Source organism: Ceratotherium simum, chromosome 16 (assembly GCF_057802395.1).
Source record: "Ceratotherium simum simum isolate JZ-2026a chromosome 16, ASM5780239v1, whole genome shotgun sequence".
Classification (NCBI taxonomy): Eukaryota; Metazoa; Chordata; class Mammalia; order Perissodactyla; family Rhinocerotidae; genus Ceratotherium; species Ceratotherium simum.
The window spans coordinates 51568772-51640860 of NC_141915.1; the positions used below are offsets into that span (position 1 = coordinate 51568772).

The following is a 72089-nucleotide window of genomic DNA, read 5'->3' on the forward strand; positions in this document are numbered from 1 at the left end:
AGTCCATAGTTTACTTGAGAGTTCACTTTTGGTGTGGTACATTCAAAGGTTTTGGACAAATGTGTAACGATGTGTATCCATCATTATAATATCACACAGAGTATTTTCACTGCTCTAAAAATCCTTTGTACTCTGCCTATTCATCTCTCCCTCCCTCTGCCTCCCCCTCCACCAACCCTTGATCTTTTTACTGTCTCCATAGTTTGACCTTTTCCAGAAGGTCATATAGTTGGAATCACATACTGTGTAGTCAATTCAGATTGGCTTCTTTCACTTTAGTAATATGCATTGAAGGTTTCTCCATGTCTTTTCATGGCTTGATAGTTCATTTCTTTTTAGTGCTGAATAATATTCTATTGTCTGCATGTACCACAGTTTATTCACCTACTGAAGGACATCTAGGTTCCTTCTAAGTTTTGGCAATTATGAATAAAGCTGTATAAACATCCGTGTGCGGGTTTTTGTGTGGACATAAGTTTTTAACTCTTTTGGGTAAAGACCAAGGAGCATGATTGCTGGATCATATGTAGAAAGACAGAATTTTAAACTACAGAAATTCAGTTGACTTGGAGTTAACCTGTGTTAATCATTAGTCAGAAAAGAGGAACACTGTCTTTGGAGAAGAGTCAATTGCATGTTTTAGCTAGCTCAAGGATTGGCAAACATTTTTCTATAGAGGGCCAGATACTAAATATTTTAGGCTTTGAAGCCATATGGTCTCCATGAGACTCTGAGGGTCACTGAACTCTGCTGTTGCAGGGTCAAAGCAGCCATGGACAATATGTAAACGAGTGGCTGTGTTTCAATAAAACTATTTATGGACACTGAGATTTGAATTTCATATAATTTTCACATCACAAAATATTATTATTCTTTTAATTTTTTCCCCACCATTTAAAAACGTAAAAAAGAGGCTTAAAAAAACAAGAGTCAGGCAGAACAAATAAAAACAATTTGCCAAGGACAGAGCTAGAGTAGTGATTCCTCAATTTTATATAATAGGAAGCCCCTCTGTATAGTCTAACTTCTTTCTAGACCATTGTTAAAATCATTGAATAGCAATGAAGTACAGATTATTGAAAAACAGCATTATTTATGTCTTAAAGTTTTTACATTCACTTAATGAATTCTTTCACCATCTTGTAAGCTGACACTTCTTGAAACAAACATGCGCCTTCAATTTGCCTCAGTTTCTCTCTGTGTTGCAGAGAGGATTCCAGCTCACCAAAGCTGAACTTCAAGAAAGTTAATTTTCAGTTAAGGTAGATTTAGGAGGCATAGACACGCAGCAGAAAAGCCAATCCAGATAATCGTTTTTATTTGGCTTTAGAAAGTGTTTTTCTACTTACATGTGAGTATGGGTGTGTCTGATGTTCTGGGAATTTACTTCAAACAAAGGAATGAAGCCACGCTGTGATGATCTGACTCAGTTGGAGTTGGGAAGCCATCCAATTTCCCCATCTTGCCTCCTGTCCTGCTCTTCTCTATGGTATTTTTTATGCTGTGTTTAGATGTCTCCTCTTCTCAGATCAATCCAAATACTCAACAAAGCCACCTTTCCTGAAATTGTCCTTGCAGAGCAGAGGGAGTTATGTGTATCGTTGTGGTTGTGTTCTTTTGAAAGTCCTTTCAGATAAAACACTACTCACGGGAGCTCAGCTTTCAGACAAGCCAGTAATTGAGCACAGTAATTGATAATACTCATTAAACAACCAAGTCAGGCTTATTATGGATAAGCCACGATGAAAGTTGCCTCGATTAATATGGAAATGTAGACATTCCTTAAGTCTTCAAATTTCTTGGCAGAAAAGTTAACCTCTGGGTTCACTGCTTCCCTGATATTTATGGATGATTGAAAAAGATAGGTCCCTTGGGGGGTTCAAACTGTTTTACCTGTTACTGTGTAACAGATTGCAAATTATGTGCTCCTATCAGAATGTCAAAACCAGAGTGATAGCTAACAGGTTTGGAACATTAAGTATCTGCCTGAGGTCAGTGTTGTTGTTGTATTTATTATTATTATCATCCCCATTTTACAGATGAGCAAATTGGCGTGCAGAGAGGTTAAGCCCCTCCCAATGTCACAATGGCAATAAGTGAAGGCACCAACACTGAAATCCAAACTTGCTCGCTCAAGTGTTCATGCTTTTAAAATGGAAACAAAAACCAAACAACCCCCAAACAGCAACTATGGTCAGAACCTAGAAACGGCCCCCCTAAATTTGGAAAGTTAACCAAACCAGATGTGGCCTCCTAGACCCCCTGGTTACCAATGCTCTTTAGAGTAAGGAAAAATGCTAATTCCTTGTCAGCAGAATACTCCTTCTAAACTCTCCTGGATACAGCTCCCTCAGGTTCTGAAGAGTTTAGGATTGTTATTTCTTTAGTTCCTTGTGGCTGCCTTTCACATTTTCTGGACCTTTCTCTTGATTCTACCATTTTAAAGCCACCTCTTTGCTTATCATTCAATTTTCTGACTTCTTGTCAGCCAGCTTGATCACATGACCACTTTAACATTTCATTTAACCCCTTGGGACCAGTTACTGGGATAGAGGAACTATCAGACTCTACATTTTGGATCTGGACCACATCCTGTGTTTTATTTATCATCTCTGTCTTAAGATCTGATTCTTGGGATTAGAGGAGGGAGGACCCTCCAGCCTCAATCTCTCTCTTCCATTTATCAGGGCTTCAACTGTGGATGCCAGTTCTTCGGAACTGTGCTGCATAGGATTAGCCATCCTTAAAGGCATGTTGCATAAAGGGATGATGCGTGCTTAGCTATTTCCCGCTGTCTTATCTGTTTTCATCTGAATCTTCACCTGCTAAAACATAGGTAAAGAGTGCTGGTGAAAAGGGTTACTTTGCATTGCTCAGACAAAGTCTGAAAAGTGATATGGGCATTTCTGTAGACTACCTTCCAACATCCCTATTTGTAAATATTTGACTCACTTACTGGCATTGGTGAGCATATTTCTGGTCCAGGAAAATTCCTTCTTTGTACTCCTGAGGGAATGAAAACTTAGTCGGGGCATGCCTGAATGACCTTCACACTGTACCTCCTCCAGAGGTAGAGAGGCGGTGAGGTAACCTCAGTCTCAGCTGACCGGCTATCACCTGCTTTATAAGATGCCAAGGGCTACCTATGTAGATTCCCAGGGTGGAACCGGAGGAACAAACCAGTGTCAATGGTTAACCCAGATTCTTGGTGTCCGGAGCCTTTCTTCCTTTTATTATTAACTACAGAACATTTTTACCATTGCCCAGCTGTGAGCACCTAGCTCATAGATCCTCTATGGGGACAGTGAATAAAGGTAAGCATTGCTCTATTTTTGTTACTATACAAAGTCATTCAGCCTATATTTTGCTCATGTTGGCCTCTTTGTTTAGGGAGCAGCAATGCTCTGTGTCTAGCAATGTAAATATCAATGTTGAATTAAATGCAATTAAGATAATTTAATTTCCTATCCAAGTGCATTAAGTAGGAGTCAGTGTGTTATATTCTTTGAGTTCTTTTGAAGCTTTGGTCAAAAGTAGTTTCAAATCAGTTCTTACAGAGTTTATTAAACAGATCTTACATGCCACTATATATGTAGATATCTAAAAGTGACTTCATCATACTCCATGTTCAATATCAGATGGAGTATTCCACGATTTCTTTCAAAAGCAAATTTTTACATCTTGTATGTGTGTATTCATTTATGAATATACAGCTTCAATCATTGAAATATGCATTTATATATCCCCTAAAAAAACTTCAAGAAAAATAGGTTAATTTTTTCTGAGAATTGTATATAATGATATGAGAGAAAATTTAAAAATCAATTTTTCTAGACTGATCTTAACATAAATTAGAAGTAGAGAATTTCCTCCTGTTGTGTTCACCTTAATCTCTCTGAAGCATTTTTTCCTGTCCGAAAAATGTTAGAACTTCTGTCCTTGAGTATTTATTCAGGAAAGTGTGGACTTGTTGATCCTTGCTCTCTGGATACCATGAATTCTCTAACATATATAGTTGAATTATTTCCCTCGTTGGTGGATGTAGGTGGTAAACCAGCATTTTTCTATAAACCAGATGGATTTTGATCACATGCATTATACTCTTATATAGTCATATGAAGTGAAAGGTCTTTAGGAAAATAGGACTGGAGTATTTCTGCTGAGTGTTACCCTTATAGCTACAAGAGTCAGATCCTTAAGGAAAAAAAAAAAATTAATGTATCTTTGCCACTTTACTTTGGAAAATGTAGGCAAACCACTCTCTATGCCAGGTTTTAACCAATAAAGTGACATGAAGTGCCTAAACCACAGCTGTTTTGTAGAATACCATTTAAGGAGTTCCTGAAGTTAAGCCAAAAAGAGGTTTAAAAGCCCAGAGTTCAATCAATTCAAATCAGCAGAGAGAGAAAAAGAGGGAGGGAGAGAGAGACAGAGAGATAGAGACAGAAGAAGAGAAAGAGACAGACAGGAGAGAACTAGAGTAACTGATAGATGTAATTCCTGCTTAAGTCTATTTCTAGAACACGAGAATTGTGGTAAATCCAAGACGTTAGTCTCATACAAAACAAGACCATGACAACATTTATAACTGGGAGAAAAGACTGGAGTGGGAGGAGCACTCAATATGCTATTTTGATGCATTTTCCTAAATGAGTATATTTTGACTTTTAAGAGAACAAGAGTTTTCAAGGACATTAAAAAAATATATTTGTTCCATTATACATGTTAGTGGTGAGTCCAAGTTAAGACTTGGACATAAATTAGTTGAAAATTAGGAATTGGCTATTTGTGGAAAATGGTTGATGTATAGAGGATATTCGGAGTAAATGTTTGGTACCAAAACAACCATATTATTTAGTGGAACCTTTTATTTTTTGAATTTGTAAAACTCCCCATTTGAAGAAACTGTTCATCTTTTGTCCCCTATGAGTTCATCCTCAAGTATTCTATGTTACTTTTCTTGTTCTAGGATACTTCCTTGTTCTAGGAAAAGTGGCCTCAACTCTAACTTTAGGAATAGCGGATGGAAAATTTCATTATTTCAGGCATCACATAGACTATAAATATTTTGTGATAGGGTGGAGAAAAAAGCATTTTAGTGCTTACTATGTTCTGGATGCTTAAATACTATATTCGTCAGATCTTCATCTTAACTTTGAAAGAAGCTATTATATTCATTTTATAGATAAAGCTTAGATTTTCCACTTTCTGGCTGGGGAAGTCTTGGGAAAGCCATGTAACTTCTTCGAGTTTAAGAATCAAACTCGGTCTTGTCTGAATTCCAAAATGCATGTGCTTCCCATACCTGCACAACACCCTATCTTTTATTTTTTTTATTTTTTTATTTTTTGTGAGGAAGATCCGCCCTGAGCTAACATCTGCCAATCCTCCTCTTTTTGCTGAGGAAGACCAGCCCTGGGCTAACATCCATGCCCATCTTCCTCCACTTTATATGGGACGCCACCTCAGCATGGCTTGCCAAGCGGTGCGTCAGTGCGTGCCCAGGATCCGAACCGGCGAACCCCGGGCCGCCGCAGCAGAGCGCGCACACTTAACTGCTTGCGCCACCGGGCCAGCCCCAACACCATATCTTTTTAATACGATGATACTGAGAGTTATTAGACGTGACACAAAGGGCAAGGAGGAAATGCGCCCAAAAGATCTCTCACATGTGACCATTGTGTGTGGATGTGGCTGAGAATCCAGATGGGCCATCAATACCCTCTCCCTTGAACCTGTGATGCTTTCTCCATGAATGTTGGTTTCAACAAACCAATTGGGTGCCTATCATTGCTGGTAGCTCTATCACTCTACATGGCTGAAGTCTTAGCCCTCAAGAATGTACCCTGATTCTTTTTATAAATTGATGACTGACACTGTGCTTCTTTTCTAGGCATATACAATCATGTCACATTGATAAAAGCGGTTCTTTCACGGTGGAGGAAATTTTGTTATTTGTTTTTCCCACTAGTATCATTCTTTTTGAATAACGGGTAAGAAATAAGTTAATATTTTTAAGAGAGCAATGACTTACATTTTGTCTGCGAAAAAAGAAACTCGAGAATTCTGATTTTTTTTCCTTTTTTTGGCCACCATAGTCTCAAGTCTTTGACTGCTGTAAGACACTGACATCAAGATAATGGGTCATCTGGTCATTTCCCTGATTTGATTTGGTACTATTATTAGCAAGAAGATATTTTTCTTTAATTTATTCATTGATTGATCCTTTCAGCAAATATGTATTAAATGACAAAAAAGTCCTAAAGCCTGAGGATTGGGTGGGAGATTGTGTATTACAATGAAACCATTTTCTTTAGGAACTTAAGCCTGGAGGAGGAGGAAAAACAGATGATTTGTCATTGAGTACTATGATATTTCATGTATTCAACAAATATTTACTGATTGACTACTCTGTGCCAGGCATTGATTAGACATTAAGGATATACTGATGCAAAGAAAAAGACAAAATTCCTGCCTTCATGTATCTTACCTTTTAGTAGATGTTGGGGGAGACTATCAATAAGTAAAATAAATAGCTTGTCAATGGTGATAAGTAGTATGGAGGAAAACAAAAGGGAGAAGGAATTATGTGGCGGGTGGAGGAGGAGAGTACTGTGTTAGTTATCTATTGCCATGTAACAAGTTACCCCAAAACTGTGTCTTAGAACAACAAGCACTTGTTAGCTCACAGTTTTTGTGGGTCAGGAATCTAGGCTTATCTGGGTCCTCTGGATGAGGGTCTCTCATGTGCTGCAGTCAGAGCATCCACTGGGCCTGCAGTCATCTCAAGCCTCGCCTAGGGGAGGATTCTCCTCCAAGCTCAATCACATGGTAGTTGGCAGGATTTGGTTCCTTTGGGGCAGTTGGATGGAGGGACGTCAGTTCTCCACTAGTTATTGGCTAGAGTCCTCCTTCAGTTCCTTGACACATGGGCCTCTCCATAAAATAGGTCACAACGTGGCAGCTGGTTTCCATTAGAACAAGCAAGGAAGTAAGCAAGACAGAAGACAGAGTCTTTTTCTAACCCAATCTTGAACGAGACATTCCCCTCAGTATGGCCATGTTCTATTCGTTAGAAGTGAGTTATGTATTCCAGCCAACACACAGGGGGAGGGGATTCCACAAGAGCATGAACATCAGGATGCGGGATCATTGGGAGCCATCCTCAAAGCTGCCTACCACAGCCATAGAGGGCTTCACTAAGTAAGTGATATTGATCAAAGACCTGGAGGTGGTGAGGAAGTGAGCAATACGGATACCTTAGAGAAGAGCTGTTCAGGTAGATGGAACTCTGAGTGTACCTGGCATGTTCGAGAAACAGTAAGGAGACCAGTGTGGCTGAAGCAAAGTTGCGAGGGGAAGAATAGCAATAGATGAAGTCATGTAATGTGCCAGAATTTTTTCCAAGGTGGAGACGATTCTGCAAGCTAGACATGTCAGAGATGGTTTTTTGAGATGTTATAAAAGACCGGGGAAGGTGTAGATTTGAGCAGGCAGAGAGATAATGAGGAAGAGCATCATGGATGGCAGGCGGGTAATGTGGATGAACAAAATACAGAAGTGGGGATGAGGGCAAATGAAGACATGGCTTCTCTAGTTGACCAATGGAATAATGAAAAGATATCTTAATATCAAGACCGTGCTAAGGCTAATGACCTACTCACCAAATGAGAGTTCCTTGTAAGGAACACACAAATCTCATCAACACAGAAACCAGGCCCTATTTGGCTCATCCCAGATGTTGCCAGCAGACAGGCAACTACAAAGCAAAAGTAGAATTCTCAGGCAGTAAACAGTATTAGAAGTCTTTCTCCAAATGCCTCTCTCCTGATTAGAATGTGCTCTTCTCTCTGATTTTAGCGATTAATGACCAGCAAGTCATCCATCAGTCTTAGCATCTTCAAATGGTCCCTTTGTTGGTAACCATGGAATAGGGCTGTAAAAAAACAGTCCTTCTGAGATACATATTGTCTTATTCCATTCAGCCTGCTGTACCCAAAATACCGTAGACTGGGGGGCTTAAACAACAGACATTTATTTCTCATAGTTTTGGAAGCTGGACGTCCAAGATCAAGGTGTTAGTACATTTGGTGTCTGGTGAGACCCACTTCCTGGTTCACAGAGGCCTGTCTTCTCACTGTGTCCTCCCATGGCAGAAGCGGCAAGAGAGCTCCCTGGGGTCTCTTTTATAAGGGCCCTAATGCCATTCATGAGGGCTACAGTCTCATGACCTGATCACCTCCCAAAAGCCCCACCTCCTAATACCGTCACACTGGCGGTTAGGATTCTACATATGAATTTGGGGAGGACACAAACATTCAGTCCATAGCATCTGTTGAAAATAAACACAGAAGGTTGAAATAAACTCAGATAGGTGTACGGTTAAAGTTTCTAGGCCTGAGAGTTCAGCTTCGGGATAAAAATGGCTTCTCTACACTCAGAAATGCATTGCATTGAAAGATTCCTATGCGGGGATTCCTAAGCAGTTGCATCCTGCTTTCTTCACAGGCCAGCCTCAGCAGACTTGGAGGAGAATTCTTTTCATCATCATTCGTTAGGCCATATGTGCCCTAGCCTTGCAGTTATCTAAACATAAGGGGTAGATGACTTTATTTTTCTGATAGTTGCTCTTAAGAGAAAAAAATGGGATCAATTTTTTTTCCTCCTGTCACTCCAGGGTTTGTTTTCTACTCTAAAATCAAGGATTCAGATGCAAAACATATATAGCATTTTAAAGAGGCTTTCCACTTGTAAATACAACTTATTCTAGTTACCTTGTCTCCACATTCAGTCTCTCCCAAAAATAGACCTGAAACTGTCCACAGATGCAAAGGAAAATTGAAAAAAGTCAATCTTCTGAGTAAGAAACAGCCCCAAATTAGATTTATCCAACAATTCTACATAAAGAAGGTGATTTTTACCTTAAGTTCCAGAAATATCACCTCAATTACTAATTTTATTTTACTTATATGAGTATAGTATTAAGAATTCAAATGGTTACGTGGCCGGCCTTAGATTATATTCCATAAGATTTGTTCTTTTAACTTAAAAACAAACATTCAGTTATTCCTTCTTTTTTTAAAAAAAATAAAAACGTATGTTCTAGCGAACCTGACCAAAAACATATTTCATTATGGTGAATTTTAATTTTTCATTATATTCCATTTTAAATGCGAACCATGTTCCCATGCAGTCAATAACCATTTCTTAAGTTTGGATACAGAGATGACAAAGACCTGGTCCCTGCCCTCAGTGTGGCAGAAAAAAGCAGATCTACAAATAATTAAGGGAAATTCAACGCATAGTACCATGATAGCATAAGACATGATTAGCACACCAACCAACTGAACTCTTTGTCAGGAAAGCAGTAGGGCGATAGTCAAGTTTGAGGCGTGTTGGTGTTGTCTTGGGTGTGCTTTTGGAATTCAAAACTTTTAGACACTGAAATATTGTTTTTACTATGAACTCTTTTACAAGATTTTCTGTTGCCAGAAGCTCACTCTGACAGTTCTCTTATGATTATTGTCTTCTTTCCTCTATAGTTTGGTAACTATTAGTCAGGGTTCTCCAGAGAAACAGAACCAATGAGGTATATATAAAGAGACAGAGATTTATTCTAAGGAATAGTTCACATGACTGTGGGGCTGGCAAGTCTGAAATCTGTAGGGTAGACCAGCAGGCCAGAAATTAAGGTAAGAGTTGATATTACACTCTTGAGTCCAAAATTTGTAGGATAGGCCAGCAGGCAGGAAACTCAGGCAGAGTTTCTATGTTGCAGTCTTGAGGCAGAATTGCTTCTCCTTTGGGAGATCTCAGTCTTTGCTCTTAATACCTTCAACTGATTGGATGAAGCCACGCCACATTAGGGAGTGTCATCTGCTTTACTCAAAGTCTACAAATTGTAAATGTTAATCACATCTAACAAATATCTTCACAACAACATCCAAAATGGTGTCTGACCAAACAACTAGGCACCGTAGCTCGGCCAAGTTGATACATAACAATTAACCATCACAGTAACATAGGGCATTTTCACCCTGATTGTATTTTGCCATACAGTGATTAAACATTATAAGATTGAAGCTTCAGTTTCTGTAAAAGAAATTAAGAACTGTACTTTACTAGTTATATACATGTTAAATTCCATAAAATTTAGCATTTTTAGTGCTACAGCTTTTTATTAATGCAATTTGGTCAAAGAGAAAATGATTTCTTTTACTTGAGACAAAGAACAAATTATTTTAAAAGACTCCACAGTCCAGCCTTCTAATGGCATTGTCTCCTCTTCCATTAACTTCACTTTCTATGCCATATACTTCAGCTATTATATATTCTCTCCTATATTTTCGTGTAGTTTATTTTTCATGTGTATGAGTCCTGCCTCCAATAACTGTGTCCATAGTAGTAGCTTCCTGCCAGGAGCTATGAGAAGCCACAAGATAAATGTGGTGTACCTTTTAGAAGCATTCATTTAACTCAACAATTTGGATGGAGCATAGGAGGAATTAAATAATTTAACTGATAAGCAGTTTAAATCATTATTTTTGTAACACAGGTATTCTGATATATGCATATATAAGTATATAAGAATTTAAAACTAGCATATACTATACGTGCTATATATTGTAGTAATATATACTGTATATTGCATATATTGTAAAGAAAAATCATAAGACTGAAATATTTCGAGCTTGGGCCCACTGCTTTGTGTTATTGTCTCACATTCCCCAGGATTTGGGGTGGGAGTAAGGGTAATGTGCTCATTTCTCTTCTGTTTTTTTAGGTTTTTTCTAGTGGAAAATTTTGAGAAGCACTATTAAAGGATGATTTTTGTGAGACTAAATTCTTGGGTTAGGTTACTACTTGATTAGTTAGTTGGCTCTGCCTCAGAAAAATATCTACTCACTCACAAACATGGCCAATCTTTTCGCAACTATGTACTCTTCTCATCTCGTGTGAGACTGTTCCAAACAATGGGTAATTCAGGACATTCTGTCTCTACTTTGGGAAAATAATTCCAAGGTAACCTCACAAAACAAGGCACCTGGTGTAATGGCTGGACCACAAAAATTGTTCAATAGATCTCTGCTTCAAAGTTCTCCTATACAGAAGCCAGAACATTGAGTCTGCTGAACAAGAGCTTAATAGCTCTCACCAACTAGCACTTACCTGAAAGACATACTCAGCCACCCCTGATGAGCTATGAGGTTAACTGACCTTTCAGTATTCTCGTAATGTACTATTGAGTTCTATTTATAGATGGTCCAGTACAATCCTTCCCTAGACTTGCAACTAAAATTTGAGAAGGTGCCAGAACATTAGAGACTATGAGGTGTATGCCAGGACTGTCACATCAAGAAGCCTGCTCCTTTTGTATGTTTAGCTTGCCTTTTGTTTGGGTCAGAATTGAGTCAACTTGTGGGTGGTTAGATAACACTCAAGGAGAAAACGGTATGGCTAATTTGAGCAAATTATCTAAGACTTATGAGTTACACATATTTAAATTTAGGCTTTGTGGGAATAGAAGGTGGTTTCATTTCCTTGTGACTAAAATTTTATTTAACTGTATCAGATAACAATATTGAGCTGAAGATAAGATTACACCATTTGCATTAGGAGTTTAAAAGCTAAAGAAATGTTCAGAGAAATGAAACTGAACAAAGCAAAATCACAAACAAGCAGACTCCAAAAAAATCAAACAGAAGCAAAATATGCTGTGCGTTACTCACGGGAATCAAGAGCAGTGGGAATCAAATCAGGACAATGCTTCAATGCATCATATTGCAATAGGCAGAATATTTTTTGCATGCTTCTCCTGCACCATTATATCAACTCATGCCTGTTCTTTGCTGGTGTAAAGAGTAGACACCATTTCTCCAGGTGTGCGTGGAATTTGTGAACTGTTGGAGCAGCTTGTGCAACAGAAGCACAGGGGGTGAGACGGAGAAGTCCAAAATTGTGTCCTGTAAACGTTAGCTCTTCAGAGTCACCACGCTTCTTTTTGCGTGGCAAATACATGACTATTAATTATGCACAGAGTAATATCGTGATCATCACTATACCATTAGTACAGTTTTATGGACTTGGTTATTTTAGGCATCAAAATACTAGCATTCAGTAAACCCACTGCCAGTAAACAGAACGTTGTCATCTTTTACACTTTGGTTTCAGGAATTGGACAATGGCACCTCCTTTCTTCTAAGTAGGTGTACAATACTCATTCCATTGGGCACCAGGTATGTAAAGATAAATCCATCAGTTCCTCACTGTTGGAAAAGTCAAAGCCTAGCAAAGGAGAACGTGGGCAGAAAAACCAACTGTGCCTGGGGAATTGAGGGAAGCTTTACAGTGGAAATAATACTTGTGTTTTAGCTTGAAGAAAGAGAGATGTCTGCCTAATTTATAAAGAATTTAACATGTTTGGGAAAATGTGAGAAGTTCCATGTGACCGGCATGCTGGGTTCTTGGTGTGAGGATGGAGACAGAGTGGTAATAAATGAGGTAAAGGAGTAGGTATGACCTAGGTAGTGTCTTACATGGAAGGACGCTCATAGTGTTCACCCTTCTCCCCAGAATCACTCGGGACTATAGTTCTAAAACTGAGCTAGTTTCCCATTACCTGAGACTGATTCTGGAAAATGAGAAGGGTTTAATAGGAAACGTGGAGAGCAGAGAAGAGGTAAAAGAAGCAAATTGGTGATGTTTTCCTACTTTATAGAGGACTCTTTTGTTCTGATGCCAGGTAGGTTTTTCCAATAAATAAAACTATCTCTAACACAAAGAATCTGATAATTGCTTATCAGGGTTCTATTTTCCTCTGAAGTTGAGCTTTCCTTGTCTTTTATTGTCCTAAACTGCATTAGTGTTAACTTAATGCCACTTTGTGTGGAGTAGGTGGTCAGAATATCTTTTCACACCTGGATAGAGTGCTTAAGGTGGTTTTAAGAATGCACCTACAAAGGCTCAGTTCCTCTGTGAACCGAAGGATAAGTAGATAGACTAAAAGAGGCATCGTGGTGCAGTGCAAAGAACATTGGGCTCGAAGTCAGAAGTCTTCAGTCTTACTAGCATTATACATTTATTATTATTTGATAGTAAGAAACTCTTTATCATCAGTTTCCTCGTCTATAAAATAAATATGAATTTTCCTAGTGGTTCCGCTTCCTAATCAAACCCTGATGATTGAGCCTCTTTTACAAGCATAAAGTGATATTAATGCACATGAATAAGCTTCGAAAGTGTTAAATTTTTTATGGATTTTCAGAATCTCATTTTGGCCATTTGACTTTAGATTACCTCTATTTTTAAAAGTAAACACTGAGAAATACATTTACTCTAGATATTTTAATAAGTTGGGATTCCCTATGAGCCTCTGGTCTTTGTCTTTATTTCACTTTGTAGAGTGGTGGTGCTGAATGGATAGCAACCAAGTCTCTACGCTAACCCGGAGCCTTTCGTTCGTCATTACTTCTGCCTATTCAAATCACCAACCATTTATCCACAGAGATGATGTTTGTCCCACTTAAGTACAACTTACCCCAATTTTAAGCTGAGAAAAATAACAGAGATATGTTAACCTTGACCATTGATTCCTTGGCCATTGATTTTGAAAAAAGCATTGAAGATAGGAAATAGCTTCAAAATGTTATGCTAAAACTGTATTATGAAAACTACTCCTTTATCGGCACCATCTTCTATAGCTTTTCCCTGCTATTTCTTTATTAGATTATGTTAGACTAACTCTTTCACCTTGATCTTCTGCCTCAGTCTCTCTTCCTTTGATGCTGAGTAGTTGGGTAGATGTATATTTCAAAGACTTCATGTTTTCTTTGCATGTCACAGAGATAGTGTCACAATGATAGACGGCCTCATCATTTCTTTGAAGGATTTGGTTCTACATCCCAAACATTCTGTTACTAAAGTCATAAAAAGAAGATATGTCTGCTGAATCTTCTATGAATGATAGAAAACTACCATGGAGACACTTATGAAGCATTTCACCTACCAATAACAAAGAAACATATCTCATTTCACAGCAGAAATAATATTTTCAATGATTTTTTTTTTTTTTTGGTGAGGAAAATTGGCCATGAGCTAACGTCTGTGCCCATCTTCCTCTATTTTGTATGTGGGACGCCGCCACAGCATGTCCTGGTGAACGGTGCATAGGTAGGCGCCCAGGATCCAAACCTGCGAATCCCGGGCAGCTGAAGTGGAGCATGTGCACTTAAGCACTACTCCACTGGGCCAGCTGCCCGACTGATTTTTATTTACAAACACAGGATGCCAGCTACATGCTGTGCATCATTCTAAGTGTTTTACAAATATTAGTCCTTCCATCCTCATAATGGAAACTCATTTTTACAGATAAGGAAACAGAGGCACAGAGAGGCCGTGTAATGTGCCCAAGGTCACACAGCTAGTAAATGTCTGATTTTGGATCGTCTTTCTCTATAGTATGTGTCTTTAACTATTAATCTAAAGAAACTCAATTCCCCATAAATTCATATCTGTGTGATTATTAGAGATGATAAATTATATTCACACATAATTTGGATTATATACCCAGCAGTCAAGAAACCTTTGTACACAACTCAAAGTGAAAGACTGAGAAATGCTCAGGCATTGAAATTATAAAATAGAATCAAATCCTACCACCTGAATCCTGCTCTCTGACTATTGATTTTTTTGAAGTATTCTATTTTGCATGCCAAGCATTAAATTGCATTTTCTCTATCAAGGCATTTAAAGAATAAAAACAAGCAAATCAGAAACAGAAAAGGAGATATCTGCACTCTATCTAATGGGCAGAACCCCAGCGGCACCAGCTTAGGGATTTGTCATTTTCATCAAGAGCTAATAAACACAAACAGAATTCTACCAACATAAATCAATAAGGATTTCACTTCACTGAGCAAGTATAATATTCAATCTAAGGAAAGCAATACTTCATTGATGGGAGAAAACGCCATTGTTCTTGATGGTCCTAATGATATACGGAAGTCTGTTGGCTTTAATACCAAATAAGCCATTTGTTTGAGGAAAAAAAATGTAGATAAAAGCAGAGCCCGATGGGCCTTGACAGATTTCTTAGTTTAGAGTAGAAAGTTTCTTCTTAATTAATCCAATATAGAATAGCCTCTTTTCTTTGTGCCAGTGAATATTAACTTCATTAGTTAGAAATTACTGCTCTTGATATGCAAATAGTTACAATGAGAATTTTAATGGAGAAAGTAGAAGCAATCTTCATTTTTATTCCTGTATTAAAATTACTTAATAAAGAGTAACAGTGATGTGAATCACTTGTGTTCACCATTCATTGCGTAGCAAATCCTGTATGTCATTGGTTCAGCCGTGTATTACAAATGAAGTCAAATTTATATTTTCAGAAAGAGCATCAGACAAAAGCCAATGATCAGCATAATAAAATTATCTTTTTGAAAGTAAAATATTTTCAGTATTTTATGAAATAAAACTACACTTTTGAGAAAGAAAGCTATTAATGCTAAATTTTTGCTATTCAAAAAATAATTTATTAATCATTTTTCAACATTCTTCAAAAAAATGTCTCCTAAAGAAAGAAATAGGATGTTTATTTTTTAAGTTGACAAAAACGCTATTGGAAAAAATTTGGCACTTGCCCTACCCTTACCACTGTTGGTGCATTCATGTTAAAGATCACTGAACTCCTGAAGGTTCTAATAAACTTCTGTGTTGTGTTTGGTATTTCCTTTTACGTAGTCTCAGCTTTTAAACTAAAGACCAGATCATCCACCGGCATATTTTTGTTTTTCTTGTTTTGTTCATCTTTACTCTTTTTTTGATTTGATTCCTAATGAAAATAACAAACAACATTTGTGGTAGCACTTCAAAGCTTAGAAAATTATTTTACATCAATTATATCTTCAAAACAACTCTGAAAGAGTGGTGAGAGTAATACTAGTAGAATTCTTATTATAGCGATGGAAACACTAAGGACCAAGTAAATTAAGTGATTGCTGGTGCATGGCAGACAAGAGAACTCAAACTCCAGGGTTTTGACTCCAGACCCATTTCTCTTTCACACACCATCCAGCTACTGTAGTGTATTGTCTCCTCTTCCATCTCTGCAGTCAAGAAATCTTAAGAGGCTAACGGGTGCCTTCTAGCGTGGCATAAGTTTGCATTTTAGAATCAGATAGACCTGGGTTTTAATCTAGGCTCTGCTACTTACGACTTATGTGATTCAGGCTAGTGGTTCTCAAAGTGTGATCCAGCACTAGCAGCATTAGAATCACCTGGGAAGGTCTAAAAAATGCAGATTCTTAGGCTCAACCTCAGCCCTACTGAATAAAAGCAACTCTGGGCCTGAAGTCCAGCATATCTGTTTCTTTAAACCCTCCCAGGTGATTCTGACAGACGTTAAGGTTTGAAAACCAGTGCTGTAGGCCAAGGCACTTCACCACTATAGAAGTTCTGTTTTCTCTTTCAATTGGGTCAATGATACCTATGCCATAGAGCTCTTATGAGGATCAGGGCAATGAATATGAAACTAACACATAGTAGATAGGCATCTTAGAAATGTTGACATTCCCAAGGGATTGAATTTTATTGCAAGGGTTAATTCCAACTCATTCAATCAACTTGGTCCTCCAAGAGAACAGAAGTGAAGTGTTCTTTCTTGGGTGCAGTACTATTTCTAAACCCGGAAGAGATGATTATTTCTAACTTATGGGTAAACTGGATGGTACACATTGGCTATATTTGAAGTAGTTAGTGGCTGCCATTGAAAAGAAATAAAAAAGAAGCCCGGTGATTTTTTTCTAGTGGGAACTTGAATAAAAGATCAGGGACAGGACGTGACCTCTGTCCTTGTCACCGCCATTTTATTTGTTGTTTGTGTGATTCTGGCAATTGTGTCACAATAGCTTTCCTCAGTGGTCAATTTTAGTCCCATGGCTTGAATTACTTAAACCTTGTCTATCTAAATATGGCTCAGTAATTTAAAAGTTCTCAGTTTCAAAAATCTATAAATTCAATTTTTTTTTTTTCCTTTTTCTCCCCAAGGCCCCAGTAGATAGTTGTATGTTATAGTTGCACATCCTTTCTAGTTGCTGTATGTGGGATGCCGCCTCAGCATGGCCGGACAAGCGGTGTGTTGGTGCGTGCCCTGGATCCGAACCCGGGCCTCCAGTAGCAGAGCGCGCGCACCTAACCACTAAGCCACGGGGCCGGCCCCTATAAATTTAATTTAAAAACTCAGTGAAAAAAGTTTTTCAGCAGGCGTCCACCAAAATATATGACAGTTGGTCTTAGGTAGCTATATGGAAGTATGACCAGGCACAGCAAGCCAATTTCTCCTTATGAATTCCCCTGTTTGCCCTCTTCCTGGACCTACAAAAGTGGAGAACACTTGACAAATACCCACCATGTGCCAGGCACTATGCTGTATGCTTGGGGTTGTCCTATCCTCACTTATTTGACTTTTTTTATTAGGGGGTGAGAGGTGTTCTGTAACAGGAATTGGGGAATTTAAGCCACATCAGTTGGCCACCTAAGTTTTTGACTTTAGATTGAATTAAGAGTCTTGCATAATCTCTACACAAGGGTTAACTACCAGGAAAGACAGCAGTGGGATGTCTGCTTTTATTTCAGTCTCCGCATGCCCAGACTCCTGAAGTTTGAAAAGAAACAACCACCCAAAGCCATGCTGTTTGTGGTTTATTTGTTTCAATAGTTCCCAAGGTGGGATTCCTGACTTGGGGAAGACAGTGAGAAAAAAAAAAAACAAAAAACCTTATACTGTAAAGTATAAAACTTCAGGGTTTCCATAATTGTGGTTGTCTATAACCAGAGGGCACACTAAAAAATAAGCTTAACTCACTAGGAAGAAGGGAAAATATTTAGCTATAAACTAGACTTACAACTGCATGTAACATATTTTTAAAAGGTTATCATATCTCTGTTTATCAAATCGATATGTAGATAGAAAGATTAAAAGCTAGTTACTCCAGTGTTTACAGAGAACACATAGCTCTGACTAACTCTGTTCAGAATCTCTAGTTACATCACACTCAAGAAGAAGGCAGAATGTGATATGCTAACACTTCATAACTCCAGCAGTAGAACTGCTTCCCTCACCCTGGGTCTCGCCCTGATGCACTGCTGCTTTAAGCCAGGAGATCTAGACAAGAGAACTGGTGGAGTCCACTTCTGTGCAGCCTCAGCTGTCCCATTGCACTGCAAGAAAGCTGTTCAATCATTTGCTCAAGCGTTTATTTTTTTAGGCTCCACCTTGGATTTAATCACTTATTTTCCTGCCAAAGTATGTGTGCTGGTAAAACAGGGCAACTCGATCTAGGCAGAACCTGCTGTTTCTGCTTCTGTCCAAAGGGTCAGTGGGAGAAAGGCTGATTGCAGAGATTTTATAATTGAATGGGGTAATTGTTCCAGGTTTTCTGTTTATCCCTTGAAAGAAAATTCTACAGGCTTGAAAGCTCTCTGATAAGGGGAAAGGTCTACCTAAAAACACTCTGTGCCTTCTCTCAAACCTTTAGCTAGGAGAAACCAGATCATCTTTGTTACACTTTGGCTGGATAAAATTGCACACATTATTTGGGTAATTGAGGTCAATGAAAACACTTGGACTTTATTTTCCCAAGCACTTTTTTCTGGGCTGAATTATGGACCTAATTTAGGCACATAGCCCTACTTACAGATTGAGTTGCCAATTCATTGGGTGCATTTCGCATGTTCATATGCTCCTTCTGATGCTTTTGTTTCATCTAGTCTATTGGTTGCAGGCTGAGTTCTTTGCTATTGTCTCAGGCAGGGATTCAGGTTCCTGCTATTACCAGGGTGGGGCTTTATGAGACACTTAGGGGATGCTTCGCTTGATTTTAGCCTATACTCTCGAATCATCCTCGTCTCCTACTCCATGAAGTGTCACTGCTTCCTTATTTTACCCTCTCATGTAATATTTACATTTAATTTGAGACTCTTGGATTCATGAACTTATATGGTGAATAATGTCAATAAGTCAAGTACTATGAGGGTCTGGGGAGGAGGGGAGTTTTAATTTAGGGCAGGTGGGAGGGGTGGTAACTTGCTTTGTTTAAGCAGAGCCTCATTCATAGGCCAGGAAAACACGTGTTTACAATACCAAAAAGTCTAAAATTTTGTCTGCACCATAAATAACAGAAGCCTAATATATCTATTTAAAAGCAGGTTTGAATGAACCAAAGCAGACTCTTAATTTTTTTAAATTTAGTTTTTATTGTTTTGTGAGTCTCAGTTTCCATATATGATCACGATAACTTAAGCAACATGTTCTAAATATATGCTTGCTCCCATTAGCCTATAGATTCAGAATTATGGAATAAACTATATAAGCAGATTTACCCCCCAGGAAATATATATCTAGTGGTGTGTTGATACCATGTAAAGTCGAAGAGCAAACATTTTAATGTTTCCATCACCTCTTGATTATGTTAAATGTTGCAACCTAAGAGTAAGCTTAACGTCTAGAAAGGCATTTCAGAAAAACAAACTCAGAACCTGACTTATGCCAGGTAGGTAGGTTTATAGTTGGAAATAATTGAATTACTTACTAGTCCATAAATTTGCAAAGGTTGAAAGATAGTAGAAGATAACTCAGAGAGGAAGAAAGTTCTAAAAAATGTACAATAAGCTTTCACATGCAAGTATGGATGCTGTATTAGCTTCCTGAGGCTGCTGTAACTGAGTGGCTTAAAACAGAAAGTTATTCTCACAGTCCAGAGGCTGGAAGTCTGAAATCAAGGCTACCTTCTCTCCAAAACCTCCAGGGGAGGCTCCTCGCTTGCCTCTTCCAGCTTCTGGTGGCCCCACGCGTTCCTTGGCTTGTGGCTGCATCGCTCCCATCTCTGCCTCCCCCCTCACACAGCCTTCTCTCTGTGTGCATGTTCCTTCTTCTTATAAGGACACCAGTCAAATTGGATTAGGGCCTCCCCTAGTGACCTCATTTTAACTTGATTACATCTGCCAAGACCCTAATTCCAAGTAAGGTCACATTCACGGGTACCGGAGGTTAGGACTTGAAACGATCTTTTTGGGAGAACACGATTCAATCCATAACAGATGATGATGACAAACGAGTCTCCACTTTCCTCAGAAAAGAGTGGAGAAACACAACGAAATGAAGAATGACTTCACTTTCCTTTTCTTAATAATTCTTTCTATCATAGTGTTTTTAGTTTATGTTGGCCATCATGGAATGGTAAGATAATACTCGATGGAAGCATTTATTTTTCTACTTATTGTTTTGAATCTTTCGTCCCTTTGAAGAGTCATGGCTTGACTGTTCTTTTGTAAATTTGCTGTAACTGTTGGAATTTGATTAGCTGTCAGCAAGCAGGCCATTTTAATGCTGATAATAAACGAGATGGAGGAACATGTTTCACAAAGAGGAAGGGAAAAGCCAAATAAAAAGGGAAAACAAAAAGAAAAATTAACTGTGGATTGAGGAAAGGTAAAAGACATGAAGTATTCTCAGAAATAGTTATCCTATAAACATGGAGAAAATAGGGATTCGGATATTGACACAATAGCTCATGACTCAGATTTTCTTCCATAACTTTTTTGCACCCCAGACAGCCGTGTGTTCTGAAGCTTCCTCTATATTTTCCAGACTTCCTAGCCTAAAGAGAAATAACAATAGTAACATTTGCATTTACTTAAGGCTTTGGAAAAAGTCAAAGTGAAAATAAAAGTAAACTTCAAGGAGCGTCTGCATGGAATAAGTGACTCAAGTCTTTTGGCCAAGGCTGTTTTTTGGTCCTTACTTTCATGGCAGCAATAGCAATATTTTCAAGCAGTTGGGGGTGGACGAGGGTGGAAAGGTGAGAATTTCAAATGAATCTTTCTATGAAAGAAAACATTGACATGCTGAAACATGTACATACTATTGATTAATCAGTGTTGCGTTTTTGAATTTGAGACAGTTGCAGAAGTTGAAAGAACTTGCTGCTAACAATTAGTGAAAGTATGTATTGTATACACAGACACCATCTAGACTGAAAGAACGGGCTGGCAAAATATTTAAAGTACCACACCCATTTACTGCGCGTTATTAGCCAATGAGGTAATAAGGCAGAGAAATATAGCCAGCAGAAACGGTGGGGAAAATGGCAAAATATATTTGCCTTACTTTTTGTGACTAAAACAAATTTGAATTGGTAGATTTGACAAGGCTGAAATTTCTTATACACCATCCCCCCTAGGTTTAAAATAGTTTTGGACTGTTAAAATAGAGTTGTGCTTGAAAGTAAATGCAAAGTGGGCAAAATTCCATGTTTCCAAGAACATGATGCATCCAACTTACTATAGTTTACCAGTCCTGAGAGATGGCAGGAGCTGTTCTCAAGATGTTATACTGCAAGGCCGTGCAATTTCCCCACAGAAAAACCGTTATCATTGAGTATTTGTTACAATAGTTTTCATTGACATCAGAAAGATTCAATTATAATTAAATCAATCCAGCTTTAATATATTGGCTAATAGATAATTAGATTTCTAAGAAAGCCAAGCTGCCCTGAAAAAAAAACGAGTGATTAAATGCCTATTTTGACTCACATAATAGGAGAGTCTGAATAATTTATTTGGATGGTTTTATTCACAAATGATTCAATTTAGAAGTATTGGTACAGAGACTATAGGTTCAAGAAGCATATTTGTGTAAGGTTGCTGTCCGACATTCATTTACCACCATATCGTGTTGCTTATTTTGGGAGGCTGAATACACAAAGGAACCATGGCCAAGACCCTATAAGACAATACAACTCTGACCCACAACCTCTATAGAAAGTAGCCTGGGAAGACAAACCATAATTTTTGTGGTAATGGGCCCCAAACGATCAAGACTTGGACACTGACTTCCAATTTCCCTAATTTTTTCCCCTGCTTCTCGCTTAGAACCAACTGGAGAGAGCAAAATATGTTTCCCAAACCAATCACATAGGATGCCTCGCTTTGGGTCAGTCCATCTCCAGATTCCCCATGCCAACAGCCTCTGATCAGACCATACCTGAAGCCTTCTCTTTTTTCACTATAACATTTTCTCACTCCTCTGCCTCCCTTTGAGTCTCTGCCAAACGCAAATGATGGTGGCTGACTCCCTTGCTATAGCAAACTCTGAATGATAGCCCCTGCTTGTTCTCATTTGGGTGGTCTTTGTTTATTTCTGTGCTGTTTATTATTATTTCTATATAGAAATCTTTAAATGGCAAGATGAGCCCAGCCTGAGTTAGGAAAATCATTTAGGGTCACTAGATATTAAACGTAGAGCCAATATTTTTGAAAGCCAGAAAAATTGTTCAAACGGGTTCAAAATTGGGTTTGACCTAGCCCAGATCTGTGATAATTTGGCATTTGTGTTATTCAGTCCTCTTTCTAAGCCATCACAACAAAGTTCTCACTGCTTGACACTGCTCCTGCATACTATCTAGTTTTGGTCGTCGTTTTCTTTGTGAAACTACTCAGGGGAAACAGGACATTCACCTGTGGTTAGTCCAAATTGACTCTATTTCTTTGAGAAGGTCTATTTTGACTTTATTAACTGAGAAGTGTGTGGTCTTTGATATTAGAAAGTTTCAATTCTAATCGTGCCAATAACTTTTATTTATAATGAGACTTTTGGAGAATCTATCAAACTATTTAAGTCTTATTGAAAAGTCACTAGTGACATTAGTACCTATTTTATAGGTTGCTTGAAAATTAAAACAGATAATTTCTGGGGCCGGCCCAGTGGCATAGTCGTTAAGTTCATGAGCTCTACTTGGCAGCCCGGCGTTCGCAGGTTTGGATCCCAGGTGTGGACCTATGCACCACTTATCGAGCCATGCTGTGGCAGGCATCCCACATATTAAGTAGAGGAAGATGGGCACAGATGCTGGCCCAGGGCCAATCTTCCTCAGCAAAAAGAGGAGGCTTGGCAACAGATGTTAGCTCAGGGCTAATCTTCCTCACCAAAAAAACAAAATCAAAAACAGAAAAAACAGATAATTTCTGTAAAACAGTTACCAAAGTCCTTGTACGTAATACGTGTGTATTCAATAAATAGTAGCTATGATGATTACATCAAAATAGGTGCTCATATTTCTTTTTTTTTTTAATTTTTTTTATTTGTTTATTTATTTTTCCCCCAAAGCCCCAGTAGATAGTTGTAGGTCATAGCTGCACATCCTTCTAGTTGCTGTATGTGGGACGCGGCCTCAGCATGGCCGGAACAGTGCGTCGGTATGCGCCCAGGATCCGAACCCGGGCCGCTAGTAGCGGAGTGCGAGCACTTAACCGCTAAGCCACGGGGCCGGCCCTAGGTGCTCATGTTTCTAAATGAACAATCTTTTTTATATCTGATGTGACAACAGAACATTTGGAGCAAAGATTTGGAAATTGCTGGTAACTTGATAGTTTTTCAGATTAGATATTAAGTACCAAGTAAGCACTATTATAAGAAAATATATGTATTATGTCATATGGAGAATGAAGGCAATTGTCTTCATAATATGAGTGATGTACACTTTCTGCTATACTGAAAACCAGGTCTCTCAGAACCGGGATGACTTGGTATTAGGCAATCAAGGATATGTTTTGACCTCAGTACTCTCAGTAGGCTCTACTGGTTGAGCAGGTTATAGCTAGTGACTTGGTTAAGGTTTTTGGATATAAACTTTACCTTTTAGAGTGTAGACAAATCCACATTTAAAATACATAACTCCAGAGATGCAGTAGGGAACACGACACGGCCAGCTGAAGAAGGTAGCATGTTCTCTCTTCTCTTTTACATCCTGTTACCATCAAAGAAAGCATCTGACACGGTGAAATGCTCGTTTTGCAGACATGACGTGTGCAAGTTTAATTTCTGAATCAAACAAAGGAAAAAGTCCTGGGCATTTTATGTGCATTTTTCTTAATATGATCACAGAATCGGAGTTAGCCATTTAATCCCCAACGAGACATGACCTCACTGGGGTTTGTTCCTTCACTAAATTTCAGAGTTCCACACAAGGACAGCCTCGATTGCACTGCATGTGCGCTCCTGTCTCCTGGCTGATGTCAGGGACTTGTAGCGGGGGGCAGAAGGGGGGTCTCCAGCAAATGTTTTCGGAACAAGCATTTGTGGGAATTTCACCATTTTTTCATAAAGGCCATTTAGTGGTCAATCTGGAAACCAAGAATGGAATGAGGTACCTCGTTAAAATTCTTAAATCAAAAAGTGTTTGTTTTATTTGGTGGGTTTCATTAGAAATTAGAGGAACAGGTCATTACAGGGAAGTGGAAAGACCTATTGAGGGCATCTGGAACACTTTTCAAAATGTACATGTTCAATGAGATTCTTGGGCGATTTTACTAAGAACGGGCCCTCAATGCAGCCCCACATAACATATTTTTCAACTTCCCTACAGTGACTATTTCAAATGTTTTCCATTCTCTTTAAATCTCTAAAACTGTCTCCTCTACCATCAGGAAATAAAATCACAAACTTCTTGCCACCCAACCTATAGACTTGATTGCAGCTGTATAGCTGTATCCTTTCCATGGAATCATCCTTGACTCTTCAACTCCTCTTTTCCCTTCCCCTCTTCTTCCTTCCCTGATGGATTTCTGATTATTATGGATTCAGACTCCCAAGTATCTCTTTAAACTGTTCCCTTTGCTTTATTCCCCTAGGTTATGCAATATCTCCCTTATTGCCCTCCTTATCTGTTGTCGGGTCAATCCATTCTCACCACTGCTGCCAGAATACATTCTCTTAAATGTTAATCAGATTGTCTTACTCCCTTGATCAAAGCCCTTTAATCTGCTTTAGAATAATCAAAATTCTTTAATCTGATTTACCACATACTGCTCGCCACTCCCGCTCTATCTCGTACTTCTCCCCATCGCAGATCCCATGGTCAAGCCAAATCAACATTTTTGTTTCTCCTGCTAACTCCTATTCAATGCTAACACAGTTTGTCACCACCAGTTGCATTCAGTATGAATAGAGTAAGGGTGTAAATTACACCCTTGGGGAAATGTGACTCACAAGTAACTACTGCAGAATGGATTCACGGGAGAACAAAAACAAACATATCCATGGCTTTTAAGAAAGTAAGGAGCCTATCCAAGAGTGAAAAAGACTAATCATAAAAACAAGTTTTTCATTAGTAGAGTTTTAAGTTGAATGTTTATAGTTTCCTCAATGCATGATAAGGACTTAATAAATGTTTACTGGATTATATGGAAACATTTAAAACTTTAAATCATTTTTTGCAGTATCTCTCTCAACAAGCCAGCAGTTTTAAACCCGGTTTCTTTTCTGTTCCATTAAAAAAAAAATGACGACTTTAATTGAGGCTTAGTGGTATATAATAATTGCTTAGTGGTATATATAATTTAATGAGAATGTACCCTAATATATCAACTTTGCCCAATTTTATTTCCAGTACAGACACTAAAGATCAATTTTCTTTTTCTGACCCGAAAATTAGAAGGTGGAGTCTTCCTCTGTGACTTTGTGTACCCCTCCCCCCATTCATAGACGCTTTGAAGTTGAATTTTGGTGGAATTGTATCCTTGAAGTGGAATTTCGAGTGGAATCTGAACTGATTCTGGGCTAGTCAAACAACACCTCGGCAATTATCAATTAAAATATATGGCATGTTAAAAGAGACGTTCAGAGGACAGCCAGGACATTGAGCAAATTCTAAAAGAGGGCTTGTCATACAGAGCTGCACTGGAGCAGGCTCATACCAGCCCACAAGAGCCAACTGTGCACACCTCTTACCAACTCCACACTCTGAGCCATCACGTCAGTAACCTGAAATTGGCCATGATGGAGTATTTACACCACAGAAATTGGCAAACTCTACCATTGAGTCCCTTTTTCCCTCAGAGAGCCCATTATTAACATTTGCCAGCACATCACCGCTGATAAATTAGTTGACTAAATGTCCTAGTGGTCCTGGTTGACACCTGTTGTCTGAGTGACTCATCGTTTTAGTATTTGTCCCTACTCTTTTCATTCTCAAAAGTGACCAAATAATCACTATGCATATTGGGAATAATAGGAGGCTTTGGAGGTTTTTCGCTGGAAGAAGTGAAGACTGAGCTAGAAGGGAAGAAGCAACTATAAGATTCTTATCCTTTTTTATCTGAAAAACTGGCTGTTGAACGCAGTACAGGACTTGTTTTGCAGAGGGACAGCAGGAGGACAGGAAAGTCTTGTGAAAGCTACCAGGAGACAAATTTTTTTCTGAGTTTAAGTCAAGACTTCCTCATTGGTAGAGTTGAGTCATCATAAAATAGGAACAGAGCACGTGAGGGGTCAATGAAGTCCTTGTCAATGAAAATGCTCAAGCAGAAACTGAGGGCCAACTTGAGGGGGTATTGTAGAAGTTCTAAGGCAATGATTTCTTGCTGTGTTAATGCCTTTCTGAGGATTTCTATGTTGAGTTGAATCCTTCCCTGACAGTACCTGACTCAGACATTTTAGCAATTCTCAGAGGGATTTTTCTTGGTAACGTATGTATTGGGGAGTTGGTACAACAACCAGCCAGAAAAATAATTCATTCAAATTCAGAAAAAAATGACCCAAACAGAAACTCTTATTGTCTCATTTTTTAATTTTAAAATTAAAAAATTATCATTAATTTGAGAGGAAGTACATGCTAATCAACTTACTACTGATTTATTTCTGATTCCAGATTTTGAAATCTTTTAGGCTAATTTATTCTACTTTCGTACAGTTTGGCTAAAGAGAGGAAAATATGTTAGCGAGTTTCAAATAACTTTCAGATCATAAGTAGTGGGAGAGACTTTCATAAGTAGTGGGAGAGGAGCGCACTGTTTTTAGGAGGGCTTTAGATATTTCCTCTGTATTCTACGGTAGCCAGGCAGTTAGAATAACAGGAACCCTTGAGCCAGCAAAAATGGCACCTGTGAAGTTTGTTTGGGTCTGTCTGAAGGCATGGTTTCAGCAGGGGCTGAGGTGGTAGGAGACAATTGAAAAGTTTTCATTGTGTAGGGAAAATTGGGTTAAAATAAATAATTCTGGGGGCTGGCCCCGTGGCTTGGTGGTTAAGTGCGCGCGCTCTGATGCTGGTGGCCCGGGGTTCAGATCCCGGTGCGTGCACCGAGGCACCACTCCTCCGTCCATCCTGAGGCCGAGTCCCACATACAGCAACTAGAAGGATGTGCAGCTATGACATACAACTATCTACTGGGGCTTTGGGGGAAAAAAATAAATAAATAAAATCTTTAAAAAAAAAAATAAATAAATAAATAAATAAATAAATAATTCTGTCCATTATCTACTGTCTACATTGTACCACATAAAAGTCAGACTGTTTTCTCCCTATTTCAAAGTACTTTGCTGAATTAGTCAGTTTGATTATCATGTGGATTACGCTAAGAATAGTTTGTACAGTTTCTCTCCAAGACCAGTACCTTTCATTTGCACACCTTGAATCTTACTGAACAGTCCCCTGCCCATTCCTTCAACCATGTAAGTTCCTCCAATGCTTTCCATTTTTTGTTTGACTTTTTACCACCCAGAAACCTTGGCTCTCCTCCACCAACCTACATGCATCTCTCTTCATGGTCTCCCAGACTGTTTTTAACAACACTGAGATGGCAAATATTGCCTGATACTGTTTTAAGTGCTTTAAGAATATTAACTCATTTACTTCTGCTGAGACCTATACAAAATAGGTATTTTTCTTGTTTTTCTCCTACCACTGAGGGGATTAAGGCACAGAGTGGCTACATAAAGTAGCTAGAGACCGGATCCTAATGAGTAGAGAGTTACCCATGTCAGCTCTTAATCACAATGTTCTCTCTCATTTGAACCCATCTTAACATGATTCTCTGAAAAACTGACGTTTGCATTTATCCCTCCATGGAAATGTGCTTCATCCCTACCATTTTCCTGAAGTCCAGCTTTCTTCTTATGAATACATATTTTCATAAGCTTTGCCACAGAGCCATATTAAAGTCGATGTTGCAAACACTGCTTCCTTTTATACACATTTCACATACGTACCTTCTCCTTCAAGAGTTCACATGTATTATATTTTATGAAAGAAATCACATTTACATATTTTGTGAATTCAGATTCTATTGAAGATTCCACTAACCAAGAATTAAACTCATCTACTTGCTTCTTTGAGTCTAAGACAGTGGTTCTCAACTGGGGGTGATTTTGTCCCTCAGGGGACATTTCACAATGTCTGGATACATTTTTCGCTGTCACACCAGGGATTTGGGTCATATTGACATCTAGTGGGAAGAGTCTAGGGATATTGCTAAACAGCATATAAGCACAGAATATCCTCTCACAACAAAGAATTATCTGGCCTGAAATGTTGAGGTTGAGAAACCAGGTCTAGGGTATCCCATGCATTTAAAACGATTCTGTTGAGAACAATTTATGCACATCCTCAATAGTACTATAAAAGCTATATAAAAACCATATGTATATAAAAACTAAATTAATCTATCTATTATCATATCACTCTGTCAGATTAAGCAGACTCAATTTGTATGTCTTATATTTTATTTTCTCCTCTCAGAAATCTGAATGGTTAATAAAGGACTCAAATCCATAACCTAGTGTTAATACAAATGCAACTCTTTTTTTTTTACTTTTAATTTTTTTTATTTTTTTATTTTTTTGTAAGGAAGATCAGCCCTGAGCTAACATCCATGCTAATCCTCCTCTTTTTGCTGAGGAAGACCGCCTCTAAGCTAACATCTACTGCCAATCCTCCTCCTTTTTTTTTTTTTTTTTTCCCCAAAGCCCCAGTAGATAGTTGTATGTTATAGTTGCACATCCTTATAGTTGCTGTATGTGGGACGTGGCCTCAGCATGGCCGGAGAAGCGGTGCCTCGGTGTGTGCCGGGGATCCAAACCCAGGTCGCCAGTAGCGCTAAGCCACGGGGCCGGCCCAATATAAATGTAACTCTTAAGGAAAATGGTTATAATAGCAGATCTCTTTAGTATTATGTTATTCACTCATTCATTCATTCATTTTTTTCAAGAAATAAGTATTGAGCATAAACTGTATACTAAGCAATGTTCTAGATGAACACATAGTTTAGGATTAGGCTATGATCAATTTGTAGATTAATGTTAGCATTATTTAAGGTAATGTTTACTGAAAAGTTACTATTATGGGTTTTATATTTTCTATAGTTTATTTACATTGTTTTACACAATTATAAAAACAAACAATGTTTTATTTAGGATGAAATTGAACAAAGTATTTTATATAATGTATGAAAAATAGGAGAGAAAAAGATCAAAAGAAAATAGTTGATTAAATTATTCACTTTTCACCCAATTAATTAAAACTGTTGGTTAGTAATATAACATGCACAAAGCAGACCCAGTTGTTGATCCCAAAATATTAGTCCATTCTCTCTCCATGATTTTGAAATGAAACCATGAGACCAAAAAAGACAACTTCTTCAAGTCTACCAAGAGTATTTATTTATTTATTTTTAAAATTTTATTTATTTATTTATTTATTTATTTTTTTTCCCCCAAAGCCCCAGTAGATAGTTGTATGTCATAGTTGCACAGCCTTCTAGTTGCTGTATGTGGGACTCGGCCTCAGCATGGCAGGAGAAGCAGTGCATCGGTGCGCACCCAGGATCCGAACCCGGGCCGCCAGCAGTGGAGCACGCGCACTTAACCGCTAAGCCACGGGGCTGGCCCCCAAGAGTATTTATTTTTAATAGAAATGACACACAAGTAATTCTAGGACTTTTACTTAATTAAAAAATTAATAAATCAACAACATCCTATGTGACAAATTGTAACATCTCCTGTATTAAAACAAAACAAAACAAAAAACTTTCTCCCCAAAATAAACCCCTCGTGACTCCCATATTCCTTCCCATCCATCCCCACATCTTTCTACTCCATTTGACAACAGAACTCCCTACAAATGGGATGCATACTGTCTCCACTTCCTCTTACCCTGTTCCCATTTGTTCCTTGTCTAATCAGGTATTTGTCTCCAAAACTCTATTGAGAAAAACTTTCATCAAAGTCACCAGTGACATCACATTGCCACATCCAGTAATCAATTCTTAGTCTTCATCATGACCTATCATTAATCTCTGACACAAATGATCACTCCCTTTTTCTTGTCACACTTTCTTCACTTCATACCACACCTCACGGTTTTCCTTCTACTTCAGGCAATTCTCCTTCTCAGTCTCCTTTATTGGATCTGCCTCATCTTCCCAACTTCAAATTGGGTTGCCCCAGAGCTTAGTCGTTGGAACCCTTCCCTTTGCTAACTACTCTCACTTCTTGTGTGGTCTCATCCATGTTCATGGTTTAAATACCATATATGTACTGATAACTTCCAATCTTATACCTCCATTCTGGACCTCTCCCCTCAACTCCAGAGTAATGTATTGTCTACTTGACATTTTCATTTGGTTGCCAGAGAGTGTATCTAATTACCACAACAATATCTTTACTATTGAGTCCTCTACTTCAAAGTTCCTACTTTCCCAGTTCTATTATTTCAGTAAATGGCACTAGCATTTACTCAATTTCTTATAAATATCTGCATTTTCATGACTAGTTTATTCCAAATTATGAGACTTCCTTATAGGTGAAAAATGGACATTGAGTAAGAAACTTATTCCCTTCCTTGTCCCAAACTTAGAAGAAGCAAACAAGCCACAAAACAAAACCAGCTTCTCAGAAAAACATCTAAACTTTGTCCTTGAGACCACTATTGAGGTTGTCAACTGTCTTCTAGGGGCACACACTTTCCTGGAACCCAAACGAAATGATGTTGGGCAAGAGGCGTTTGCGTTAGGTCTAAGATTACATAAACAGGGTGTGTGTTTGCACAAAAAAATTTTTACTATGACAATAACAGAGCACCTACGTTTAAAAAGAACATACTTGAGGGAAGTTGTACAGCCTGGAGGTGTCAGTAGGAAAAAATCTAGCCTCTGGGACCTTCTACGAAGGTTAGGGACAATTTCTGGCCATTTTGTGATTTGAGGAGATTCTTGTTAGTGAATAAGCTCATAAAGGTTTGATCAAAAAACAAAGATGTAGATGGGCAGAAAGGAAGGATATTTCTTCTTCATTCTTGTTTTTTGTAAGCCACCATTGGCAAGACTACCTACGTGTAGGCATGGGAACCAGTTAAAGAAAGTGTTGATTCACTAGAGTGAAGCCGAGAACTCAGTGGCCTTTGTGTGTGGTGAATGTGTCCGGAAAGGCAAAGAAGAGCGAGATTCTCCTGTGGAGTTTCTCATCTCCATGGCGGTAGGTGCCGACTGCTTTAGAGGAAGCACGAAGGAGCAGACGAAAGAACCCTGAGATGTCTAGCTACAGTCCTCTTACAAGATGAAAAGGACACGGGGCTTTGATCTGAACTTCTTTATCTGTAGCTAAGGTAAGACCATTTAGTGGGTTACAAAGTGATCCACGCCTGAACTGATTGCTCGCTTGCTCTCTTAGGCTCATTCTCTTTTGCGTGTATGCCTGCTAATAGGCACCTTTATGATGCTTCCTTTGGCTCAGTTGTCATGCTTTATTGCTGTGTGGTCTATGGCTGGGAATAGTCTTTCTTTTTCTCATACAGTCTCTGGGGAGCGCTGAACCAAACAGATTAAGAATGTGAGTGCCATTTATAGATCAGTTAAGGGAAGTAACATTCAGAGAGAGAGAGACTAAAAGCATGATGACTTAACCAGCTGAACATTACTTATTGACGTGGGACAATGTGGAAAAAGGATGAGTCTTTAATTTCCTGTGGAAATAGTCATTCATAAAACCGTCTTTTTGTATGTCTTCGTCCCTCTTCCACTGTTCCAGAGCGACAACAAAGTGGCATTGAGAATTTGAAACAGTGTGATAAAATGTTGTCATTGATTTGTAATTAATTACGTCTTTACAACTAAAAATATAGACAGAAATACCATAGAGACGTGTTAGAAAAAAAAGTGCTGTAAGATAACTTCGATAAATAATAAGCTCCTCAAACACTGAAGTCTGATTAGGTATAAAAGCACTGGGCTTTCTAACTTTTAGTGTTTATTTTCTACTTATTGTTCTTTCGGTTTGCAATGTGGACTGTTGCTATGGAGTAAATAACATCTGTTACATTCAATGCCTTCAGGTTTCCATTTGACCAGTGGAAGGAGCAGAGGTTGAGATAATTCAGCTTGTCCAAGACTATAGAGGCACGACCATGGGTTTAACCATAAATATGTCTTATTTATGACACTTTTAAGCTTTTCTTTTTAAAAGCTCTTTTTTTTTTTTCTTCTTTCATTTCCTATGAGCCTTGAAATAATTCTGAGAATTCAGAGGGAGCTAGGGGCAATATCCCAAAGGTTCTGAAAGCCCATAATCTTGAAGGTAGAGCTCAAATTGGCTACTTATTAGCTGTGTGACCTTCCCGAGTTACTTAGCTTCTCTCTGCTTCCTTTTCAAAAGCTTTTAATAATTATCTGTCTCTTAGATATTATTTAATCTCATTGGATATGGTACCCGGCACATAGTGAGCACAGACTAAATGGAGACAATTATTATTAGCTCCATTTTGGAGACAAGGAAAGCTCTGATATAGAGAGTGATAGTGGGTTAATAGCTAAGGTCAGGGTATTATCTCAAGTGGCTCGGTCCCAGGGAACATAGTCTTGTTCTCAGGTTTGAGAAAACACGAGCCAATTGCAATTTTGTAACGAGGAAGGTGGAATACTGGTGCAATATCTAAGGTAGTTCTAGCAATTTATACCAGCTCTGACCTGCTATATTCAACTTTTAGCTCTCAGACATCCACATTCCACCCCTTGGCCTCGCCCCTCTGAGGAGCCCAGCTGCAAAGCAGGCAGCTGAGGTCAAGGAAGATATGTTGGGATGGGCTGGCATGAGGGGTACTGAGGCTCCAGAAGAGAGTTGGGGCCAGGGACCCCCTCGTGTCCACATAGTTTAATAAAGACTAATCAGTCATTTCACATTTTGATCTTTTAAAATCAAAATATCTGCCTCTATCATTATCACAGTGGCTGCTTCAAGTCAGCCAACCAAGTTCCAATCTTGTTCAAGTGATAAGCTTCAGGTGAGAACTACCAGCATTACGGGACGCCTACTATTTTGTAATGCTATCTGATTTAACTCTCATAATTACCCTTTTTTAAGAGATGAGGATCAAAGAAGTAAAATAACTGGTCTGAATTTGCATAGGTAAGTAAGTGGTAGAAATGAGATTCAAACAGAAATCAGTTTGACTCCAAAAATCCTATCTAAGTGATTAAGGTAAAGGCACTGTTTTGTTTGCATTATCTAAATATCTGGGATGATAGGCTGTGATAAGAACCTGATAAGGCCCTCCTGGGACCCAGACCATCAAAATCCGAATTTGGTTACTTTCAAGAGAGGGCATGCCCAACCTCACAGTGGGATTCAGGGGCACCTGGAATGCAAGAGTAACTGATCTAGAAGCACCTCCTGCCCTTGGAAACTTCCCTGTCAGCCATTATCCTGAGTTTTCTCTAATTTTTCATGAAGAAAATCTGTGATCCAGCCTGAGTTTTTTTGAAGTTTCGGACATACACAAAAATACGAAATGAAAATAAAAACAGATCAGATCAAACAAAAAGTCGATGCAATGAACAAAGGCACAAATAGTACCAAAACATGAATCAGTATGATCTTTCCTACTGGCATGACAAGATGGCTCATAATTATTAAAAGAAAATTAGAAGACTCAAGCTGTTTTACTTTAATGAGAAGATGAGGTCTCTCTGACACCATTTATTTTTAGTCCTCTTGGACAGTATTTCACCACTGTTCTTATAAAATTGGAGTAAATGCTATTTACTAGTTAATGAGAAATAACGTAACATAAAACCTTTAAATGTTTGTGTAAAAAGAGACCTTCAGAGTTATTTAATTCAATCTTCCAACAAATTCAGGGAACTCTTCTATATATTCTTCAGGTTGATGATCCAAATTCTCTGTAGATTAACCCAATCTTCACTAGATTGTTGGAGATACTAACAGCAAAAACATTCTTCTTGATACAGATATTGTCTACTTCCCTATAAGTTCCATACACAGATCCTAGTCCCGCCCTCTGTACATCACACAGCAGAATCCTTTTCTCTGCTGCGTGAATATGGATGGCCCATCTCCACATTCAAGGGGGTGAACTACTTGGAGCAGGGTCATGTTGTAATTATCTCAGCACACTGAGGGCACGGTACAGGGAACACAGTTGGTGCCCAATGAAGATTTTGAATACATGAGTGTACATTTTCTTTAATATTTTCTTCTCTTTCATTTCTTCTTCCTATGCTTTCTCCTTCTTCAATTCTTCACTATTATAGTGACTTCTGTCACAAAGCAAGATACCCAGAATTGAACATTACACTTCAGATATGAAATATCACCAATCAAACAAGCTTTTTGTTTTCACATGAAATTCTGTGTGAATGAAAAACCATTTTTGTTGAATCATTGCCTTGATTTCAGGGAAAGATATATTTTTAAGCTCATGGCCATTCCTCCCTGCTTACCTCTCATGTTTGCTAGCCTTCTGAGCTTGAGACTGGTTAGTATAGTCAGTTGTCTACATTTCCCTGCTGGGAATTTTTCCAATCCCCAGAGCTAAGTGCATTTGGCCCCAAATGCAGGCCCCTCCGCTCCAGATTTTGAGATGGGTCAATCCGCAGAGTACTTCAGTGGCTCCAAAACACAACAGGGGACTCAGCCAACATCTCTCGCAGTTAGTTCTGCTCTGAACTTGGGCCCCAGTCCTAGTGACTGGATTTCCTCTTTTTCCCTGAGATCAGGTCCAAAGACCCACCTTCACCCTCATTCTGCTTCCAACAGCACACTTTCTCATTAAAACTTTTGTTATGGAATGAGATGAATATCTTGTAGGCCTTTTTTCCCCAACATTGACTACCTTGCAATCTTGGATAAATCTACCAAACTAGTTAAGCTTCAATTCATCATCTTTAAAATATTTAATATTTAAAATATGTAATATTTTAAGGATGATATTCATACCTGGTTCTCAGGATTTGGGGGGAAAATTAAGCAAATTCATGGATGCAAAGTGCCCGGCACTTAATAAGTGTTTCTTTTCAGGATGAGGATTGTATCTGACCCTTATCTCAGTCTGGAGCCCAGATCCTAAACCCCGGCTCCATGTCTAGGGTCCAATTACCTCTGGCCATATCCTTTTGATGTGGAATGCTTGCTACCTGAATATCTGCATGCTGCCTGCTCTCACTTCTCTTAAAGTCCCCAGCTCTGTGTTTCCCTTCCTTCCTGTTCCTTGTCTTCTTACGGGGCGACTGGTAAGCTCATCAACTAAAGCCCTGTCACTCTTTTCTCCCTATACTGTCTTCTAGCAGCTCACCTGAAGTTCTGCCCTTCCACAACATAGCTGGACCTGCCTCTGGGCACAGCAAATGCCCCACTCCAGAGGGAATTCCCAAATTCTTGGCCTTTGACCTTAGGTATCTGGCCATTATACTGCCTATTAATCCACATGTATCAGATTTGACACTTAGAAAGGCATTACTGTCTTCTTGCTAAATCAGTGCTCCCAGCCATTGGGATGATCCCAATGGATCATCCCCAGGCTGACTCCCCAGGCCCACATGATACAGAGCAAGAAGCTGTGAGTCTGTATTCCACAAGCAGCTGCTACATCAGCCTTAGCAATGGTCTCCCAAGTCTCATAATACCAGGCTGTCCTCCGTCTACAATGTTACAAGATACCTCTCCAAAGTGGAACGCACTACTTCCACCTAAAAAATTCTAGAGCAGGGGCTGGCCTGGTGGTGTAGTGGTTAAGTTTGTGCACGCCGCTTCTGCAGCCCAAGGTTTGCAGGTTCGAATCCCGGGTGCGGACGGACACAGTGCTCATCAAGCCATGCTGTGGCGGTGTCCTACATACAAAATGGAGGAAGACGGGCTTGGATGTTAGCTCAGAGTCAATCTTCCTCAGCAAAAAGAGGAGGACTGGCAACGGTTGTTAGCTCAGGGCCAATCTTCCTCCACCCCCCCCCCCAAAAAAACAATTCTAGACCATAACAATAATACATTCTTTACCCCTGTGCAGTTTCTTTTCAAATGAAGATGGAAATGTGTTTTTTCCCATCCCAATCTTAAGCTGTTTTGTATTCTTTTATGAGATGGCCAGTCAGGTGTGGCCCTGCCAGCGTCAAGACTCAGGAAAAAACAAAATTTATTATACTCACAGATCCTTGAGACAGGAGGCACAGCATGCCGCACAGGACCACATGGGAAAGACACCGTGGTGGTCAGGAGGCAGAAGACAGGGGGAAGGGGAAGGTCTAAGCCATGGCATCTATTGGCGTTTGCGTGGGAAAGGCAAGGCAGGGCAGGAGGAATAGTTTAGGATTGGCTAGTTTGAATAATTTTGGTGGGCTTTGGGCTATAGGGGTGGTCCCTAGTTGCTTGGTACCTGGCCCTGGAATGCTTAAGGCAGAAGAATATCGCCTTCTTGAGTATACCGGCCAGATAGAGGAGGTATGGCTCTGGATTAGTTAGTTTGTATATCAAAAGCATGCTCCAGGCTGGCTCCTTTGCTATCTCTAAGAATGGGCTAGCCCTGGGAGGGGCAGTCTCTCCCAGCTAGAAGAGGGACCAGAATCTCCATTATCATATGAGAAGGCAGATTTCGGGTCACAGTTTGGAGTGTCCATGAAGAGAGCAAGCCAATTTTCTGTCTACCTCAGTGAAAATGGCCTTTATCTGGTTACGATGGTTTCATAAACAACTGAGAGCGTGTGTGGAGGAGAGATGGGAATGTTGATTCTCTAGCTCATAGATCAGGAACCGGACTTGCACACACACACACACACACACACACACACACACACACACACTCCTCTTCAGCACTGAGTCTTTATGACTAGGACTAATCCCTCCAGAAGAGTCAAGCTGCTGGCTGCAGAAGGAATTAATGCCAAAATAAGCCTGTGTACTTTGGATCCAAGCAGTGGGAAGCTTTATCCTTGCTGCTTTCCTCAGGATGCTTTGTGACATCATCCACACTTGATTGTTTTTCCCTTTGTGTTCAAACGCTTTGGCTTAATTCCAAAGGGCATCCAAAGGCAACAAGCCTTCCCTCCAGCCTACCTATTGGCAGCATAATCTCACAATTAGAAACATTCTTCTCCATGAAAAGGCATCTCCCAATTAGCCATCATTGATAGCATCCTCCCCACCCCCCCAGGTCTGGGCTTCCTTTGGCCTCTTTTCTTGCTGACACTTGTTTAGATTCCTAATGGTTCCATCAGGTGGAGTTCTGCTGGTTGACAGTTCCTTGTGCTTGTGTATACTGGTATGCACATCAAGGGCTGATCTTATCAGTAGAGTGAGTGGACACATCTCAAGAAATCTTGAAAATAACCACAGATGTTGAAATATTTCCCTGCAACACTGGTGTTTGGAGTTACAGGAATAGCATATAGTCTCCCTAATTCTAGAAAACCTGTTTCTAGCCTTATGTACAAAAGATATGCACATCAAAGAGCATGACATTAACCTTTATGCACCATTTATAATCTAGTTATAGAGACTGGGTTGCAATCCTAGCTCTTTCACTTTCCAACTCTGTGATATACAGTGAAGACTTCATTTCTCTAAATCTTAGTTTGTGAATTTGCAAAACATAAAAGATAAAATGAAACTTGTTTTGGGGGATTGTTTTTAGGATTAGAAGAGAGAGTGACACAGCGCTGAGGGCCTGAAAGAAAAGACTCAGCTGGACTGAGGGGCAGATGTCACTAAAAGTGGATGCTGGGAGTGCATAGAGAATTTGTAATTAGCGTCAGAAATTGCCTATGAGCTGGGCCTTCAAGGTTGCACCACACTGAACTCCTTGGTGGTACTTTTCGACTTCCCGGCCATCACTGTTTAGATAGTTGAGATTTTTATTAGTGCTGTTCTATTAAACTGACATTAAAATCTCCTTGGGAAAGGGATTGGGGAAATATGCCCACAGATGGGCACAGTCACAAATCCCAATGTGTTGCTTCCATACAGAGAGCGTTCTTTGAAGTGGAGACCAGCTTTGCTTGATGGCACAGGCATAGATCTTGTGTTCCCATGCCTAGGCAACCTGGCACCAAGAACCTAAGAACCAAGTGGAAGCTCTAGGTTGGTGGTGCTGGGGAGTGAGGGGTAGAGGCTTACACTTCTTTGGTTTTCACAAGATTTTAGTGCGATTTAGCCAAAAATGAATGACTAACAGGACAAATATTCCCTCAGCCTATTATGTCTCCTCTCTTAAACGTTTGTGGATATAGAAGCTGGCATGGGCATATTCACAAACTATTGAAAATCTGTCTTTGAGTTTTGGTTTCTAATTTTTTTCAGTGAGGGTATCCAATCTATCTTTCTGCAGGAAAGTTACATGAGACTTGGGTTCAAATACCAATGATATTTACGTTTCTCAGTTAAAAAGTCATTATTTCTTCCTCTGGTCCTAAACTCTATGAATGGAAAAAGCTATTTTAGTCCATAGCATATCCTTTCCATTAAGATTTTAAACTTCTGCAGTACTGCCAAGGCTCATCAGTTGAATGAATTTTTCATAAATGTTATCTACTCTATGTGGGTGCAAAGTGGCATTTTGATTAACTTGAAGTAAAAGGTAATTTTGTTACCAGAGAAAAACATTCCTCCTCAACCCTTCCTCCAATCACCCTCAAATAAAGGGAGGCCATGCTGGCTAGAGTTATAATTGCTGTGAATAATTTTTAATAAAATCAGTAGCTAAAAATTGTTGAATTTTCAAAATATCTTGGAAATCTTTCTCCATATCGCTACACTGTGTACATTCTTGACTAAGAATGAATTTTGATTTGGATGTGGGGAATCTATTTGTTCAAGCCAAGTACCACTCAAATTTCCATAGGCAGATTATCTACTGGATGAATTAGACCAAGGAATTAAAAATAAAAATTCCTAAACTGCCTTTTGCTCAACTACCCAGAATGTTCCTCTTGATTACATCCTGCCTGTCTGATAGCTTGAATTCAGGGAACAGAAAATCATTTTAATAGCCTGCAATGTGTAGAAATGGGGCATTCTTTCCAAAGCATATGATTTATTCCAAGCCAAATGCAAATTGATTTCTCTCTATTTCCCTTCTATGGCTTATCTATGGCACCATCTTCCTTCATTGCCCTAGAAAATCAAGAATGAACCACAAAAGCAGAATCCTGGGGAAGCACCTTTGCACTATAAATGCTGAGAAAGGTCTCAAACCTAACCACGTTTCTTTTGGGTCTATGACATCATGCCCACTTTGATATTATTTTGCCATAGAAGCCTTCACTCTCAGTGGGCTGTCTTGACAGAATGTCTGTGGTGTACTTGGCAAGACTGAGCAGCTCATGAGCAGTAATAGTTCTCATAATCCTCAGTAATAGTCCTCACAATGCCTCAGATATAGTTAAATGTTGATTGAATTGAAGAATACACAAAGGCTGTTTCCATGATCTTTTCCAATCATTACAGGCATTGGTATGTTTAGCTAAATGATATAGTGAATTACAGTGAAGGTTTAAACATCTTACCATGAGGTTTAAGGAAAAGCGCCTCTGTCTGACCCACACTGAACTCCCCAGTGTCCATCACAATTAATATTCCAGCCTAAGAAATGCTGGGGACAGTATCAATTCTCTCTCTCTTTCTCTCTCTTTTTTTTTTTTGGTGAGGAAGATTGGCCCTGAGCTAACATCTGTTGCCAATCTTCCTCTTTTTGCTTGAGGAAGATTGTCACTGAGCTAACATCTGTGCCAATCTTCCTCCATTTTGTACGTGGGGCACTGGCACAGCATGGCTTGATGAGTGGTGTGTTAGGTCCGCACCCAGGATCTGAACCCGTGAACCCTGGGCTGCCAAAGCAGAGTGTGTGAAATTAACCACTAAGCCACCAGGCTGGCCCCAGTATCAATTCTCTTTTTAAGAGAAGTATTACTAATTTGGGTCACTTCTGTTTGTATAGGCATTCACAGATGATGAAATCAAACCTTCCAACTCAGGTAGGATCATTCATTCTTGTATCCCATTCTAGTGGAAACAGAAATATAACCGGTGTAGAAAGTGAAATGCATGGAAATACAAGAGTCTGTCAAATGCACTAACTTCTGTCAGCTGCCTAAATCTTCTATTATCTGCAGCAAGTAGCAATGCCTTTTTGCCAAGTGCCCTTGAAAAGGCGCATGCTAACAGAAAGCTAATCTTATGTAACAGGCAACACACTGCTTAAGGTTTTGTCTCAATAGGCTATCTATCTGGATCTTCCCAGGGAGATCTTTTGTCTATATTTTAAGGCCTTCTCAATTTATCTGTCCACAAGAGAAAATGGGAATTGAGATAACAGCCAATGACAGTTGCTTTACTTTCCTCCCCATAAAGACATCCTGGGTTTTCATTTTGACAGCTTCAAACAGAAACTCAACTACTTAAGGGTAAAAGAAGTTGTAGACACTATGCGGGGAGTTCCTGGTCTACTAGCAAATCACATCTGTGAGTTCAGTGAATCCCAGCAAATCGAATAGACTAGCAAATAGACTCTCTGTCAATTGCCAAAGAGGACAACTTGCAAACAGTTTTCACAAAATGGGAAAATAGCAACAGAGAGATAGGACTTGGTTTTCTGTTGAATACTGTAAATACTAAGCTTGGAGAAGGTCAAAAGTTGTGGCATATATGCTTTCCATAAATTACATTTGTTTGGGGATGAACAGTTAGATTTAATCAAGCAGCTCCCAAACCAAACTATATGGGAGCCGTTAAAGGACAGCCGTAGGTAACCTGACATTTAGAGAGCAAAGTGGGCGACTAGTACAGAATGACTTCTATTCTTAGTGATATTTGTGGTTCTTCTGGGCAGCTCCGTAATGTCTCCATGAAGGTTATGTCAAGGCAATTAGATGCTAGAAGGGAACTTGCGAGCACATCTGGGAAATTGCCAATCTAGTCATTCTTGGTGGAAAAAAAATGGCAGATAACCCTCAATCTGTCTCTCTCTTTCTCTCCCCTCATTTGGATCTATACTTGAATGAACTGTCGTCATAGCTACAAGCATTGCCATTAAATACGTATTCAGTACCAGGTACTGTGAAAGGAGGTTTAGGAACACAGCTTCATTTAATACTCCTAGCAATCCTACGATCTGCCTCTTTTCAGATGGGCAAACAGAGACTCAAAGAGGTTGAGTGAATTATGCAAAAGTGCACAGTTCATCTTACTAGTGATCAAGCAAGCGTCTGAACTCAATCTCAGTCTGTCAGAACTGAGGGTCTCAATGCCTGAAACTTTAAGGTAGTAGATCTCCATCCTGAGGATGTATACGAATCTACTAGGGGGCAAGGAAGTCAGAATGATTGGAGCGGAACCCGAGGATCTGCAGGTGTAACATGGTCCCCTAGGAGTTCAGAAGCAGGTTGTTAGCAGACAACACTTCGAAAAACACTGCCCTACTATACTGCCTGTAGGGGCATCTGAATGAGGTTTCGGAGTTCATGAATGTGAATTATTAAGAACTGGCTAGGGCCAGCTATTTAGGCAAATCTACATCATAAATATCTAATGGCCTCCTCAAATTCATCCATTTCAAAGGACCATTTCCTTGGATCTTAAAAGTTTATTAACATAGACCTTAAAGTAGTTAAGCTGCGAAATAGTACAGTTTTTAACATTTTCTTTCCAAAGTTATTGAAGATATTAAGATAAAAGAAAGATTCCTAAAACAGACTGTGGTCTACCAAGCCAAGAAATGAAGGTGTTAGCAGTTTAATATATTTTGGAGCGGGGAAGGGAGAAAAGGGGGTGCTGAGAGAGAACTGCATTTGATGACTGTTTAATTTTAACTCTGCTCTACGTATCTCTGACTTGTTACCAACTGCTTTCGTGATTTCTCCAATTGGTCTCCGGTGGCCAAATCTGACCCGACTCCCTCTCTCCACCCCTTCCTTGTTTTAAATGAGATCTGGTTTTACTTAGATGAATTAAACGTCACTATATTTGTTGCTGTGAACTGTTCCAGCAAAAATTACAGCATCAATGTCTGACTTTAAACGTCTGTAAGACTGTCTGCCTTTCTGGGCTATTTATAGTTGCCTTTTAAAGGCTCTAATAAATGGTTTTAGATTGCCATTGGTTTGCTTTCCCTTTATGGAGCCTGAAAATTGGTACACTTCAAAGTACCAGCTGAAAATACCTGTTTTTCTTTTTTGCAAAAGGAATGCATGTTCATTGTAAAATTTTAGAAAATATAAATAAGCAAACAGAAGAAAAAAGAAGAGAAAAATAGTCATACCAGAGAGGGCCACAATTAACGTTTTATTGTATATCCTTCTGTCTTTTCCCCGTGTTTAAATATATTTAAACTTAAAAAATTTATATTATGCAAGCTGTTTTACAGTCGTACTTTATTTTCTCTAGCAAACAATATGTTTTACATTTTTCCTGTCATTCATCTATTCTATCACTTTTAATGACTATATTAAAAGTAATGAGTAATAATACAATTGTATTGTTCCCTGTGAAACAATCCCACATTTATTAGATGGCTAGGCCATAGCCAAAGTTTGCTACTACAGTAGTCCTACAAATTATGAATCTGTGCTCATTCATGACAATTTCTTTAGGATAAATTGCTAAAGGGGAATTGCTGGATCAGAAGCTGTACCAAATTCATAGACTATTGTCACATGGAGCCAACTTACCTCCAGAAATAGTTCAAAGTAAATATATATAGATTATGTTTGAATATATCTTTAAATGGCAATATAATAACATGCCTTAGTGCTCAGAGAACCGTATTTCTAATAATTCAATCATTGCTTTAACAAATTTTATTAAATACTTTTTCATGCCAGGCACAATTTTTTTTCAACTCTGGATTTCCACAGAGTTCTGCAGCATAGTTACATGAGGTTATTACACTGAAATCTACAGGTCGAGGGAAGCTGCTAAGCAGAAATAAATAGCATTTTTTTTTTTTTTTAAACTGTGTATAAACTGGCAGCTAGGACAGGGGAGAGGCAGGGTAAATGGAAGGAATTGAGAGCTGGTGCTTGGAAAACTGTCAGCACTGACGTTTTTACAGTTCCAGGAATGCTGATTCTCTTACTAGGACTGAAAGCTCCTTCAGGATATTGTAGGGTTCAATTATCTATTAACTCATTCCTTCAAAGTATAATTAGTGAGTGCCCACATGCCACATATTGGTCTAGCTGCTGGGATACAATGGTAAATAAGACAAGGAGACCTTTTTCTCCTGGAGCTTACAATCTATTTCATGGGACAAGCCAATCAACAAACAAATAAATCAATCACTAGTGGTAAATGTTTTGAAATGAATAAATCATGTTAATGAGGCAGAAAATAATGGTGTGGGGGAGGGTTTTAGTTTACACACTCATCAAACAAGGCCTCTCTGAAAAGGTGACATTAAAGATGAGGCATCAGTGATGATAAGAAGCCACACAGGCAGAAAAGGAAGTGCAAAGGCCATGGGGCAGGAACATCTTTGTGTGTTAGAGTGGAGCTTAGCAAACTTTTTCTATAAAGAGCCAGATAGTAAATATTTTTGGCTTTGTGGACCACATGGTCTCTATTGCAACTACTCAAGTCTGCAGCAATAGCCTGACAGTTAAGTAGCCATAGACAACCTATAAACAACGGTCTGAATGTATTCCAACTAAACTTTATTTACAAAAACAACCAGTTAGCCAGACTTGGCACATAGACTATAGTTTTCTGACCCCTGTGTTACTGAGAAAGGGAGATACAGTGGTGATAGAGAGTAAACAGTGAGAAGAAGATTAGTAGGAAAAAATTTCTATAGTTCGGCAGAGGTCAGATGTATACAATCTGTATGTAATACAGATTAGGCAAATTACTCTAATTGCAATGGGAAGACACTGGAGGGTTTTAAACAGGGGAGTGACATGTTTTGATTTTATTTTTAAAAAGAGTAGATTAAAGTACAGCAAGGGCAGAAGGAGAAGATCTCTTAGGAAGCTATTGTTGGGGTCCCTTGAAGACCTAAGACATGGTGGTTTTGACTACTAGGAGAAAGTGACTGGATTTAAGATCTAATCTGAAGGTGAACCAACAGGACTTACTGCTAGTTTACGTGATAGGAATAAAGGAGAGCGATTAGACCATACTCTTGTATATAGGAGATATTTTGAAAATGTAAATTAAACTGAATTTTCTCTGTTTCAAGCAATAAAAACTATCTCTGGTTAACACAAGCAGAAAAAATATTATTGAAAAGATATCAGGTGGCTTACAGCATCAAAGGAAGTATGAAGAGAGAGAACCTGATCTGAGCAGAAGCAAGAGGCAAGGCAAAATGAAAATCTTATGTCAGGGACCATCTCCCTAGGAGCTGTGACTTGGGTCCTTCTCCAGGGAGACTTAGATGCATCACCACACCACGGGCCTCTTGACTCCTGGTGGTCGCCTGGAATAATGGGATTCAGCACCTTGTCACTCAAAGTCTTGTTTGTGCCATTCTGGTTAGCCACTCCAAAGTCATGTGACCCTGCTCCAGGTGCAGGCTGATGAAACATTGTAGTGAGCGGTGGTTTCTGCTACCTCCACTTATATCATCTTAATCCCAGGCACCATCATCTCTTACCTGGTCATTGTAATACCTTCCTGGTTTATCTGCCCACATCTGCATTTACATTTCTCCAACCACTTTTCCGCTGAATAGCCAGAGTGATCTCTTTAAAACACAAACCTTGTCATGCTGTGCCCTTGGTTAATATACTTCAATCACTCTCACTGCTCTTGGGAGAAGACCCAGATCTTTAATTCTGCCTCCTTGATCATTTATACTCTCTTTCTCTCCTTCCAGCTCCAACTCCACCCCACTCCCATCCCTTGCCTTGAGCTGAGTTCTGTGGATAGCATGCCCTGTGCAGCTTTGAGACTCAGAGCCTTTGCAAATGCTGTTCCTCGGCCTAGGAAACTCTTTTTCTCTTTCTTCTAATTTAGTTAACTTGGATACCTCTTCCAGATTGTAGCTGAGACATCCATCTCTCCCAGACTAGATAAGGACCTCGTAAGATTAAAGGAGGACTATAAATCAGGACAGCTTGCAACGTGCTAGGCATTGGACTCTTTTATATTATGTCATGTATTCCTTGCAAAAACATTTGGAGACAAGTCAGCTATTGTCCCTGTTTTAAATAAATACAAGGAAGCTTAAAGATATTTGTAAGATGCTGATATCATGCAACTAAGGTGTGGTAGAACCGTAACTAGAATCCAAGTCTTTGATCTAAATATTCCTGCCCTTTAACTGCACTACCAAAGGACCATATTATGGAGCGTGGACTGTACCCCAGGGTAGCAGGAGAAGGGAAATTTACATTTCAGCTTAGAACAATCACTCTGGATAAAAGTGGCAAGAAATGAGTTAGAAGGCTGTTATGTAAATCAGGTAAAAGCAGGTTTTTATCTGCTCTGAATTCAGGAAAACCTGAATTCGGTGATAAAAATGCAAATGAGTTCCTGTAATGATAGGTTCTTATGAGAACCAGGCCTTAAAATTAGCTTGGAACAAAGGAGGCAGCAGCCAAACTACACCTGTAAATAGTAAAAGCCTTAACAACTAGACAGTGACTGTGACTCAAACAAGCAGAATAGGACAGAGAATAGGCCTGACTTGAGAGCATTTTTACCTAAGGCTAGAGCCAGGAGAAGTGAAGAGAATGTTCTCAGCTTGAATGTTGGGTCCTGGACCAAACTTTCTCTGATCGCCCTTGTTAAGTGACACCCTCCCTCCTTGCTCCGGCCATTCTGCATTTAGTACTTCATTTTGCTTTCTCCTGGGTACTTACTAGCATCAGTGATGACCTCATTTTATTGTTTTTATGTTTATTGATGCCCAACCTGCAAAGGCAAATTCCACAAAGGTGGGACTCTATTCACTCATTCCTAAAAATGGGTGGGCCTGGCACGCAGTAGGAGCTCAATTTAAAAACTGAATAAAAAACAAAACAAGAATGGAAATTATCAGTAACAAATTCTCCATTGGAGAATTAGAGAGGCCACTGGGGAAATACTTTCCTTACACATCAAGGAGAAATTGAATTGTGGTCTTTTAAAGAGACATAAGATCTCATGATATCCAACTTCTGCACCAACCCAGTTCCTGCTAAGATAAACTCTGAGCAAGTCAGGCTGGCATCCAACCAAGACAGGGCTGGGCAGGCTGATTTTCAAGATAAGAACAAAAGAAATCTTAGAACCATCTTAGTAAAACATGTACATACAATTTAAGATGAAGAATAACCATGATAATCACCTTGTGAATTTCTTGAACCTGTTAAATTTGCCAAGCTTGTCAGTCTTGTTTCCTTTAGGTTGCTTGCTCACAGTAAAGAGCAATAAAATTCTTAAACTGAGTTGGAACTATGTGTGTATATATGAGTATGTGTGTGTGTGTGCGTGTGTGTGTGTACCGAGAACAGGGAATAAGGTATCTCCCATGTGGTAACAGTTGTGAGAAAGAAAGGAAAATGACCTGGTTCCTGGGGTTTTGGGGAAGTAGTGGAAGGACAGAGAAGTGGCCTAGGTGGCTTAGTGGTCGGAAACAGTGGTGACATCCCTGAACTTAAATAGAAATATCTTATCTATTGGGAACCACATATTGTCTGCCCTGATGTTATGCAAGTGGAAAGCTCTTTGAGAAGGTTAAAGCAGACACTCTGATACTTTACAGATGGGGAAACTGAGTCCTCATGGGCTTCAGACTTAAGCAATAATTATTGAATAACTACTATGAGCCCAGCCCAGTGAAAGATGGCTTCCCATTCATTACCTCATTCCAACCTTACAGTAACTCGATGACATTGGTATTACCACCATATCATAGACGAAGACACTGAGGTTCAGAGACAAGTCACTTATATTATACAAGCAACTCAGGAGGCTGAGGACAGAGCTGGAACTGGAGTCTGCCTCCCAATTCATAGTTTCTCTACAACATCAAAAAAATTTTTTATCTCAGATGATGTATTAGTAAGGTAAAACCAGAATAATTTGATATTATAATTCATATTATGTTGGTACTATCTTGACATCTAGAAAATGGAGAAACATAATCCCAGAACCCGAAGTCTTTTACTTCTATATAAAACACAACATCATTTTGGGTGAGGCAGAATTTATTATGAGGATGTAGATCTTACTTAAGGAAAAAGTAGGCTAGAAAGAAGATTTTCAGATAAAGTTACTCCCATGTTATAAGGCTGGATTTCTGCTTCTTTTTCCCAGCACCAGCTTTCAGTTTAGTTGTTTGTTCGTAACATATTATAACCTCTCTCCTATCATAAACTGGCACAAGACTTTCTTAAATTGATTCACAAGGAGAAATTATCAGGTTAAATCAGGAAAGAGGTAAAAGCCATGACGCTGGACCAGGGTTGGAGGATAGGGTTGGGAGGGAGAAGAGAAGACAGAGGGAACAAAAGCTGTAGGTCAACCCAAGGCCTGCTCTGGGGAAGACAGCAGCTGAGAAGGAAACATGACAATGCCATGGGTTTGTCAACAAAGGGGGAACTGTCTGAAATTAGGAGACAGGGAGTGTCTGGAGAAGTTTGGACAGTATCCAGTAGGTACTGGGTGAAGCCATTGTTCAATGGCTGAATGAAGAGCTCCACCTGAGTGTGTCTGAATGTCTCACGAGGATTCCAGGCAAGACAAGGATCAGGCATAGTTCCAGGGCAACAGGTTGTGGGACAGGTTGTGAGCAAAATAAGCTATCTTGTTTGGGTTCTGTCCTAACTCATTAACGCCCCTCTTTCCTTCCTCCTCAGCCAGCAGAGCCCACCCACATGTGCCATCTGACACCACCTTCTCTCACTGACCTTCCTGCAGCTCCCCCCCCACACACACCACAGACCTCCACCCAGGCCAGTCTTCAAAGACAATGACCTGAATACAGAATTTAGGCCATCTCCTCTACTCTCTATCCTATCAACTCGCACGTTTCCACGAAAATTTATCTCATCTAATACCTGCCAGGAAAGTAACTTGATTACTGATGACCTCATGTAAGTCATTTATATGGTAAAGAAGGTACTTGTTGATCTCAAAGGCCATGGGCATTAATGAGAGAATTTTACCAAAGACATTTTGACCATTTTTCATGGGGTATCTCAAATTATACAAAGACAACTGCTATTACTATTAATATATTTATATTAAGTAGATGCTAGAGGCAAGATCGAATTTTATTATCAAAGTGACACAGGATTGTGAAGTCACAACCATTGTGTTGTACCCTCAACATGTTAATGAAAAGCTTAAGTTTGAGGAACTATCTACAAGAGTAGTCTGGTTGGTAAATAGCTGAATTTGAGAGGATACGGCAAAATAGCAGAGGCATTGTTCCAAAAATCGGTGAGTCTGACTGATGCACTTTAGTGAATTGAGAAATGGAGACAGACATGCTCCATTTCTTTTGCTCATTTGTTTCGTTGAAAATGTTCCCTGTCGTGCGTGTAGCCCGTTTGATAAGTACTAAGTCAGTAAAAGTTTCTCCTTGAATTCGTACAAAGATCTGGAAAACTGAGGACTAAGAGCAGATCTCACTGGTCAAAATAGACTAAGAAACATTTTTTTATGTCTGAACTTAACACAATGAGCAAGGTCTGAGAAAAGTCCCCGTCAGGATTGGGTCTGCTGACCATCCTTCTCTCTCTCAGGTGTCTCTGTTGGATGAAGTGAATCGGGGGGATCTCATAGTGTTCTCTTAAGTGTCTTAGCAAATTGTAATGAACTTCCATGGCATTCTCAGGAAACCATTCACCTCCTCACTGTGCATTGCCGCTTACCGTAGCCGCATCTATAAAAGCGCTCCGCGTCAGGGTAGAGAAAGTGCAGGTCTTTTCCTGCCTTTGTCATGAATGACCTGGCAAAATAGTTTGAAACTGGTGCAGAAGGGGGACCTTACCTGATACAGTGTTTACTTTTGAACTTTATGTTCCACAATTTTGTAGTTATAGTGATCAAATTTCCATTTTTAATTAAAAAAAGGAATTTTGCAACCCATGAGGTAGCCACCATCAGTTTCTAGAGAGTAGGGAGGACAACACGCAAAAAGAAGTACAGAAGTAGGAATATCACAAATTCTTTTTCAAGATGGAATTGATGGTGACAAGATGACTATGAAAGCATTAAGGCACTTTTAAAGCCGGGTCTTAATTCTGAGACACACAAATGTTAAATATAGAATGTCCAGTCAATCAACAAGCCTTATTCTCTATTATTTAATGGCAAACAATTGGGAAAGTGCTCAAATTAACAGAGTATACAAAACAAGAGATTAATAAATTTTGTCTAGCCATTTTAACAAAAGGGCCTCCATAAACTTCTTGACTCAGAAATGGGTAAGACTTAATAAAATTAGCTTGGTTATAATCTATCATTTAGCTTAAAGACAATTGTCTTTTAGAAAAACGCATCATTTACATGGTCGGTGAATTAAAGAATAAACAAATAAAGTGTACAGACCTAAACAGAATCTGAAAGCTTTTCTTTCAATAAATTGAAATGAATGATCACAATAATGAACCACAGCAGAGGATGTGGTGGGTTTGAGGCTGAATTCTCACAGCTATAACTTGTATCGCTGAAATTGATACACTATTCAGAAACAAATTTTCCACATCCTCAAATTTGCTCACTTGTAGCTTGTATTAATTGAAAATTCATTCCCCAATTAGCATACTGTTGAAGGTGTTTTAAAAATGTCTTGTTTATAACAGTTGTTGGCTCCACTGGAGTTCAAAATGATGCCAACCGAATGTCATTTCAAATAAAAACCTTTCTTTCTTTTGGCAGCAGAAAAGAGCAGAGTCACACAGTAGCTCTTGATTTATGACCTGTGCTTTCTTATTCTCAGACTCCCAACGATGTGTGCTGTTCCCTTTAAGGGACTGGGTTGAAAGCATTTAACAAGAAAATAATCCCACCTCCAAATCTGCTTTTTAATTTGAAATTATGTGGGCTGTTGATCATAATTGGTCAACAGGATCATAATTGGTCCCTGTCTCCTGCCTCGAATGATCAGGTGAGAGAATGGAGACTGAGAATTCTTGAGCCGCGTCTTCTGTTTGTGAAGTGTCTTTCAACGACACATCGGACCGGAACTTATAATGAATGATATATGCTGTGCATGAAATTTGTGAAAATATTTTACGTTTATCATTCCAGTAAGCATTTTTTCAGCCATGGGTCACATCCTGAAATTATACAATTGTCTCCCCAAAACACAGTTTTAGTACTGACAAGGGAGAGGATGTAACTACTCTAAGCAGATCTGAAGGGTGGGTGGATGAAGCGGCTGGCGATGGGTGGATGGACGTAGAGAATCTCATATATGCCTTACAGGATTTTTTGGTGGTTAAGCAGAGTAAGCAGAGTCCATCTTCACAGTGTCCACCAGACAAAGTGTTTATTGTAAAGTAGGCCCCATCCCTGGAGAAGAAGAAAAATGATTCCTTTGGACCAGAGGGAAATTAACTCTTTCCGCCCTGTTGCATCATGGAAGGCGCTGGATAAGTATTTAGTGATTAATTTCCCTGCTTGGTTTCAAGGGGAGTCTCAATGTCAGGAATAGAATTTATTCCTACTGCATTTTCTACACAGCAGAGTGGCAGGATCCCCTCGTCTCAAGTCTCCCCCCTTCCCCCGTCTAGCATAGGTAGACTATGTGGAAAACATATTCTAATAATTGCTAAACCATTAAAATTGGGCTGCAGCAATTTCTTTTTTTGCATGGAAGTAACTCAAGACCATTTAGCATTGCATTTTTAAAATTTACTTGCAGACTTGAGCTGGGAAATCCATTGGCCTATACCACAGATGCTAAAAGTCACAAAAACTGTATGTTCTGCCTTGATCTTTTAAAGACTGAATTCGGAAGGAGAAAAGTGGTTTTGCCTAGGGGTGGCTGTGAAAGCATCAGGAATCCACTGAAAAGCTGGAGAGAAGGGTCCAATTGTAGTATGCTCCCTTTAAGAAGGAAACAAGATTAGCAACCTTGGCAAATTTGTGGCTTCTATTCAGCGGAAAGAGAAGAGTGAACAGTATCAAAAAAAAAAAAAAAAAGATGGATGTTTTGAGACAAAGGCAGAAGCAATTTTATACCTTATTGAAAGCTTACCTGGGAATGATTTTAACTCCTCTGGGGTTAAGAAAGATTTTTTTTTTCTCGCAAGACTAAAGGTGGAGCTAGGATAAAAGAGTTGAATTTGAAATAGTGTCCCTGTCAGTTCTGTGCTGTCCGGGGAAGTACATGAGGAAGAAAAATCTCCGTGGAAGAGAGAGAAAGGCTGGAGGTGAGGGACTACCTATTATAGAAACCAGAATGTAAGGTATGTTTTCACATGAAGGTAGAAATTCTTAATTGCCTTCTTCTTCTAAAGAAAATCATCTGACTTAAACAGAAAGCTTCTAAGACTGCTAGACAAATATCTGAGTTATATTTTGACTTTTTATAACATAGATTATTTTGTTTTCTAAATGTCTTCATGCCAGAAGAGTCTATAAAAATAAGAGAAAATTTTTTTATCTCAGGTCAGAAAAGGTTATGAAACTTCATCTGGGATAATCATAGTGTTGACTCAAGCCTTATGCATATATGAAAATGGTATTTTCTCTAATTGCATATTTTCTTCCTGTAATGACTGAGTTAAATTCTAAACTGAAATGAGTAATCAATACTGAATGTCTATCATTCAAGTGAAGTCTTAGCTATTTCAGATGGCTTAAAATTGCTTCAAGTTTGGCAAATTGCTGTCAAGATGGAAATTAATAGCCAAAGCTAAACTGTGTTTAATTTTCTTTTTTTTTTCCCCAGGTCTTAACTGAAAACCCAAATTGACAAATAGCAACACACCTAGAACTATTACAACTGCAAAACTCAGCTGGATGCCTGAAGGGTACAGGAAAACATGAGCTACTGCGGCAGCAGCTATCGGATTGTAAACGTGGACCCCAAATACCCAGGCTACCCCGCAGAGCACATTATAGCCGAGAAGAGAAGAGCAAGAAGACGTCTGCTCCACAAAGATGGCAGCTGTAATGTGTACTTCAAGCACATTTTTGGAGAATGGGGGAGCTATGTGGTGGACATTTTCACCACTCTTGTAGACACTAAGTGGCGCCATATGTTTGTGATATTTTCTTTATCATATATCCTCTCCTGGTTGATATTTGGCTCTATCTTTTGGTTCATAGCCTTCCATCATGGAGATCTGCTAAATGATCCCGATATCACACCTTGTGTTGACAACGTCCATTCTTTTACAGGGGCGTTCTTATTCTCCCTTGAGACTCAAACCACCATAGGTTATGGTTACCGCTGTGTCACTGAAGAATGCTCCATGGCAGTGCTCATGGTGATACTTCAGTCCATTTTAAGCAGCATCATAAATACCTTCATCATTGGAGCCGCCTTGGCCAAAATGGCAACTGCTCGAAAGAGAGCCCAAACCATTCGGTTCAGCTATTTTGCGCTCATAGGCATGAGAGATGGGAAGCTTTGCCTCATGTGGCGCATTGGTGATTTCCGACCAAACCATGTGGTAGAAGGCACAGTTAGAGCCCAGCTTCTCCGCTACACAGAAGACAGTGAAGGGCGGATGACAATGGCATTTAAAGACCTCAAGTTAGTCAATGACCAGATCATCCTCGTCACGCCAGTAACTATCGTTCATGAAATTGACCACGAGAGCCCTCTGTATGCCCTTGACCGAAAAGCAGTGGCCAAAGATAACTTTGAGATTTTGGTGACGTTTATCTACACTGGTGATTCCACTGGGACATCGCATCAATCCAGAAGTTCCTATGTTCCCCGAGAAATTCTCTGGGGCCATAGGTTTAATGATGTCTTGGAAGTTAAGAGAAAGTATTACAGAGTGAACTGTTTGCAATTTGAGGGAAGTGTTGAAGTCTATGCTCCCTTTTGCAGTGCCAAACAATTGGACTGGAAAGACCAGCAGCTCCACAACACGGAGAAAGCCCCACCAGTCCGAGGATCCGGCTCATCAGACATCAAGGTCAGAAGAAGGTCATTTAGTACAGCTGCCATTATCAGCAGCTGTGAAAACCCGGAGGAGACCACCACCTCTGCCACGGATGAGTGTAAGGAAGCACCTTATCAGAAAGCTCTCCTGACTTTAAATAGAATCTCTGTAGAATCCCAAATGTAGTCCTAAATTATGTTTACCAGGGCTACCACTCAATCATTTTACTCTTAGCCCATCACCTTAAGGCAAGTAGTTATAATCAAGGTTTTTAAAGAACGGTTATAGTACGTTTGATAGTGATGGGGGATAAGAGCAGGTTAAACTTGATAAAAGTTTAAAATTACACAGTATCCAGTCATTTAAGCTTTTTTTTTTTTTTGGCTAGCAAATTTTGTACTAGGGAAGCTATTAAGAACCTAATTGATTAACTTAAATTTCATCTCCTTTTATTATCCCATATACTTGTATCTTGAATTGGAGGTGTAATATTCAGTAATGGGGATCAAAGGTAGGGTATTGGAATAAATAAAAATAGGAAGACAGGCAGCCAGCATGAATAACAAATTTTTAAATGTATCAAAATCGATAGCATAATGAGTAGTTTCCTATAAAAGCGTCATGTCGTCTAACCAAGATATGCAAGATATGCATTCAGTAGATGGTAATGTGGAGATATTTAACTGTGAAATTAACTGGTGGGTACCATGTTTGCCCCTCATAGTGTCTTGATATCAGCAGGCAGAGGTAGTGGCTGTAAGAAATAGGCAATGCCACCAATTCAGACAGTTCTACTGCCACTTGCCCAGGTAATGATCAATGAGTGCTAGAAGCTATTTTTTCTCTAACCCATTAGGCAGAAGAAAAGTTGACATTATTATTTAGAGCAGTATTTCTCTCTTAAATGCCCTGGTTGACTCCAACAAATGGCTTTATATGGAAAAGCAGAAATAAGGCAACTATGACCTTTCTAGGTGTTCTGACAATGGGCTTCCTGTGCCCACCTTCCACCTTCCCCAAGGACAGCGTGCAGGAACAGGATCGTAGAGATGGGCTGAGGGAATAGATAGAAGGGAGAAACAGTCTCAGACTATTTAGGAAAAAACCTTTGCATGTGTCCTGAATGAACTGCAGCTTTGCCTGGAACACTTTTTGTGGAAGGGGGTAAAGGGGGAGGGCGAGGGGAAAGGTATTTATTTGTGCCCAGAAGCAGTTATATATGCTTCCTGTCTTGGGCACTTTATAAGACATAAATGACTTGAATTGTGGATTTTAAGAAACTCATCCATTGAACTTGGAACAATCATTTAAATTGAAGATTTTGTGAAATGTAATTAAGGTGATTTAAATGCACATTATTAAGTGGATAAGCTGAATGCTATAGAATTGCTTAAATTTTAGGACATGAGATAAATTTGTATACTCTATTTCCATGTTAAAAAATGTTAACATGATTATTTTAAGTACAAATCCAATCAACTTTGAGTGAAGAGTCAGTTTAAGCTTTATAAATTGAGTTATTAGCTACATTCAGAATTATCTGTTTTTTTTTTTCACATTGTTGCTGAACTGACAATAAATATATGCCACGGTTTTTTATTTGTTTATTTTATTTAAATGTATACACACACATAGTTCTGGCTTTTTCTGAGAAATCTCTCTCTCTCTTTTCACCTAAATTAAAGCACACAAGTCAACTGAATCACATAGTCCAAAATTAGCAATAAAAGTAAAAGATACAGGTATGTAAAGTTTTTCTTTTGTTTTTCTTCTTTTTCCTTCCTCTTTCCCTTCTCCTTTCCCAGTTGCCTCCTTTCCTCTCACTCTCCCTTCCTCGTTTCCTTCTTTCCTCCTTTCCTTCCTTCCTTTCTTTCTTTTGTCTATGAGCAATAAAGTTACTTTTTAAATGCACATGTGCAAATATTTTATTCTTGGTATTTTGTGGATGAAAGAGTTGTTCAGTCACAAGTTGTAGAACTGTCCTAAAGCTTAATACCAGAGATCTACATAACACATTTTTTTTCTGTGTTGCTTCAAGAAAGCAAAACCCAATTTTTTAAATTGGGCCTGCACTGTAGATTCAGATTTTGTAGCAACAATTACTCAGCTAAATAAGAGTACAACAATCTACTTAGTAGAAAACAACTACCACCACAACAAACAAAAATGCCTTTGTTTTTTTCCATTGTTAGCTGGCTTGTTTCACACACATCTAGTTTCATTTTACTTTGCCTTGCTTCCTGAACTCTGCCTATCCATGATCTTGCTTTGTCAGTAGCAGAATAGAGGCAGCAATGCCCAGTAAATACATCCTGTTGTACCATGCCACCCCACCGTTAAATCCTCTTACCCAGAATAGAATGTAAAATTGGCATTCCCATGTAATATTTACCTCTAATTTTCTGTTTAGATTTCTAACATACTTTGACAGCCCAATGAGTTACTTAATAATAAAGATCTTAAAATAATGCAAAAAGTGTGTGCATATGCCTATATTTCGCATAGTGTAAACTCTATTTGCAGACATGGTCAGCGTCGGGTACGGTGAACCAAAAATGAGATTGCTGCCTCATAGAATTAGAACATAGGCAGAATTATAAACCATTTTTATGGGTTTTTAACAGCTTGTAGAACAGCTATATCCGAGTTAACAATTAAGTGCTTCTGTAAGCATCGCAAGAGGGCTCTATGCAAAACGGCATTTCTAGTCTTAAATGCTCTGTCGATGATGATAAGTAGCTTGAATGTTTTTTCTTATGGCATCTATTTTCTCCCTAAAGAAGAAATTATTCAATGGACTTAATTAGATGGAAAACAAATTGAAGCATCACAGCATTGCTCCACAGCGTGATAAAGCCTGTGAACCGGGCCCTTGAGGAGGGAAGGAGAGAGGAGGAAATGCTATTTTCTTTTCTTTTTTTTTTTATGAGGAAGATCAGCCCTGAGCTAACATCCATGCCAATCCTCCTCTTTTTGCTGAGGAAGACCGGCTCTGAGCTAACATCTATTGCCAATCCTCCTCCTTTTTTTCCCCAAAGCCCCAGTAGATAGTTGTATGTCATAGTTGCACATCCTTCTAGTTGCTGTATGTGGGACGCGGCCTCAGCACGGCCGAGAAGCGGTGTGTTGGTGCGCACCCGGGATCCGAACCCGGGCCGCCAGAAGTGGAGTGCGAGCACTTAACCACTAAGCCACGGGCCGCCCAGGAAATGCTATTTTCATGTACCACCAGTTCATCAGGCACTGATGGATGTGTTGCACAGATACACTTAATCCCCACAACAAAACAGCAAGGTGGATATTTTTAATTGCCATGTCATCAAATACCTCACTCTTTGCTGCTTCTAACAAATTCCCAATTAGGACAACAATGTGCCCAGGTTAAAAAAAAAATTACAACTATTCTTCCCATTCTCCCTTGCAGCTGGGGGGAGGAAGGTCTCTTAAGTGGCATGGTTCTGGCCCATGAGATGGCAGCAGAACTCTCCGGATGTGACCTTTAAGAAAGCTCTTCTACTGGGGTTGCCTTAGCTGGCATATGCCCTTTTACTCCCTGCATTCATTCTTCTCCTCATCTAGACCTCAAACTTGGTAGTTGAACTTCTTACAGCCATCTTGTGAGAATCAGAATCAAGGACACCCCTTCCAAGAAAAATTGGAAAAGTAGGAAAGAGTGCAACTCTTGATTGCATATCTCCAGACTTCTTCTGCATGAGTGGAAATAAATATGATTTCTAACTGACACAGTGAGCAATCTGTCTAAAGGGATTTATCCAGGAAACAAAGGCTGGTCAGGAAAAAATGATGGAAAAGGTAGGTCCAACTTGTACTTGCACATGACATTTGATGGAGTTGGTCTCTGTGGAAACCATGTATTTCTGGGGAGTTGAGAAAATGCCACTATTATTGTAAAACAAACACAAAAGAATTACTTTTGGCCTGGAAATCTCTCTGAGACACTGATGGCTGAGTGACCTTGATAACGGGATTGACTAGGACTGTTGTTGGGCTGCCCTTTATCTTCTTCCTTCCCTCACATAGAATTACATTCTGTGTCTTAATGGGGCTTTGATCAAGGCTAGTGACTCGAAATCCATGGAGACTCAGGCAAGCCAGCACTGTACAGCTTGGGCGAAAACACAAAACTCTGCTAATACAGATGGTCCCTGACTTAGGGTGGTTCAATTTTATGGTGCAAAAGAGATACGCATTCATCAGAAATCAAACTTCAAATTTTGAATTTTGATCTTTCCCCGCCCTATTGATATGCAGTACAATCCTCTCTCGTGATGCTGGGCAGTGGCAGCCACGTGCTCACAAGGGTAAACAACCGATATCCTTACAACCATTCTGTACCCACACAACCATCCTGTTTTTCACTTTTAGTACAGTGTTCAGTAAATTACATAAGATATTCAACACCTTATTATAAAATAGGCTTTGTGTTAGATGATTTTGCCCAACTGTAGGCTAATGTACACGTTCTGAGCATGTTTAAGATCAAATAGGCTAAGCTATGATGTTCGGTTGGTTAGGTATATTAAATGCATATTTGACTTAGGATATTTTCAACTGATGATCAGTTTATTAGGGTGTAACCCCATTGTAAGTCAACTAAGATTTGTACTATACTGTGTTTCGGACCCCCAGAGAGACCAAACTCCATCAATTTATTCAAGTGGACTCTAATTATGTACCAAGGAACCTAGAACCTTACTTTAAATATTTGTATTTTATTACTTTTGCATTGGCCAGGATATGTGCAAAGTGGATTCTCTGGGCCACTCCTATTTAAATGACTGGGCACCAAATTCTACTCAGTTCAAAATATTCTATTAGTTCCACTCATTACAAGCATTGATTCTTCTGTTCTGAATATTCTACAAGGCGTGTGTATAAACCCCCGTGTTTTTTTAAGGTAAGCTTCTCCTGTGGACTTCTAGAAACCACCCCTGCACACCCTTGGTGCTCTATAAATCACAGAGCCTCAATTCTAAATTTGGTGTGGCCTGTTTCTCTCACTTTCATTTTTAAAGGAGCAGTATGACCCACACTCTGGAGAAAATGACTTTGGACACCAGCATGCAAGTGGGGATAACACAGACAGACCAATTTAGCAGCAAGGAGGCGCTTGACAAATTCTCTGCAAAGATTCTCCTAGATATGAGATCTCTGAAAATGAGAGCTAGTTACTGAGACTCAGTTCAGATAAATCCGTGGGCAGAGAGCAAGCAAGGCCTCCTTGCAGGAGCATTCTCCTGAAGAGGCAAAATCAGAGTTGCTGGGAAACCATCGCTGGTCTGCATTGCCTTTGAGCTTTTCCTCGGTAAGAAAAACCTTATGTCCAAGTGAATTTCCAAGTTCTCTTTCATTGCTCTTAGTTTACCAAAGCAACTTAACACAATCCTCTTAGACTGTGTGGTTGGGTCATGAGATTTGGCCGCGGGCAAGCAGCATCTTGCCTCATCATGTCAACCCGTGCTCCTTTGCTGGGGAATGTCCATGCCTGTGGTTTGCGATCTTTTGTGCAGACTCAAGTCTACACAGTTTAATGTTTCAAAGTTGAATAGGCTCTTAGTTGCTGAGTACCTAGCAGGAAAAATTTAAAATAAATTAAATTAAATTAAATTAACTATTGCCTTTTGCTGTTTAGTCTCATTGATTTGTTCTATTTTATAAACACTACACAGTAAAAGAATACTGGATCTAGAGTCGATCTGTCATCCCACGAGAAAGCAGCTGGACTGAGATTGAGCGTCTTCTGAATAAATTAGGCAACCTGAGCCGGGTAATCACTGAACGCAGGCTCTCGATGGAAACTTCGGAGCCACCACAGGCTGCAGAGAAACAGGTTAATCATTTGAAGTTATCGGCAAGCCCGGTGGATGAAAACCCAAACAGAGAGATTAAGTCTTGCTAAATTACATAGCCAAAGAACGCTTTTTCTCCATGCTATCATTTACCACAGGGGCCTATAAAACATCCTTAATCACTAGCTAAGTAACTTGAACTTGAGAAAGAAAGAGCCCCAAGAGGTTTAGTCTCTGCAAAAACTTCTTTACAGAAAGTTATCAGAAACCTTCAAATTTCCACATAAAATGCTTCAGTCACAAGCGCTACACACTGTGGTTAAAGGCTCTTTATTTGAATTAGAAGCACATGTTGGAAATCAATTATTTATTGTGCTGCCTGTTGATTCTTTCTGATGTCAGTTTGCCTAGGGAAGGGAGGCTAGCTGCGTGCGCCAGGGTAAGGACAGAGCTAGCCTCTGCCAGCTGCCAATTCCAGAACCAAAGATTTTTAGGACATCAGGGACATCAACTCATTTAATCAGATTCCATTTTACATATGAGAGAACCTCTGACATAAAGAAGTTATGTTATCTGCCCAAAGAGACACAGCCATGGAGGGACAGCAGAGGAAGAAAACCCAACTACCAACGACCAGGGCTCATTTGAATCACCAAAGGCAATAAGCAGTCCTGATGCTGCCCTATCTTGAGATATTTTTATTCTGTAACCATTAAATGGGAAAAGTGATCATTTCAAGACCCTTTGTTACACAGAAGCCCACTTTTTTCTAGAAGTGCTTCTGAACTGAACTGTTAATTGGTCCTGAATTATTTAGAGAGGTTGGAGGGTAGGCAAGGAAAAAGAAATGTGGGAAATAGCTGGTAAGAGCAATGATGAATGAGGATAATCTCCTCCAAAAGGTAAACAAAAATGATTGAATTTTTTTAAAAGGGCTCACCCTTTTTCAGGGCAATGTTAATGCACAGTGGGCCATGCCAAGCCTGTCACCTTGGAAGCAGGAACATCTAGTCCTCTGGCAGGGCCTGCCTTAGGGATAAGCAAACACAATGAGTAGTGGGGGTTTTCTTCCGTTAAATGGATATGGTCCATTTTTGAGGCAGGACCTACAAGGAAAGGAGCCCAACCCGAGAGTCACAAAGACTGGGCTGTTTAAGACAGGTGTTTATCTTATTTATTGTGCAACCTGGAGCAGCTTAGTTGGCATTTCTGAGTCTTAGTTCCCTTATCTATAGTTTTCCTTTCTGTTTTAAGCTGTGGCTAAGAGTACAGGCTTAAGGATCGAACTGCCTGGGTTTGGGTCCTATTTCTACTGTGGGCTTCCTGTGTGACTTTGGGCAATTTACTTAATCTCTCTGTGCCCCAGTTTTCTCAACTGTGAAGTGAGGAAAATAATAGCACCCGCCTCACAGTTGTTGTAAGGATTAAGTGAGATAATATTTGTCAACTGCTTAGAATAGTACCTGGCACATAATGAGTGCTAATAAAGCACAAACTATGATTATGGCCAGCAGTAAACTCTTCGTCTCTTTCAGTCTTTCATCAATTAATTTCCATTCCTTAACTTTTAACAGTGACTAAGCCAAAAAGAAAAAGAACAAATAATTAAAAGCAGCAAGCATTTGGTAGAAGGCATGTAAATTATCCGCATCCAACGGTAAATGATTTGTGTCCTATCTTAACAAAACCACTTTGGATTACGTAAACCGCATTTCCTGTTCATTGTTGGAGGCAACAGGATTCAGTAAAACGGTGCTTTGAAATAAAAATATTGCTCTACTCAGATACACAGGTTTAGTGAATAGTACCAAACCAAGGAAAAATCAGACTGCACGTCATACAGGATACTCCCCTGGTGTAAACTACCTACAGGGCATTAAATTTAAGCTCTTTCCAAAAGTATTTAACTGCTTTATACCATAATACCATGCATTATATTCAAACTTCTCAACATGTTCCGGCCAATTAAAGGGGTCCAGGGAGGAGCAGGCTCATGACCCAAGAATGACCCAACACACCCTGAACAAGCTCCTGCTAATTGAACGTGGAGCAAGTTGCTGGCCTGTGATGTGCTGGTGGGCCCGGGGATCTGCAAACCACCCAGAAGACAGAGCCATGCTTCATGAGCTGGAAAGGGAGAAATGCGTTGAACTCACCTGGGATGGGGGAAGAACAATTCTTCCTTTTCTCTAATGTATGACATATGATGCTAGGAAGATTGTGGACTCTAAATCAGAAAGAAGTGGGTTCAAATTCCTGGCGTGCCCCTTGTGCGAACTTGGGCAATTTCCTAATTGTCACTTAGGTTCAGTCTCATTTATGACTATAAATGGAGATACTATTTACCTTGTGGGCTAATTGTGAAGAGAATATCAGGATACCCCAACACACATACATACGTATATGTGTATATATGTGTGTGAAGATATATATACACACATGTACACATAACTATCTGGCACATAGCAGTTGCTCAATAAACTACTATTCCCTGTTTTCCTTCATATATATCAGTAATAGTATGTTTCAAAGGAATTTGAAAGCAAAAGCATTATTAGTTGTAGGGTAATAATGATCTACTAATTATCACAAAATTATTTTTTTCTGAATATCTAGGCTTTCATCTGGATGTCTGAGGTCAGCTTTCTAAATGAACTCTCTTCCTGCTCCCAAGAGTAATTGATTTTAGTGGGATTTGGGGAAGTTACTGACCCTCTCTGGTCCATGGTTTCCAAACACTTATGGCATGAATGTTGCTGTAAATTATGTCATGACTCCTTGCAGCCAAAAATGTGATGATTTTTCCCCACTCTACTACTAGCCCTGATTCTTTTTCTGTTTCTTGTTGGCTTTTTACATTTTTTTGTTAGCATATATAATTTACCGCAATCTTTCCTGTTCTCATGCTGACTGTACTATCTGAACTTAATAGGAAAGTTCTAATTTCAGGCTATTTTCTGCTTCTTTTTAAATCCTTCTTTCATGTACAACTGACTGTGATGCGCAATTTAAACTTCCCGTGATAATACATCAACAATTCAGCTACAATAATAGTATTTGTTGAATTTAGTTTTCAGATCTAATATTATTGTCCTTTTCTAAAATTGGACCTATTTTAAACAGCCAAATTTAAGGCACTTAAAGTCTGATTTTTTAAAAAGACAAAATACTGCTTTCGCAATTACAATGGCAGGAAGCAAATAGTGGCGTAAAAAATGTAGTAACTAGAGTAGAACACTGAGATTCTGATGAGGGCAACCTAAATTGATGACAAACTAACAAAAGGCATCAAATGTGCTATTAAATTTTGTGAAATGCCAGAATGCTTAATCTATGGAAGTTGGAGAAAAATGCTCAGTCCAGGGTGCTACTAATCCTTTGTGTTATTATTAAGAGGGGCATCTTCCAACTGGTGACTTATGCAGTGAATGACTTGAACAACTATACCTGGCCAGCCTGTTTTTCATTACCATTTGGGGAAAAGTGGCTGTTCTTTTGTATCCTCCCAATAAGTATAACTGACTATGATTCCAGCACCTAGATTCCCAAACACCAGTGATCTAGTCCATCCCCTGAGCATGAGGAGAGACGGACTAATCTTAATACAAAACAATCATAAAATAAATGGAGAGCACATTGGAATATTCTGGGTGATCTTCCCAACATCAGAGAAATAGCAATCTGCAAATAACAAATCTGCACCTTAGCGTAAAACTAAAGTTTCCAGAATGATTTTTTATTGTTATATTACAAATAAATATTAAATAGTCATGAAATGACTAAAACTTTTAATCGAGAGCAATATCAGATCCATCAAACCATATAAGGTTTTGTTTATCCTTCTCCAGCAATGTAACTTATTATCTAAGTTATTACCCTTTATTTAAAGCTTTGGACAATAAATAAAACGAAAGATCTGTACACCTAATTGTCCTTTCTGGGACTGGGGGTTGGGTGAAAGCAAAATACTAGCGATTTTGTAGGCAGATGAAAGAAGATAAAAACATAAATAAAAGCACTTTACCTTTTCCCCAGAGGCTAAAGTGATGTGTCGGTCTTTTGAAATATCATAATGACAATAATAGCAACAGTATTAATAATAGCAATTATGTAAAAGCCTCTGGTAATTGCAATTCTATTAGAAGGATGAGTATTATTGGTCACCATTGTGCCACCTTGTGGTCACAAGAGAACACACGTTTTTTTTTTTTTTTCCGTGAAGTAAATCCATTAAGTTTTTATTCCCCACCCCCACTCCCACCCCTACCCCGCCCCCCCTGCTATGGGATAATATTTGGAAGAATAACTTGGGAAGCATGTTGTCAAGAATGCCTATAAACAAAATATAATGGGCACCACTCAAGTCAGAAAATAGCATACACTGAAAAGCAACAAATGGCATTGGTCTAAGTATGGATTCCATGTACTAGATTTTTCCCTCTGCTACCTCAACGTGGATTATATATTTAGAAGACGAAATTGGAGTTCATTTAGGTTGCCATTCTCGATCTACAAATATAGGCATGGAAATCTGGATCATTTCCATTGAGAATCTAATAAATAATTCAGTGATCTATTTATGGCACGACAAAGCAGCCAGAATTTAAGTATCAATTACCAATACTGTATTAGAATAATCATGTTAATGCACATATAAAAACAGCTTAATAAACGCGATTTTAATAACATGAGTCAAGATTTGCTTTGTAAATATGTGTATCATAATCTCATAATTTTTATGCATTTCAAAGAGTTGTGACATTTATTTAAAGGATTTTTTTGTTTTCTAAATTCCACTTATGTCATCATCCAGATGTGAAGAGCAGACAAAGGTAGGATTGGCCACCTTCCCACAGAGCACTGGCTGCTGGAGACTAAATAATATATCTTGTAACAAATTTAGAAATTTAATGGCCACTGTTTTATATTATCAGTGCTTGTTTGATCAAGGCTATGGTTTTCATCAAGGATGAAAGTATTAGGAAAATACAAAGTTCCAACAATTGTCTCATCGTAAGTAATGTATGTGTGTAGAGGATGAGAGAGAGAGAGAGAATGAGAAAGTTAATAAATTCTCGTAGATGTATTGTCATGCTAGTATTGGTTTTAAGTCAATCTGTCTCTTGGTCTCTGTTTCTTTGTCTTTATATCTATCAGTTTCTCTATCTTTCTGTCTCTTATTCTCATTCTCTTTCTCTAGTCTCTCTGCCTCTTTCCCTCTGTCTCTGTGTTTCTGTCTGTTATACTCTCTAATTTAATTCAGACCGAAATCTAGGAGGTCGACAGATCTAGATTTGAATCCTAGTTCTGTGGATTACTAGTGGTGTGCCCTTGGGCAAACTACTCATATTTCTAAGCCTGTTTTCCTTATCTGTTAAATAGGGGCAAAATTACTCACATCATAAAATTGTGACAATTAAGTGACACATTGCATGTAAAAGTACTTAAGACGATACTTAGCACAGAGTTAGTGGCCAATATATGGTGCTCGCCTTTATTTTTATTATCTAAAAAAGTATCCATTCTTAATATTCAAATCCCTATCATCACAAGATGTTCCCAAACTGCCTCATTTAGGGGTATAATGTCACCATAGAGATGTAGCTCACAGAATTTTAAAACAGAAAAATCTCCCATGTACCTCTTCTAACCACTTTATCAATGAAACTCTAAGAATCAGAGAACGTATTACCCAAATTCACGCAACTGAGTAGCAGAACCTCTACATGAATCCACATCTCCTACTTGTGCATCCTTACCCAGAGATTGCTGCAATGAACAATAATTCTCATTCTGAACCACGGCTTTATTTTTTGACTAGTCTTCCTTCTTTCCTCCCTCCCTTCCTTCCTTCCTTGTTCCTTCCTTCCCTCCCTCCCTCCCTTCCTTCCTTCCATCTCCATCTATCTATCTATCACTATCTATTTATTTATTTGCCAGGACTAGATTAAGGCAGTCAGTGAAATAAGAGCTTTCAGTCACAGTACTCGATTTTTCTAAAACTCCTTAATTCACACATTCATATATTGAGCATCCTGTGTCCGGTCATTCATAGACATTGTGAAGGCAGTGACAAATTAAACAGAAAAATTTTTGGGTTTCCCTCTTCCCCTCTTGGAGCTTACAATCTAATAGGAGAGAAAGAAAGTAAAGAAACAAACATATAATTTAATGTCAGACATAGTTAAGTGCTATGAAAAAAAAATAAAGGAATGTACCCATACAAAGAGCCATGGATGCCATTTTAGGTAGGTAGTCAGGGAGGTCTCTCAGTGGAGGTAGCATTTACTCAAAAATCTAGCATAGAAAAGTAAACTACGTAGATACCTGGGAAATAGAGTTCCAAGCCAGTGCAAAGGCCCTAAAGCAGAAAGAAGTTTGAGAGTCTGGGGGAGTAACAAAAATTAAGAGTTCAGTTTTGGCCAGGGTGTGTTTCAAATGCTTATTAGATACCGAGCAGGAACAAACAGCAGAAAGTCGTACATGTGAGTTTGGAGTCGTGGGAGGAGGTCAGACCTGGGGATGTAAATTTGGAAGCCCTCTGCATAGATATGTATTTAAAGTCACAGGCTTGCATGAGATCTCCCAGGAAATGAATGGAGAGAGGGGAGCCTGGTAGCAGGGCCAGGGGCACTGCAACATCAGGAGGTTGAGACAAACAGGAAACTCGTTCAAGGAAGAGAAGAAGGAGCAGTCAGTGAGGGATGAGAAACACAGAGAAGACTGGGCACTTAGCCAAGTTAAAAAAGTGATCCAAGAAGTGATGGACCACCAAATGCTGTTTACAGGCCATGTGTGAGAGGGAAGAGTTGACCCTGGGACTCAGCATCGGCTGACTCAGCATCCTTTGGAAAGGATGCCTGGGGTCAATGCTGGACTCAAAAAGATTCAATGGAGAAGAACAGGTGAGAAAGCAGGGACAATTTTTGAGAAGTTTTGATACAAAGGGGAAAAATAAATGAAGTAATAGCTGGAGGGAGATATAGGGTCAAGGGAAGCTTTCTTTTTTTTATTTCTTTCTTTGTATTTTTCTTTCTTTCGTTAGTGGGAGGTTGCTCAACATGTTTATGAACAGATGGGAATGATCCCATAGAGAGGAAAAAATAGACGATGTAGGAGAGATGGGCTAATTAAAGAAGTACAGTCCTTGAATAGAAGAGAAGGGATGGCATCTAGTCTATGAGTGGAGGGAGGGGTGACATCTTAACCACAGATCCAGGAGGGAAAACAACATATATAGTAGGTAGAAATGTAGAGGTGGGTGTCATGTTGGGATGTAGGGGACTGAAGGTTGAAGATGTTCTCTTCTCTCTGCTTGCATTTTTTTCAGTGTAACAAGAAGCAAGGGAACCAGCTGAGAGTGAAGGGTATTAGAGGCTTGAGTGAAGGTAGAAAAGATTCACATACTCATCTCAGAGACTAAGAGTGTGAATGAACGAGGGAAATATAATAGGATGGCCTGGCAGTCCCAAAGTGCCTTTTGAGGTTTGTGATCCTACCCTTAAAGTAACAACTGCCAGCATGGTGGTGTGTTTTTCTTCATCTATGACATTTTTCATAAAGTTTAGTTCCCAAGAATTTATCAGTTAACAAAAATTCAGCTTTTCAAATGAACACATTTCACTTTTGTGAGTAGCACATGCACACACACACAATTCAATAAAAAGAGATAACTAATTTAATCTGCCCTTGAAACATTAATTGTGAGGATCTAGAAATAAATGGCTAGATCACCATTTTGGCTCAAGAAGAACATCTTACTATTTAAGTATACCAAAAAGAAAAAAACCTATGACTCTTTGCAACGTGCCAGATCTCCATCTTTCTCTCTAGTTGGTCATATGTTACAACCAACTGTTGAGGGAAATGTGTCAAGTGTGTTGGGACTCTCTCCTGGCCCATGGGTCTGGATACTATTTCACAAGCTTTTTAGTATATCATATTAAAGGATAGTAAAAGGGCTAAGTGCTGAGTGCATGAGCCAGAGAACCATGAGTCTGCTTTAAACTGAAATTGTTCCAGAACAGTGGCCACCTGGCTCCTGTGGGTTAATACTGGAGCTAAATAGCAATCAACTGAGAAACAAAAATTTCAATCAAAGAGTTGTTTCTTTTCATGATAGTTTAACATATTTTTTTCCATCCATAGATTTGATTTTTTTCTTACACATTTGTTTACAATGTCAATTTGTGTATAATGTCAAAACTGGGCCAGTTAAAGCCAGCCCCATCCCATCTACATACCCTCTACGGCTATTGATTTGCTCCCCAATGGACCCTTTGTGTATTCACTTTTTTGGGGAGAAGATGGGACAGATATTAATGGATTTCCTGCTGCCTTGGTTTGGGATATAGTCTTTGTATTCTTTTAGAACAAAGTCTTTTTAAATTTGATTTTTAAATTTACTTTTCTTGCTTTTAAAATTTTCTGTTACGAAGTATATAGTTAAATAACGCTAAAATCTAATAGGGCTATTTGCACTCAATCTATCAGAACATAACAACTAGAGAGGTTCACTTTTCATCAAAAGTGTAAAGAGAGAGAGTGACGGATTCAAGTGTGATAATGGGGTTTTCGGTGTAGAAATTAAGTATTTGTAAAGCTGTGCTTGGGTGTATATTAGGGCATGCGTTACTGTATTGTTTAACGAAAAATATTAAATGTATATTCTTAAAAGTGTTAAAAAATAGGCATTTATGATGTAAACAAAACTCTAATGTGTATTTTGTGGTTGTCATTGTAAATTCAATTGTAGTATTTGAATGAGGGATGTGTTTATGTTTCCTTTATAGTAAAGTTGCTCTTTATCAGGTAGCTACAGTAAATCATTGATTTTTGTTGACTATCATAATAAATAAACAAGAGAGAGGCTTAGAAAACTTGTTGGTATGCCTATTTACAAATATTTACAAAGCAAACACTCTTGAGAGCGTCAAATGCACTATCTTCTTATTTTTTGATTATTTGCAATGACAGCTGCCAGGTGTCTGCTTAGCTTCTCCAGCAGCCTGTATGAAGGAAATCCGCAATCCTGAAAGAACACTGTGTTGAAAAGATAGAACATCATCATTTTTAGACTCATATGCAGTATTGGCCATGAAGAAAGAAAGTAGTGGTCTTTAGCTTAGCATCCTCTGAACTGAAAACTACATTGAGGATGATAATGAGAATAGTAATAATAGTAACAGTACCATTAGATCAACCTTTGGAGGTCATCAGATTAAAATAACTGCAAAAACAAACAGAAAAAATATATAATCATGTCATACAGCTGAAACCACCCAGGTCACAGAGCACTAACATAATAACTCATATTTACCTGTGTTTATATCATAATCATTTAAATTATATGACTGTCAGAGGACTTACATTCATGCAGAAGTTTTGAAAATTGATTATAACCATTTTATTTCTAGTGGATCAAATTGTTAAGAGGGTCAATAACGTAAGGTAAAATTTCTGCCATTTTAGTTTGGCCAAAGAGATCACAGAAAAATAAATCTGGAAGGAATCATAAGGAAGATCTTGTTCAATTCTCTCTTCCATGTTTGTAGAATAAAAAACAGGATAAGAGAAGAGAATTGATTTGTCCATGGATTTCTGATAAATATTGAATCCCAAATATCACTAAAATCTGTTTTTAAAATAAAATTTTTAATACTAAATATAAAGGATTTGGGAGAATTCTACCTTGTTCGAGGTAATTAGTATCATCATTTCCATGCCATTAGAGTAAATTCTGAAACTCAAAATTCCATGGAAATTAATGAGCTGGGTTTATTTCTTTTTAATGTTTGATGAATTTTCTTCCTACAATTTCTCGTGAAATGTGATAATTTATTATTGTTTAAATCCCATCCATTTTTGTATTTGATTTTTCCCCCTCTGTTGTATTTCTCTTTAATGGACTCCCAGAGGCAATTCTGAAATTTTTACCCACATATGCCACATGATTTGAATGGCTAATTTTTCTCTATGGAAGCACAGCTTTATGCTACCATTTAATTGTGTTAAGAAAAATTAATGTCAGGTGACAAACTCATCAGAAATAAGCTCACTGAAAATCAATATTTTCAGGAAGATTCTCACGTTAGAATCTGGTTTATAGAGTCTGTCTGTGGGTTTAGCATTTCATAGTATTAATAGTGCAATGACAAACCAGGGGCAGGAGAGCTAATGATGGGATCTACTCTGGCTTCTCTTCCTTTTAAAGAAAGTATTTAAATAAGCAGAAATCCAAAAACCCTATTTATGCAATACTGAGCTTTTGATATTAAAATAAACAGACAACTCTTACGGAATAGGATTAAATTAGGCTTATAGGTGCATCTAATGGGGCTTAAGGAGAAAAGACCAAACTTCCACTAATTCTTGGAAATTTCTAGTAGGAACAAGTCTTTGGTAATTTTCTACTTTGGTTCCTAGAGGAAATTTACGAAGATTTGCTTTCTAGGAGGCACGGTGGTAAAAACTGCACACTGAATTATGGTGAAAATGTGCATTCTACTTTTTATTATTTCTTGTTAAACCTGATGAGGGAATTTCCCTGAGCTTCTTCCACCAGTGAACTTATATTGGTTTAGAACTATGTCTGTATTCACTCATTTAACAGCTGAAGAACAAAATATTATATGAATGATTTAGTTGTGTTTCTAGACAGATAAAAGATTTTTTTCCCCTAATGAGTAGAGAAACATGATTGCAAAATCTGCGTGCCCTGGAAGAACATTTACCGGGTATTCTTTGCAGCCACCTCAGCAAATGAAAGATCACAATTCCATCTTGGCCTTAATAAAGAAGACAGACTTTTAATTAAAACAAAAATCTTCTTTGTAGTCTTAAAATTATATAGTGTATTAGGTTTTGTTCTTTGTATTATGAAATAATAGATATTTAAAGAAAAATTTAAACACAGCAATAAACAAACATAAGAAAATAAAAAATTATAATCACAACTAAATCATTGTTGTTAAATTGTATAAATATAATATCATATATATGAGGTTATATAACATATATATGATATATATATCATATATATGAGATATAGATATATGATGCTAGAGCTGAGATATGGGAGCCTGATGCATTAAAAATGCCATGGGGCCCCCACCATACCTTCTGTGGAGTACCTATCTCCAGATGTTTTACATGAGAGATATATACATACACACACACATACACACACAACAATGACTTGTTTTGCTTATCATGGATTATTTTGCATTATTTATTACTTTAAAAAATAGTGCATTAAACTGTTACTTATCTTGATTACTGGGGGGTTTTTTGATGCCTCTTAAAGTTCACACTTGAGGTGTGCAGTGCCTTCCTTACCGTGCCCTAATCCTAGCACTGAAGACAATTATAGAAAGAGGTGCAGATATAGAAGTTGATATAAACAGATAAATATTTTTTCTCAAAGAAATGGTGTCATATGATATACTCTGCATTCAAAATTAAAAGAAATTCTTAAACATTTTTCAAGACATAATTTTTTTGTAACAAAATAATCCAATTTATTCAATTATTTGTTGTTTTCTCTGTTGTTTTTCAATCACTAAACACTCTTAAATCCAACACTTAATGATCACTAATGAGATCAAATTCCCCATAGTGAAACACCTGCCTGAGAGTTTCACAGACTCGCAGATCCCTCTATGAATCAGCAAGCTTGAAACAGTCTAGCTATAGATTTTCAAGATTCAATCTCAATAGCATCAGTTTTGACATTCATTGATTTTTAAGGGTAGATATTAATAGTAACCTTAATTCTATTTTATGAACCCACTTAATTTTAACATGTAAGTGAATTTGATCAAAATATGTCAACTATAATTAGTTTGAACAGAAAATATTTATTGTTTGAATACATATTTTATAAGCTCTATGTAGTTAATCCTAAAATAAATCTATAACATTTTACCTCAACTTTAACAAGGAGGCACCAACAGTCAAATAAATCCTACAGTTAAATTTATTCAGCCTGGTAGAATCAGAGATGAGAAATAGCATTTACACTCTTTTTACTCAATTCGGCCTTATGCTCCATAGCGTTATTCTGGGCCAGCGGTCAGCAAACTTTTTCTGTAAAGGGACAGATAGTAAATATTTTAGGTTTTGTGGGCCATATATGGTCTCGTCTCAACCACTCAACTCTTCCAAAAACGGTCAGAGATAATCTGTAAGCGAACGAGCATGGCTGTGTTCCAATAAAACATTATTTATGAAAATAGAAATTTGAATTTTATAAAATATTCAGTGTCACAAAATATTACTATTTTTTTGATTTTTTTCCCTACGATATGAAAATGTAAAAATATTCTTAGCTCACGGGCTGTATAGAGGATGAGCCCGATTTTGCCTGGGGGCTGTAGTTCACAGACTCCAGTTGCAGGACCGTGGAAAGTGTAATGACCTTGATTTAGAATATCAGAAAGGCCTGGGTTTCAGAAAAATATTTTATTTTCTATGGGTCTTGTATTATGAGGATATTCACCTATAAAGCATATATCTCCGTTCTGGGTCATTTTCTTGCAGATACTTTCCCATCAAAAATGCTCAGGTCTTGTATTGTTTTTCATGAACAAAAGAAAAGGGATCTGTTTGGGAGACCTCCTTTCAGAGTTGGCTGTATCTAGAAGCATCATAGAGGTTTTCCTTGAGGAATTTGTGTGTAGACAGCAAAGAAGAAGGAGGAGAGGGGAGGAAAAGAACAGAGCAACATTGGTGGGGCATTGCCAGAGCGGCTGCTGCACGCCACTCTAGCATTGGTGGGCTCTACAGACAAATATAGGGTCACCCAGATGCATCCATGGCCAAGGGTAAAAGTCCGACATCTTCCATCAGTATGACAACTGACGTCCTTGCTCTTAACTGATGGAAAATTCCTAGAGGAGAAAGAGAAAAGAGGGCTGCTGGGTGGTTAAGGAATCTGAGTACGGGAGAGGGTGTCCCACCACTCAGTGGCTGCAGCCCAGCCTGTCCACTTTCTGCTGGGCCATGTGATTCCCCTACCGAGAGCTCAGTTTGCAGTGAGCCAGCTTGCTCATGTAGGGAAGCCTCCACTGCAAGGTTAGGACAGAAAGCACCGAGAAGTCCTTCTCATTCACTCTTTGGAGCGTTTGATCTCATCTATAAAGGAAAATAAATGCATGTCTTCTATTTCTCCCCAGG

General features: G+C 38.8%; 1 protein-coding gene across 2 annotated transcripts; it reads left to right on the top strand.

Moving 5' to 3' along the window:
• Positions 1–3218: 3218 nt before the first annotated feature.
• Positions 3219–55563, top strand: KCNJ16 (potassium inwardly rectifying channel subfamily J member 16). 2 transcript variants are annotated; one of them, XM_087441491.1, is made up of 2 exons: positions 3219–3314; positions 51936–55563. In XM_087441491.1, exon 2 carries the CDS (start codon positions 52030–52032, stop codon positions 53287–53289), a length of 1260 nt encoding a protein of 419 aa, XP_087297617.1. In that variant the 5' UTR covers positions 3219–3314; positions 51936–52029; the 3' UTR covers positions 53290–55563. The 2 variants fall into 2 exon arrangements, with proteins under 2 accessions (XP_087297617.1, XP_004432759.1); XM_004432702.3 differs by lacking the exon at positions 3219–3314 and adding an exon at positions 30925–31433.
• Positions 55564–72089: the final 16526 nt, after the last annotated feature.

Bases quoted from the DNA above. Each gene is read 5' to 3' on its own strand.
- KCNJ16 (XM_087441491.1), top strand. From the start codon at position 52,030: ATGAGCTACTGCGGCAGCAGCTATCGGATTGTAAACGTGGACCCCAAA.